This window comes from Psittacula echo (genome assembly GCF_963264785.1).
Source record: "Psittacula echo genome assembly, chromosome: 3".
Lineage (NCBI taxonomy): Eukaryota > Metazoa > Chordata > Aves > Psittaciformes > Psittacidae > Psittacula > Psittacula echo.
The window spans coordinates 97,472,669-97,533,616 of NC_137736.1; the positions used below are offsets into that span (position 1 = coordinate 97,472,669).

The following is a 60,948-nucleotide window of genomic DNA, read 5'->3' on the forward strand; positions in this document are numbered from 1 at the left end:
TGTCTTTCTTGTAGTCAAGTGCCCCATGCTGGATTTGGTTTGATGTTTTGACAGGCTGCAGTTGTCAACCCCGCAATAAGGTTATTCCACTTGGATATTTCTGACCTTGTGCTAAAACTTCAAGAAGAAAGTGCACTTACATTTTTAATGTGCATCCTGCTGACACACCACCTTTCCCTGTGGGAGAAGCAGTGCTTGAGGAGGGAAGAGTAAGAAAGAAGATAAGTAATTCCTCTCATGAGGAATTCCTCTCATGAGGAATTACTCCTCCAATGAGTTGGATAAACTCATGGATTTCATGTGCACAAGATGTAGAAGAAAAGGAAGTCATCAGCGTATGGTGTTTATTATTTCAGTGTGTGGCAAAATGTCGTTCTAAAAATAATATCAGCCTACCATGGGAAGCCACATGATTTCTATCAGGATAATTGATAATTCAAACCTCTATCTAATGTTTCTTTTCATAGAAAATTACAGCCTTGGAGAAGAACGTATTACTGCAGAGGAAGTCAGAGTGAGCACTGAAGAGCTGATAGCCCTGGCTGGAGGCAGAGGCTGCTTTTCACTGATAATGCAATGTTTTACCAGTGCTAAGCTGATCTGTATCATATGACAACCAAAGTAACAACATCTAGGGGGCTTAATCTGCTGTACGGCCCAAGGAGTTGCAAGAAGACTGCCCTTTTACTGCACTTACCATCAAAACGTGTAATACATTTAAAAACACAAACTTGGAGGAAGTCTCCAAAGACCATGGGTTTTCCATCATTTCTCCCCTGGAGAAGAAGGATCAGCCGCCCTGACACTAGATGAAGCCGTTCCTGGGACCTGTCTTCTAGCATCGCCTGGGCAGAAAGCCTACTGCGACAGCAAGCACTTCCGATGGCCTCGGCCATGGCTCCCATCTTCCATTTCCTCTTCTCCAAAAGGGAAGCCAGACAGCTGTTGAGGAGCTTTGGAAAAAGTCTTGTCAAAAACTTAAAAGGAGACAGTGTGCGAGTGTCCGTGTGTGCCTCCAGCTGGCTGATGGTACGGCCCTGGCTTTCTTCTTTGTTTCCAAGCTGCAAAATAACCATAAAACTGAAAACCTAAGTAATGTGTTAATGGCTTGTTTAATTCCACTTTTCCTGTGTATTCCAGCACTGTATTCATGTAGCCACAGATCTTTCACTCTAACTGCAAACAAAGGAGTCTCTTAACTGTGGAAGAGGGCAGAAGAGCTGGTGTGAGTTCACCAACAGTAACTAACACTCTGCTGTTTCACACATACAGATTGAAAGCAGTACAAAAGGAGACGTTTCAGTTCAGGGAGAATTAAGGGCTCTCTGACATTTTCCCTGAGCACCTCAGAGCATGGTAAAATGCAGACCTGGGAAGATGGATAAATGATGCCTTGGATTCCCAGGGAAACTCCTGTTCCTTCATGGCACTGAATGCGGCACAGTAGTAGAAGATCTGGATTTCTGCTGCTCCTGCTGGCCTTAGGATGGTCATCCTGAAGGCCAGGCCTGCTTTTTAGAAACTCTTTTCTTAAGGAAACAAGTCCAAGAACAGGCAATAGGGAACAGTTCTTCTTTCGCTTCATTGCTTAGCTGAATTCAGGTTAATATTTTAAAAAATCACTTAAAACCAATGTTGTTATTCATAGAATCATAGAATAGTCAGGGTTGGAAAGGACCTTGAGATCAGCAAGTTCCAACCCCCCTGCCATGGGCAGGGACACCTCACACTAAACCATGTCACCCAAGGCCTCATCCAACCTGGCCTTGAACACCGCCAAGGATGGAGCATTCACAACCTCCCTGGGCAACCCATTCCAGTGCCTCACCACCCTCTCAGTAAAGAATTTCTTCCTTATATCCAATCTAAACTTCCCCTGTTTAAGTTTGAACCCGTTACCCCTTGTCCTGTCGCTACAGTCCCTGATGAAGAGTCCATCCCCAGCATCCTTGTAGGCCCCCTTCAGATACTGGAAGGCTGCTATGAGGTCTCCACGCAGCCTTCTCTTCTCCAGGCTGAACAGCCCCAACTTTCTCAGCCTGTCCTCATACAGGAGGTGCTCCAGTCCCCTGATCATCCTCGTGGCCCTCCTCTGGACTTGTTCCAACAGTTCCATGTCCTTTTTATGTTGAGGACACATATTCATAAGCCAGCACGAATGTTGTATTCTGCCTTTGACCTGCCACTCTGCAAATTCCACATAAATTTACAAAACTACATGAAATTTAGTTTAGTTGAGGTCTTAGTTCTGTATCCAGCAGAACACATACAAGCATGCACACACCTTTTTGGTATCTGTGTTGCAAAATGCCCACACCATTTTAAGTGACACAATAAACCACTAACATGATTATGATAGGCACTACAGACAGATATCTTTTAATGATGCTTTTATTTCTTCTGCTTGCAAATGATCACTTCTCCTGGTGTTTTTCCCAAATATTACTTGTTTTCTGTCACTGAGTGCAAGAAACCATCTGTCTTCTTTCAAAAGAAACCAGCAAAAACCAGACACCCTAAATCCTGACCCTGGGCCTTCTACAGAGAGGGGTTGGTCAGGTTAAGGAAGCAGGGTTTGACACAACCTACCATCCAGTTGCAGTTTATGCCCTGCTGGCTTTATTGGTCATGAAATCTACATGCAAAGCCAAAGAACCCTCCTAAACACTTTATTTGCTTTGCTGCAGGTTCTTTATGCTGCAGAAGACCAAATTAAGAGCACTGCTAGGTAAGTGATCCAGTCTTTCCCAAGACATACTGCTAGCATTTTTGGCTTCAGAGTCCACAAGAGCAGCATGACGCCCTTGGCTTTTAATTAGCTTAAGCCAGAGGGAGCAAAGATCTGAGCTCTTGAGCTATACTGGAGAGACTGAGGGCTGAAGAGCTGAGGCAGAGCTGCCATAACCTTCCCCCCTGCCATCAAGTCCCCATCAGTGTGAAAATTAATGTGTTTACTCCCCATCAGTGGTTGAAATCAGAGCCCTCATGCAATTTCTGTCAACAATTACTTGATCACCCCATTTCTGTGCAAGCCTGATGACTGCAGTGCAGTGCCTCTGTCAGAGGACGTGTGAGAGGCTGGGAGGGATCAACCTACTGCTTAAAACCAGAATACGACACCGAGGAGAAGCAGCGCATGTTTTGCAGGGCCTTTTTTTATTCATGTGCTAAAATTGTTTCATATTAAACAAGCTGGGCTAATAGACGTGGCAAATTAAGTGCTAAGTCAAGCCTGCCTTGTTCCGCTGCTGCAGCTGTTCATCTGACTTTTGAAGCCACCAGCTTGCTAGGCAGTATGAACACAGTTTGCTGGATGCTCTCATGGCTGGTGGTGCAATGTAAGCACAACACTTGGAATACAATCCACCAGTGTCCCCACGCCAGATCCCATAACCTACTTCCTAGGCCTGCTGCCAGTGTTGTGCTATGAGTCACGAAGAGAAACAAACACAGGGAATGTCAGATTAAATAGGACGCAATGCTTTCGCAGCATTTGAAAGCAGAGCAATTGTGCTGCAGCATACAAACCTCCCTGGACTCCTCTTGGATTGCTTCTCATCTTGGTAATAAGAAACATCCCTTTAATTAGTTCCACCTAATGAAATTCATAAACCAGGGAGTGGGAGTTTTGCTCCTGGGTAGAAACTGAAAACTTCTCTCCACTTGATCTGCCCATTTTGTGCAGTAGTCATTAGCAAATTTTATCAAATCTCTGCATTGAACAGTAACGACTATTGTTCGCCCAGCACACAAGTCCATTTATGAGCTGCAATACGACACGTCTTGGAAACCCCAGACTGAAAGGCACTTCTTTTTTTATTTAAAAAAAAAAAAAAAAAAAAAAAAAAAATGAAGTTAGGACTGGCAAGAAAAAGACGTTTCAAATTGTCAAGAATAAACAATAGAGAAACTTCTACCTGAGCTTTGTGGCTGCTGAGATCAGAGGGGTTCCTTCACCTTTCTGGGTTCGGGCAAAATAGCTTACAAAATTTATTCCACCTTCTCTTACAGTTAAGGGGCATCCATTACCTCTCCAGCTGAAGCTCTGCTGCTTCACGCTCCTTACACCAGGGACAAATAGAATAACTCTAGGAAGCCTCAAGATGTGCATTTGCTCCTATGGAAATATTGACCCACAAGGGTCTGTTTAAATCCAGTTTGGTTATGTGTTTCTCAAGACAAAGCAATATCCATGGCAACAAACAACTTCTCTGCAGAAGAGAGAGCACATCCAGAAACAGAGTGTAATCTCTCTATCAATGACTAAAAGCCTGAAAGCACAAAGTTTGAGCTCTCAGGCGCCAGCACCAGCGCTCTGCAGGATATCAGGGCCTTTTATAAGGACACTTTTGCAAAGGTCCATTGTAGAGGATGGCGAGGGAAATCAAAGCCTTGCCTGCTGTTTTAACTTCCAAACTCTTTTGCAAAGAGATGTGTGGTTGCAGCTGCCACTACACTTCAAGAAGGTAACAGAAGAGGGTGAGAATTGAGCTGATTGTCAGTTACATTTGGAAACAGCAAAAGCACAAATCACCACTAAGACAACCTGTTAGGATGGTCAGGATTTTGGTATGAGCTGTTTTCAGCACCTACTGGGGCCCCTTGGTGTATTTGTGTGTTTTCCACAGAGTGGCTGCTGACCAATATATTCATCCTGTTATTCCATATTGGGTCCCATAATTACAGAGCCTGACTTACAAAGTTGGTTATAGCTGCTATTATGGGAAGCTACAGTGCTGGACACAGTTGCAGTGCTGATGGGAGTAGGAGAGAGGAAGCCGCATGCAGCAGCTCTTGAATGAACGCTTGCCACACTGGGCAATGTTAACAGAGGGAAAGGAAAAATCCACAGCCCCTCTGTGGTCTTCTCAAGACTCCTTCCCACGTACAAAGACATCTTTGATTTGGGCTCTGAGGGCTAATTTTCTAGTTCAGCACTCAGGGGTGAGTTTTTCAGAGCTTTCAGCAATAGCTCGAATCAGCTCTGCTCTCAGCACCTGCTAGAGAAAGGTACTGGTGCAATCTTGCTGTGGTCCCACTGGAGCTAAAGGATTGCTTCGCAGGTTCAGTGCGTTTTACCTCAGGAGTGTCTTACCCTGCCCTGAAACCCCTTCCCCTCCTGGCTGCCTGCTGGCATCTGCTCTGCTCTCCGACCTCTGCGCTCCTGCCTCTGCACCAGTAGATATCTCAATGAGATAAAAAGCCCCCACCAGCATTGCTGAAGGCCTCCAAGCAATCTCCTGAGCTGCTGGAGTCCTACCTGCAAACCAGACCCAGCACTCACTTGAAGACCTGTGGAGAAGGGGTACAGGGTTGCCAGACAGGCAGACACTGCTGCAGAGGGAACACAAGAGAGACCCAAGGCTAAATTTTTCAGGCAGTGTTTTGGTGCCATGACCTAAATGCTACGCAGCCACTCGCAAATGATGTGATTGATTACAGATTATGTCAACACCACCCTATCAGACCTTCTTACCTACAGTGGCGCTGACAGAGCACCCGTCAGCTTCATTTCTTACAACCCATAAATGCAGGAACCATAAGGTCATCACCTTCACAGGGGAAAAAAGGGATCCTTGTTTTGAAAGCCAAAGTGGGTCTATTAGGAATTCCAGGTTAGGGTACTCAAAGGGGCACACATTGTCCCCTAGAGACGTATGAAGGGTGAGCACATGTCCCACGGAAAAGACAAAGTGGAGGTGTTTGCCTTGTCCAGGACAAAGACCAGGGTAATGGTTTCTTTCAGGGGTTTGGCTTCTTATACTTGGCCTTTCTGTCCCAAAGAGGAGAAGGTCCTACACTGCTGGAGATCAAAGCTTATCCATTGAGGAGACAAAATTGTTTGAAGATTAATACTGAATTTATAGCATCTCTAGTTGAGATCAGGAGTCGATTTTTGGGATTAGACTCACCTGAGTGAAAAAGATAGAGGCACTGCCTCCACATCCATGCACTTGCAAGTGCCTACAATTCCCCCTCTTGTATCTACCTCACCGCACCAAGATCCATCTGAGAAACCCCACCTCCGTTACTGCAGGGGTTTCCATTTCAGCTGCAGTAGAGGGTGGCCTCTCTGCAGCAGCAGTGATATATTACCTACCCAGGTACTGACCAGGCTCTGTGCATCATCTTGTCTGCCAAGGTCTACTCCCATGACCCTTTGTCCCTGTTAGCCTGCTGAATTTATGCTCCTCTGATCTACTGCTACATGAAGCTGAAGGCAATAATGAAGTTTTTCTGGTGGTGCAGTTAAAACCATGAAGGAAAAAAAAAGCCCATGAGCAGAACTGTCTCACTTTACCAGTATCAGGTGGGGTGCAACCTTGCTCCCTCATTTGGAACATGGCAAACATCAGCTGATCACAGTGGCTTCAGGTATAGCACTTTTAATACAAATTCGAAAGAGCTACGAGAAAACATCACTGCAGTCTCAAGGGGATGCTGGCCTGAATTTAGAGAGACCTTCAAGTGATTGGAGCCCAACTACACTGGTCAGAGTGAAAATCTCTACTTCAGTGATTCTCAATGAAAAGGCAGAATGACAAGCTAGGTTTTTATTATGGTTAACCCTTTTGGTGCTTACTGCTGGATATAGACACATATTTATATGCTGTCATTGGCTGCTGGCTTAAACAGCATCTTTCTGATGAGAAACTGATGGCTGGTTGCCCATCTGTCTCTTGGGTCTTTTCTCCCAAGAAATTGTGAGTATTTATAAGCTAGCACCCTCTCATTTACTTACCCTTAATAGAGCAATGCATTCCCAAAGCCATCTATCAGAGCTGGGCTGGCTGGCTATGGAGACTGAACCATCTCCTTCTCCTCTCTCCCACTTCCTGACCCATTATGCCTCCCTTAGCGGTGGCCACGATCCTGCTGAAGCAGACCAGATTTCAGGCTACTCAGCAATCCCAGCTCTCAGGGGAGCACAACACTCAGGCTGGAGAAGCCTTTTCTATCATTATTCCCTGGAGTCATTAACAGGCAAGAAGTGATCTGTGCCAGATCTCAGCTCTTCTCCGATTACATCCCCACCACCCATGACCCTAAGCAGAAATCCCAGGCTTATAAAATTAAACAGGCCATTCCCATGAGCCACCCTGGGACCACGAGCCATCCATTCTTTGATGGGATCAGGGGAAGGAGCGGAGACACATCTGCTGCTGGAGTAGCGCAGTGTTTTTTCACAGTTGCAAGTCAAACCGGACACGGATGTAGCACAGTAACCTATTGAACCAGATCTCATTAGCTAACTACTGAGCAGTCTAGCAGACCATTAAAAATCAAGCTAAATATAGGCACATATAATAAAACCTCTAAGGCTCTGAGCCTAATCCACCAGGGAGCGGAAAATTGTAACACGTGGGATGTTCTTCAGACAATGCAACTGCAGCTCTAGTGAGCCAGAAAGCTTTAACCGGATCTCCCCAGAACCACAGGGACAATTGCTGTGCCTCTGCTCCACTGCCAGAAAACCCAGCCTCCTGCACACCTGGTTATTTTCCATGCTCAGACACAAGTGAGCTCTCATGGCAACCCAGGGATGTGCTACCCTTTCCAGCATCCTGCAGCTCGCTCCTGTTTCCAAGGCTCACTTGGTAGTCTAGAGGACAGTGCAGGTTGTATTTGCCTTGAGACGAGGGGTGTTGGTGGCAATCAGCCACGAACAGGACCAGCAGCCAGGCACAAGCTCCTAGTCCAACCCTGCGAAGCCATTGCTGTTGTTCTGTGCTTTTGGCTCACACCTGGGCTGTAAGGACACCCAGCACTGTCAGTTGGGTGTCAAGTGCAAAGAAAATGTCTTTTAATTGAGAGACAGGTGTTGCACAGTGGTCTAAACACAAGGCTTAATGGAGAAAGCTACGACCTTCCCACCTACAGCCTTCAGGTTTTACCAGACAGATTGGATGTAGATGGAGATCTTACCAGCTATAAACCAGGATCTTCACACTGGTCCCATGAGGTTAAATTAGTTTGTGCAAAGACTTTGGGATCATAAGTAACCTTCTAGATCAAGCCTCCAACATTATGTGAAACAGAGTCCTTTTAAGGGCTGAATTACTCCACGAAACTTCAAAGCCAGCAAATGAACTTGTGCTCAATGACATTTGTGTGCAGTGCTTTGAGTGAGTTTTCTCTGCTTTTCCTAGTCACTGTGCAACACTCAAAAAGCGCTGCTGTCTTTGTAGCCTTCACTGCAGTACGAGGTTTATTGTCCTATTTATCATCATTGAATGGCCTCAGGCTGAATTATTTATAGAGCTGGTGAAGATGAATTAAGTGGTAAATTCAAAGTGGGTCACAGGGATGTCACCTTGGCCTTGCGACCCAGAAGTGTCAGTGGGCTGATGTCGTCGCCTCCTCCACAGGATGGAGCACCATTGTCCACACTTACACCGAAATCATGAGCTGCTTGATTATGCCAGGAATTCCCCAGATACTTCCCATGTCAGAAGTTAGGTAGCCTTTCCACAGGCAAACAGACAGCAAGTTCTTGGAAAGGGTCATCTGAAAATGAGGTGGAAAGTGTGCTCCTGGCCGTGAAATCAAAGGACAAAAGAATAACCTTTTTTCTGTGTTGTTGGCATTTTCTCTCCCTGGTGCAAGGGCAGACAGGTTTCATTATCTCTTGTGAGAAAATCCTCTGTCAACAATATCACCTAATAGCACCAAAACCAAGACAGGCACTGAAATTCAAAATGAATCAGCTTTAATAGAAAGGTTGTGAAGCAGCCTCCACTTTTGGGAAGCTGCAATAACATTTTGTCCCTATATGATGCAATCACCTTCCCTTCAGTACTGCCCGGTACAACACTGACATCTTGCCCTCGCAAGTCAAAAAATCTCTCTGCTGAGAAACCAAATGAAAATGAAGAGGGGTTAGATTTAAGTACAGCAGGATGGAGTTTTAGCAACAGTAAACTTGCCCAGAAATGTGGCTTAAGTAATCCCACTGCTATTTTCAAATTCAGGTTGAATTTACTTAACAGCTCCAGCAAATGAGAGAGCAGGGACCAGACTCCTCAGCCCAGGCAGAGGAGGAGGAGGAAGCAGACAGCTTTAATTAGCAGGCACATCAGCCAAAGCACTTGCTTAGGAAGGGATCATCCCAAGGACCTGGACCCCCACATCTCCCTGCCCAAGAATGCTCCAAGCATCACAATGCATCTCTCCAGCATCCTTTGGCTTGCTTTCTTTTTCAATTCAATTTTGCAGAGGTCCAGCCTCCCAGGTGAAAGATGCAGCCCCTCAGCAAAGCAGCCTGTATTCCTGCAATTACATTTGTTTCAATTTGCATTTGTTTTAATTTCTTGTCCATATCATCTTGATGATGATGATATTAGTTAATTAACCTGAAAGAAAAAATGTTCAGCTGAAATCCATGCTGTATTTCCCCTCATCCAAAACAACAACTGCTCCTGTGACCAGTTAGGGACTGTGTGAAGTGTGTGTGCAAGCTTTGTTTTACTGAGCTGGTATTGCTTTTATATATGAGCGCATATACATACAGAGTCTAAACAGCTTCCTTTACATATACAATGAAGATTGTATATGAACTGTACTATGCCAAGAAAGCTGTCTTACCAAACGAGAGCCGCTGCCTGAAGGCTATATTTAGAAATTAGAGGACATTTTAGGAAGGGAGTCACACAACATAAGCCAGAGAGTGATGAAAAGTAGGGGGAGAGTGAGAGTTTCTTTCAGGTATTGAGCACTCACAGACTGCATCAGTGAGTATGCAGAACACCACAACTCTTTTTCACCTCGCCAAGTAACAGCAAAACCCAACACTTGCACAGCATTTTTCATTCATCCATCTCAAATTGTATCTCAGTGACAGTTAAAGCAATGGATTTAGCATCCCCCTCTGTAAACTGATACAAGGAGCTAAGTCCAAGGTTGCACAAAGGCAAACACTGTGGACAAATGTAGGCCATGGAGTAGTGTCTGTTGTCATGGAAGCTGAGTCTGGACCTTCTCTTCAGCTCTGAAAGCAGCCTGTCAGCCTTGTGTGGGCAGGGCAACCTGTGGGGATGGCCTGCTCTGTCATTTCGGTAGGAGCAGAGCTTCCAAAGCAAGTGTCTTACACCAAGAAATGATTTCAAGCAGCACATTCCCTTCAGCTCACGGTGTCCCAGTGCTGCTGAGGCTGGCGGGCACCTCTGGAAATCACCCAGCCCAACTCTTGCTCATGAGCAGGCTACTCAGGGCTGTGTCCTGCTGGGTTCTGAATACCCCAAGGATGGAGATGCCACAGCCTCTCAGGGCAACCTGTGCCAGTGTTTGACACCTCACAGTTAAAATGTTTCTTCCTATATTTCTTCCTATATTTCAAATAAATTTCCTGTATTTTGATTTGTGTTCCTTGCCTCAAGTCCTGCCCCTGGGCACCACTGAGAAAAGCCTGGCTCCACCTTCCTTACTTCCCCTATCATGTATCTATTCACACAGGTAAGATCCCCCTAAGCCTTCTCTTCCTCTCGTTTCAAAGGTGCTCCAGTCCCTTCAGCATCTTTGTGACCTTGCACTGGATTCCCTCCAGTATGTCCATGTCTTTCCTGCACTGGGCAGCCCAGCACTGGACCCAGCACTACAGATGCACCTCACTAATGCTGATCAGAGGAAAGGACCACCTCCCTCAACCTATTGGTGACTGATCACCACCTCAGCTAATGATCAGCCTACCTCCTCATCCACCTACCTAGCCCATACTTCACCAACGAGGATTTTATGAGAGACAGTGTCAAAAGCCTTGTTAAAGCTACAATAAGCAACATCCCCTGCCCTCGTGTTAGCCACCAAAGAAGTAATCTCACTACAGAAGACCCATCCAGCTGATCAAGCATTTCTCCTTCCTAAATTCACATAGACTAAACCCCATCACCATCTTGTCCTTACTATGTCTGGAGATAGTTTCCATACTCACCCGCTCCACCATCTTCCCTGGAGCCAACGTGAAGCTGATGAGCCTGTAGGTCCCCCAGATCCTCCTGAACTGATACTTCCTTTCCTTCCAGTCCTCAGGGACTTTTTCCAATTGCCTGCTGCTTTTAAAGATATTCAAGATTACCCCTTCTTGATGACACAGGTCCACAGTATGCCAAAGTGCCACTTCCAGATAGCTTGGGGAATGCAGTATTGCAGCCCAGACTTTTGCCTTTGACAGAACAACTGGCCCGAAGAGTTTTTATTTGTTGCTCAATACCAGTTAAATATCTAAGATCTGCTAGGACTGTAGAATGTTATTCCTGAATAGTGACTGCACCACATGACTTGGGCTAGTGGTCACAGGAATAAGGGGAAGGAGAAGGACACCCAGCCGTAAGGAGCTGACACAGAGGATGAGAGCACTGACAGCAGGGACAGCATCTCTATCAAACCACCATCTCCTGTGCTCTCAACACAAGGATCAAAACATCAACATGTAAAATCAGCTGCAAAAGTCCTCACTGACCAAGATACCATACAGATCAGAAATGCACACCTGTTTCCCTCACCCTCATGTGAGGAGCAGGTGTGATTTTGCTCACAGCAAAATCTAGATTTCCTGAGCTGCACCACCACAATTGAGTAAAATCTGATTTCCCCCAACCGTTCTAGCTCAGTAGGTGAAATGGATTTAAAACAAGAACACCACCAAAGCCCAAGGGTACTGAATTGAAACTAGACACCCACAATTACATTTTCAGTAGTCAAGTTAGAAAAGAAGAAAGATAAAAATAAGATTTAAGGAGTGTGAAGGTTGTTACTGGAATATTTTTATCTGAAGTGAGTCACAAAGCCTGAAGTAGGATTTTTTTCCCTAATAACATTGGAAAAAAAAAACAACCTAAAAAACAAAATCAACACAAAATTACCACCCCACACCAAAACAATGAGAAAGTTAAAAGCTACACAAGGCTTAATCGAGACCCTGGCTCCTGCAGCACGTCAGAAGCAACAGGCTTCCCTTACACAGAGAGGCATCTTATTAGAAAGGAGTCAACAAAACCCACTCCTCTCCACCCAGAACAGGAAAGCCACAGGGACCAGAGAAGCCTATATAGATTTGACCATACCAGAGAGAGTCATTCTGGCAGCTTTCCTTTCCAAAGGATGAATCCAAAGTACTAAGAAAGCACATTCTTGAAGAGCAGGAGGGGGTAAGGTGAGGTCTGACCATGGTCTGGAAGAACAGGAAAAGAAAAGGAAAAGAAGAAGGGAAAGACCTTCCACTTGTTGACCTGATCGCAATTCAGGGTTTAACATTACTGCAGCACATGTCTGTACATATCTGCGATGAGTTGGCAGAACTCACTACAAGAACAGCAATAGCAATTCTGCATGTATACAACAAGTCCTAGGTTAAAACTCCCAATTTATGCCAAGGTACAGCTCTCCCTCAAAGGAAACCTACTTCTTCCTATCTACATGAAACAGAACAGATTTTCTTCTGATAAAGCTTTTTTTTTTTTTGTGAAAGTTTAATATTCTTACATCCATAATGACAACAGAATAAAGAATTCAGATTAAAGGGGGTTTGGGCTAATTTCTTTTTTTAAACAGAAGGTCAGAGTGTACAGTCAAAGAAAGCTCTGCCATCAACTTGATAAGGACAGAAGCATGTTAAGGGGTGTTTAAAGTGCAATTTAGTAGCAATCCTAAGACATCCATTTCTTTTCCTGCAGCTGTTACCCATGCTTTCAACAGCACCAGTACCACTCCACTCTGAAATCAGGTTCTGCCCAAGTGCCAGATCTCTGTGGCTTAAAGTCCCTTGCTGGTATTTTCATCAGGGTAAAACTGTAAGAGCCATAAGCAAGCCAGTGAGATTGAGATGGCTCGTGGGATCATTATGGGAAGAATGAATCATTTGCCTTGAAAATATAAATGTTTATGATTACTGCTTCTATTCTGCACATGTATTCTTGAGACACACAACTTCTACAAGGGTGTTGATATTTATATAATACCATAAATTTAGATAGTGAATTACAAACACAATATGCAGTCTTAGCTATAAATAGCAAAGCAGTGGGACAGAATTTTCAACTATTTCTTGTTTTCTGTGCACCACAAATGAGATGCATGGCACAAGTTAAGAAGTAGAGGAAAGAAATTAGTTATTAGGCAAAAAAAAAGACAAACCATGTGAGTCTCCCCATTTTAGATGGTGAAATGGAAAGCTGGACTTCCATCAAAGAACAAAAATAAGATAAAATAAAAGCAGTCCCTGAGATTTAACCATGTCCCAAATTTAACCATGACTAAAAGACAAAGAACAGACTCTGAAGTGGAGGTTTTGGTAACAGATTATTTTCGTGGGATGTTTTCAGTGTCAATGTGACAAACTAACACCTGCCCTTGACAAGAAGCATTCTGACAAACAAATGCACAATGTAATCAAAAGGCTAAACTTCTTTCTAAACCTTGGCTGATGCTTTTAGTGTTCACAACACTATGGATGTACACACAGATCTATGAAAAACAGAACAGATCACTGAATGTTGTAGGAGCACCATAATAATGCACCAAGGAAGACATTCTTCCAGGAGGCCAACTAATAATCTCTCAATGCACATTAAAAAAGGTCAAACCAGTAACTCCTGGTAAACTTTCTGAACTTTAATAATATTCTTAATACTAAGATTTTGCTTCAAGAGTTAGATTCATCAGGCAATGACTGTAACAGCAGTTAAGGCTTAATATTGGGTACCTGAGGTCAACCAGCAACCTTAGCACTGATGCAAGCAGTTATCAGTCACATCTTTATTTATTTATTAAAAAATGCTTCTTGCATCAGTCTGCACCCTCATTTCCATTTCTCTGCTTGGTTAAGTTGGTTCAGACAGGAAGAGACTCCTACTGCAAGCACTGCTTTTAGAGCCAGGTCAGCTCTATCTTCCACTTAATTTCTTCACTGTATACTGGATATATTGCATTTATATTGGATATATTGCATCAATAGCAGCTGGGAAAAACAAAATGTGCAATGACTTAAAATTTCAGAAGGACACTGAAATAATTCTGGACACTCAAGTTCCTCGCAGACACACCACACCAGACCACAATTTCACACGAGGAAGATCCACCCTACCACAGTATTACTTGGCTCTGGTGATGGACTGACACATGCTTCCTAAACAGGTGAAACATTCAGAGCTCTGAAGCTCAAAAGTGGGGATCTGCACCTACTCTAGGCAAGGTCCTGCTCTGTGCCACTGCTACCTTTCTGCCACAAGGAAATGCAACTACTCAAAGCAAATGATGTTTTCACAAGGAAATGGCTACCTCAGGCAGAACAGATCAGAAAAGTGGTTTTAACAGTTCTCAGTGTGTAATTTAATGATCATTTTGTTATACTGATGTTTTTCAAGAAGCATCAGTCAGGTAGAAAACATGAGCCTCTGCTTTACCATCCACAATAGACATCATCTACAGTACTTGCTCACACTGAATTGATGGGGTTTCCCACGTGTCCTCATCTGCCAAGTGAGCCATCTGCGAAGTCTGATCCTCGGGTGCTTTCTCACCCTGGGCTATTAATAATGCATCTTCTCTTCCTCCTGCTAACTGAAGGTCAGAGCTACAAGAACAACTAGATTCATTGAGTTTGTCTGCCAAAGACTCTGCCGTAGCTGTTGTAGAGTGCTGTTCAGTCTCTGTTTCAGCTTGTGGTTCTGTTTTAAAATGAAGTCCAAACACATTATTCTGGATGAGGTATCGAACACACTGCAAAATCACATTCCTTTCATGCCGGATGTCCTGGGCCAGTAACTGGAAAGAAAGAAAAGATGATGATGTACATTTCCCTCTGTTGCTCTGATACAAGCCTAGGAAGATGTACAGCTCTAGTCGGTAATTTTGAACATCTCTGAACTAGAATAGTTGGCTTTCTCACAGGAATCCTGTCCTGGATACACAGGGCAGGAGACTACCTTACCAGACATAGCACAGAAAAGCCACATAATCCCACATTTGGTGTTTTCCCACTGACTGAGGCTTTGGCAGAGCCAGTGAGTGTGTTTGACAGCACTACCACACAGCTTGCTCGGCTGGGCAGCCTAAGGGCTTGCTGTCCCCTTGGCTAAGGGGAGATCAGACCTCTTATTGCATCAGTTCAACTCACCAGCCAGGAGTAAAATGAGCCTGACAATTAGCAGCAAGTAGTGGGTGTTCTGGGGTTCTTTTGTTCTTTGTTTAGGGTTTTTTTTAGGGTCATGTGTGTCAAAAACTGAACAGGGTCAGCAAAAGGCCCAGCATAGCAGAGAAAAAGAGGTGGGACCAGGCATTCAGAGAAAAGGCAGCAGAGAGGGAGTTGCTCTTCTGGGCACCAGCACAGGTTAGTGGTCAAACACCATTTCTAGTGATAGAGGCTCATAATAGCCATGACTCACTATGGTACTGGCACACGGCTGTACCACTGAAAAGGACAAAAGCCACTTACGTGCCCACATCTGTGGAGTGATGCTTTGCAAGCCTTCTATCTTATCAGCATACAGAATGGCTAAACACACATTACTGTTTGCACAGCTACAAAAAGCACGCTTTAGTAGTGCCCAAGCCCACTGCTGAATGACTGCAATAGACATCTGCAGCTGTTCTCCTACCCACTCTTTTATAGCAAAAAGGGGAGGTAGGAGAATAAAAGTGTAATTTCACTGACACAACATCCTTTTCGTAGCAATTCTACTTCCTCACTTTTTGGATGAATTCTCAGCAAGGACTCACTGTAAAATTTCAACCTTGCTTCCTCAATGTTTTTACACAACGACCATTTCTGACAGTGGCAGCCTACCTGTGAATCTCAGGCACTCCTCTGTGATTCATAGCCACAGTACACATCCTTTCACTACACTTTTGAGCAACATTAAAAGATAAAAAAACCCACATACCAAAATACAGTTTTTAAAATGAACTATACTGGCAAGCTACAGTTCAGGCTTCCAAAGTTCCGCCAGCTTCTCTCAGCTTGTGGGACTTCATCTGATTTTATTTCAGAGTCCTCTTTTGCTTTGATCACCAACAACTTTGAAGAGCAAGAGATAAAGACAACTGCATGCTTAGGGAGCTACACAAAGGGCAAACATTTCCTTTTCAGTCACTAGAAGCTTTAATTCTTGGCAGCAAACAGTACTATGTGCTAAAAGGATGATCAAGGGACTTCCCCCGCATCTGCAGCTTGGGATTTGCCTTATCAGGTATCTCTTGCCTAAACATCCTGTGCTGTTTCAGAGCCCTGATGTCAGTGGCACCCTGCTTTCCACTGTGTTCTGCCCAGAGCAAGTTTTCCCTTGATAGGGGAGCTTTATGCAGGCTGTTCACAAAATCACAAGGGTAGCCTACTATCTGATACTGCTTCCAAGTCCTAAAAGCAATAAAAGCTTCAAAGAAACCCACCAAGCTTCCAAATAGGATGCTCTGAACCATTACCAAAAACAGAATCATAACACCTCAGACTGCAAACCTCTTCTTAACCTTCTGAGACACCAACAAGCTCTTCAAGGTAGCAGTGCTGTCACTTCTTCAGATTGATGTAAACATGCCTACCTCATGCACATGCAGGTTGCAGCTCAACACCACTCTACAGTTTAAGACACCAACACCCTAATCAGGAAGATCTTATTGACTGCATTTGAAAAAGTTATGTGCTCCTTGATCAGAGGAAGGCAGCTGAACAGCAAAGTCGGGAGCAAAGGGAGAAAGATCAGAATAAAGCTGATGGGATCACTTGCAAACAAAACCTATTGGATAGGGGAGAAGGAGGAACAAAGGTTTTGTCCTTTGTGCAGCTCATTTTAGGCACATGTTTAAGTTGTTATCTTCTGCTCACCAGGGTACTTCTACCCGTGTATTTAAGCGTCTACACCTTCTCCAAGTGAAATGCTCACTCTGCTGTTCTTATGATAGGACCTTTGCTAACAAACTGCTCTAACTTCCAAGAGGGAAGAGGAGAACTGCTCACATATAGCGCTGTTCTGGTACAAGGAGGCATTATTTCAGTACTAAGACTGTTACCATTTCCAGCAGAGTTGGACGGCGCTTCGGAAGGAGAGGTAATGTTTTCTTGCCCCAGTTATCAGGCCCTCTGGGGGGACGTGCATTTGAATTTGAGCTTTTCAACATCGTGCCTGCATATTCTGGACGTTTTTGCTTCGGGTTTCGGCTCCAAGGAACAGAAGCAGTTTGAGGTGTATTTTTGAGCGCAGGCTGGTTTTTTTCAGTTTTTGTTGCAGTCTTGACAGGGATTTCTTAAAGAAAAAGAACACACTTTCATCTCAAACTTAAAAGCCTTTTTAACATCATTTTATCCCCATGCACTGGCAGTTAGTTCGCACTATTCTTGCTCACATAACCTGATGTGAAGATGTTCAAGGTTTACTTGAGGGAAGGGAGGGTTTTGTTTGGTTTGGAGTTCCTTTTAAAATACAAAGAATAATCTCTAACCATTCACAGGAAAGAAAATAAGATATTTATATTCTGCAATACAAAAAGAAAAACAGAAGTAGTAAGAGCTGAATGAGATTTTCCAACCTCTGCCTGCTTATCACTTAAAAAGTACATTGCTCCTGCTTGACAAAATAGCTTGCCATAAATTTGGCTGCTGAGAAAACCATGATACAGTTAGGGCAGAGAATGCCCAAGTTAAATTCTCTGCCTGCTAGATACTCTGTGTAACTTCAGGTAAGCCATCTAGGGCACATAAAGCATAGTAACTACCAGCAAAATCAAGGAGCAGCAGCAGTTCCATACCGTACACTGATGCATACATTCAGGAGAAGCACAAAATTCGAGTACTAGAGAGTTCACGTCTTACTGCAACACTCAGCAGCTTTCTATGGAAAAAGCCCTTAAGGACATGGAAATTTGTTCACAGGGTGAGCATAACAGCTTTTTCCTGGCACTATTCAAACAGCATTTGAAGTGAGACTGAGGACAGGTTTCTTTTTTCTTTTCCCAACTAAGGGGAAAAAAGGCTCAGGAAATTCAATTACTCATCAATTACTAACCAAAGGCATTTTATACTCCCTCTTTAACCCAACACATGCTGCTGAGAAAAGGCAAGCAAAGAGGAGGGAAAAAACCCATCCAGTCTTTCAGTAAACTCTGAGGCTTTCTGAAGTATGCTGTAGGGCTGGGGAATGGGGGCATGAGATGTGATACAGGCCAAGTAGAAAAGGCCTTCCCATGCCATGTCTGCACAAATGCTGTGTTATGTCCAGGTGCTTCTCTGAGACTGGGAGTTATCACCGTACTAGGAACAAGTAACCCTCATTAGTGCTCAAAACTGGGAGGAGGGAGCAAGGGGGAAACAAGAGGAGCAGAATAATGGCATAACCTTTTACTCCTCCCAACCCGTCTTTATGCATGGCTTATACCAGTACTAGTATGAGCTGTCACTGAAAGTAACCTGGAAAGGGTCTGTACCCAGACTGCAACAATATCCCCATGCATAACCTTTAACGAGCTTCACTTTTTAGTCATACAAGCCTAAAAATCAGCAGATACAAAACAGCTCATTCAGAGCTGGTAGACAGGCCAGAAATCTAAAGGCATTTCCATAGCCAAATATTTTGGAGGTATAGCTGCTGAACTGCCATTACTTTAACATCTTTGCTAAATGGAAGCCACAGCTTATACGTTGTATTTTCTTCTGCAACACCCTTGATTTCTCTTAAAAGCTTTTCCTCAAGAAATTGTAAGTACTATATAGGTTCTGCTTTCAGCAGTTGGAGACATAGCCATAAAGAGCTACCACTGGGCTACTGCATTCATAAGTGATGTATTTGTGAATACACATGGGCTGGACAATGAGATGAGAGTTGACAAAGGACGAAATAAATACAGGAGAGGTGAAGCCTCACCAAAGAAGAGTAATTTGTGATCAGGTTTTATCACTGCTTGCAGTCTGCATCAGCACAGTGACATAAGGCAGAAAGGGAAAAAGAGATGTGCTTCTACATACCTTCAGACTCACTGTCAGATGCGCTGCCATAGTTGGCTGACAAGGAACTCAGAGCAGAGGTGACCTGCTTGGGAACAACAGTCAAACCCAGCCTCCCATCTTCAGCTGCTGCTTCATCCTTGTCGGATTCTGCAAGGAAAGAAAAGGCAAGAAGGGTTTTTTCAGTACCCTTGCATGCCAACAGCCACCCCTGCAGGTGAATCCCTATCTCACTGCTACAGAAGCGTGACATTGGGCACCACTGTTCAACACCATGGACTGACAGGAAAAACCCACATTTGCCTACCCTCTACAGATACTCGGTAGCAAAGTCATCTCCCTGCTGGTTTACAGTCCTGCCAGCAAAACTACAGTAGCAAAAAGTTTCCTGAACAAGAGCTTGGGCTTTCTAGTTCTTTCTTCACATACCAAACATAATTACAGGGTTTTAGTATCAAGTGTAGGTAAAGAGAGAGAGAGAAGATATCATAATATGTTTTGAAGTCTTATTGGATTTAGTCCTGTGGAGGCGAGGGGTGGGGGAGAATGATTCACAAGCCAGTCGAGGGAGAATTAGGCTCATTCAGAGTGAGAATTGAATAGCAAAGCAATTTTTTGATAGTATAAGAGTTCATAAGGGACATTGAGAACCAAGGTTACAAATCAAATGATCAAATTTCAGCTGTACTTCAGAACATTTGATACTTCAATCCCTGCAGAGCATTACAGACATGTAGAAGAGAGGTATTACAGTCTCAAACTACCCAGAAAAAGAATGTCAGAAAGATAGGAGGCAAGTAACCAAAAATGCTAAAATTGAGGATACTAGGAAAACAGAGCCCAAATAGAAAAAGATTCCTAAAAATAAACATGCAAAACTGTGATAGCTTTAATTTGAAGCAAAAGATCTATATGCACTAAAATCTTGGAAAGACTCTAGGATGAGCAGTGCTAGAATTAGCAGGAAAACTAGGAAATGCTTTTCACTAATACACTTGTATATAAATTTCATACACACACACACACAAAACTACTAGAAATAGTTTGACAAACCAGCTTGTTGAAACTTCTAGGGAAAGACTGATTGCAATCTTATTTTCACAGAGTTGTGCCTTCTCCCATCCCCTCTCTGTCTAAGCCTGCCCCATAGGAAAGCTGCCTCACACTTCTTAAAAAGGTTTTACTGAAATACAGACTTCTGAGATCTTAATTTTGAAATCACAAATATTTCTCTATGTTCTTCTAATGTACCGTTAACAATTTACAATTTGCTTCATTGGAGCTCATGCTTTTGGGTAAAACAACTTTTACATAAATAGGTGTGTGTTTATCTCAACTACTTAACCTCTCTCTTTCAACTTTGAGCTCTTTTTGAGGAAGGTTGATTCTCACCAATTTAATAATCATGCCAATTTGCATTGGAAGCTCATGCTGAACACAGTGGCTTTTTCTAAGGGAGAATACATAGCACCTGCATATACTTAAGCGATTATAAAAATAGCATTTACTGCAAATTATTCTGATTTTTTTCTGTCTTTTTTCCTAGCTCATCCAAAATGCTGAGTGCATAGTGTGGTTGGGTGCCTTCTTATTAAAGTTTAATGAATTACTTTTAATTTGGTTTTTAGCAAATTAGGAAAACATATTTACCGCAATATATTTTCTCTTTGAGAGTAACACATTTGGAGGAACTGTTATGTACTACTGAATATAACTAACTGTTTCTGGTCAGTACACACCTCAATTTTATACCTGACAGGTCCATCATCTTACCTTGCTCCTGTATAAATCAAGAGGAAAAAATAATTGTTTTGTCACCTCCCATTCAATTTCTTATCTTTGAAGGAACAGACCACTAAGCAGAACTTCAGTGAATGCATTATACAAAAAAAACACATTCCCTCTAGAGGAAGGGCTGCTGCTGTTAGGAAGGTCTGAACACCCATACTGGAAAATCATAGATTTCAGTTGTATGATTTTTCTTAAGTTCTACTTAACACAGTGTTTGTTATTATCTGGGTAGAATAAAGACAGCACCTGGCTTTAATAATGCATAAGCAAGTACCCCGTTCCTTTTCTACCTATTACAACAGCAGTTACTAGCTGTACTTTGGTATAATTAGACTTTTTAAGATAAAGTGAAACACAGATGCTGTGGGGAAATATAATTATATTTAAGCATACTTAATTTTCCCAACATGCAGAGATCAGTGGAATAAACAAACTGCATAGAGATGCTGAGTTCTTGTTCCATTAATTGAAGATTATGTTTTCAAGAAGAAAAACTCTGCATCAGACATCTTTCCAGGGAATGCATTCTAGCCTTGTTGCTAAAAATAGCTGGAGTATAAGTCAGCTTACATGCCATATTCTACGAGTACTGCATCACTGCTGACTATATTATAAATAGTTATATCTGGAGTTTATATTGCTGCCAGCATGTGGAAACAAGACATGCTCACCAAAAAAAACTAAGCAGCAATATTTCAAAGAACACACACATACGGAGAGTATCAAGAGTAATAATACAGCAAAAAAACAGAATTAAAAGAAAAATGCTGACATTTTAAGTAATTCACTTGACTCGTACAAGGAATCCATTTGTTTTCACATTCTTAAAACCACAACAGGATATTTAATAGTCTTTAAAAATAATTTGATTGTTGAAATACTTTATTCTTCCTCCAGCTTTATAAAGATTTTATTTCACATTGGTTTAGCAACCTAAGCTGGTGCATGTCCTTTAGACTGTTGCACAGTATTTATGTCAGAACATGTAATACCGTACACAAACTTTATGGACACACTTTCAAACCCCTGACTAGCAAGGAGAAGCTTCAGCATCTAAACATAGAAGAACTCAGATGCTGTTTCTTTTCTTTTTCCTGAAGTTACTACAGCATCACTTCCCTATGGCCCAAACCATTTCCCATTTGCTGCCTCTCCCATCTAAGTCTTTTGGACAACAAAGCATTTCTAATCAGAGGATTATAGGTACAATAAGATTATTATGATAAAGTACTTGTTAAAACAAAGACAGAATTGAGGTGCTCCTTCAAACAGCCCAGAAAACTTCTTCAGTTTGTTAGCCAAATATTGATTTAAAGCCAGTAATGTATTTTAAAACACACAAAGCTAAGATAAATGAGTATCCAGTGTGGTTAATTTTCAAATCCAAGACACACCCACATCCTGTCTACCAACATCTTTTCCCCTTTAGGTTAAGCATTTTTAGATGATACAGAATTGTACAGAATTCTTTAGATAAAGCACTGACCCACTCTTGCATAATAAGTACACTGGGAATTTTCTTAGAAGACCATGTCCTGAATCAGGATCAAACTCTACAGACATTTCCATTTAAAAGTTCTAACTGCAAGTTTTAGGTGCAGGGATGTTCAACTACCTCAGAAGTTGCTAGTTTACAAAAAAGATCAGAAATCACTTCAGTTGTACTACTTAAAATAAAAGTACTCCAAGTTTCTTCATCTTACCAACATCACTGTTTGCTAGAAGACCAAGAGGGTCTACATCCTTCACGTATGGCTGAGATGCCAAAGCATGCTGGTTTTCATGTTCCTTTTCACACATGCCATTTTCTGCCCCATTTGCTTCATTTTGAGTTTTATGTACATTATAATCGTCACCATTTTTCCTAAATTTCTTCCAAAATGGGCGCCTTTGTCTTCTCTTCTGTCTTCCTTGCTGCCCAAGCCTCTCTTCATTTCCTGAAGGTTTCCACATCCCCTTCATTTTGCTGGAGAACAGAAACACAAAGCTCATACAAATGACAAGCTATGAGAATAAACTTAACTGACATAATCAAACGGCTTAGATTTAAGACTCAGCAACACAGCATGATGTCAGGACTTATTCCAGCTCAGCTAACATGTGGTGACAGACCAGACAGGCAGTTACAGCTCATCTCATTGGCAGGACAATGTGACAAAGCTGGAACCTAAATGAAAAGTTTGAATTTCATGACTTATTTTTTAACAAGGCAAAGGGTTCATAGGCTATGCAAGTTCCTTGATCTTCTAAGGTGTCAGGACACTGAGTTTTCATGTCACATTACCTAGACAGAAAAGACAATGAAGAAGGGATAACCTAAGCTTCCTGAAAAAGCAACAGAAACTTAATTCAGCAAAGCCAGATTGCAACTTACCAGCAGCACATTCCAACCACAAAAGACACACAAGATCTACCATTCTGGATGAGCCCCATAGTGCATTCTGCCCCGTACTCTCTCCCTCAGCCTCATCTACACCATGGCAGAGGTCCAGTTATTCCTAGTCAACTGTACCATACTTGTACAACAGCTTCTTACTGAAATTTCTGTCTAGGTCTGGAGTCATGGACTTGCACGCAGAGCCTCACAGGTGTACTTCTAACCTGGTGCATTGTCACTGAGAAGCAGTCAGTGGAACAACTGAGGAAATTAAAAAAAAAAGCATAAAAACAGGGTGGCAGGATGAATGGCCACTTTTCTCCTCACCTACTTTTCTGTGTTGTACCACTTAGAAACTCTCTCTCACTAGAGGTGCTCCCAAGACAACTGATGGCTTTGCATCTCACTCTGTGGGATGCTGTGTGAACATCTGGCATCCCTGAAATCTTGTAGCAAGGTGTTAACATTTTGTGAAAAATCACTTCCTTTAGTTTATCTTCATTCTGATGTTTAAAATGGTCATTTGGTACCTCCCATCCTTTTCGAGTTGCAAAAAAACAATGCACATCTGCATTATATTCACCTCTTCCCACCTATGAAGATTTTCTAGATCTCCATCATACAGCCCTTCCAAGCTACCCACTTCTTTTCTTGTACAGAAACATTCTTATTACCAACACTCCTCTCTTCCATGCCTTTCCAGCCTAATTAAGTCCTTGTTGAAATAACTGGGCCTGCCATAGAATTAAAAATGGCTTTATATCGCAACAAAACACATTTCATTCTCCAGTCATTTCATGACAGTGTCTAACACTGACTGCTCAGCCCCAAGAGCATCATCCACTGTAGTGCTCCTGTGGCACAAGAGGCAAGCCATCACCTTCCTGTTCATCAGTCTCTCATCCACTAAACGAGATCAATATTTGCTCCCATAATTCAACTCCATTTAGACAGAGAACTGCATTTCTGAATTTGTACAACCAGACTCTAAATTCGGGATACTGTTATATAACCTATAAGATATTGAGAAAATATAGACTCAACTAGAGATGTTGTCCTTAACCAAGGGTTAAAAACAACAATTTGATTTCCCTGGGGTCTCAAACACCCAGAAAGGAACTCCAAGGTCATAAACACATCCCAACAAACGTCAGCCTGGCATGTGCCCTCTGCTTTCCCCTCATGAAAGATATACTAGTCTTCACTTCCCATTCAGAAGGGATAAACAGCCATGCGCTCTTACTCAGCTGTTGCAAGACACCAGACAGACAACCAAAGTGGTCCTTCTGCATCTCTAATCTCACACGTGGGGATGCTGAGAATTAGCAGTGTAAAGCACTTCAGATAACCACAAATGGAAAGCACTGTGGAAGTGTTAAGTATCTAATCCTTGCTAAATCTTACTTAGCTATTTGCTTTAATAGTACAGCTTGCAGAGAATAAGCTGTATTCTATTTTTGCCTCATGCATCAGTAAATTTGCCAGATAAGCACCAATTCCAGGATCTTCACTGTTGACACAGAAAGCAGAAATGACAGCTCTTTGGACAAGTCATCAAGCCCATACTGTTAGCAGCTTGGAGAAAAAAAAAAAAAAAAAGCTATTTCTAGAATCAACCTGTGTTAAAGGTCACTGAGTGAAAGCAAACAACCTGTAATTTTAAGGACTCTTTTTCCAAACAATTTTCCAGATATAAAGTCACTAACAAACATAAGAGTATGGAATTGCTGATTGACATTTAAGACTACATAATGCATCTGACTCACAGCCACAAGAGTTACCAAATAAACCCGCAGACACCAGTTTGTTACTGTGACAAGCAAAATTCATCTTTGCTTGTAAGAATCTCCACACATATTATGTGTTTGCAGCTTTAGTCTCAATGCCCAGGTGTGGTTCCTTGGGCCCAAGGACTTGTGCAACTTTATATCCTATAAAGGAAGCTTTACTTTCTTCAGACTTTTATAAATCTTTCCTTCCAAAATCATGAAAGACAACCGGCTAGAAGGGATGGTTAAATGGATCTTCTGAAACCCACATTGCACCAATGTAATTTGCACTATCACCATTTAACAAATTATACTAGCCTGACATGAAACCTATTCTGCACTGTTTCAACCACTTTACCACAGTGCAAGTTTTTATTGCTTTGGTATCATCCCGTATTAAAAAAACAACCAAAGAAAGCCCCTAGGCAAGCTCCAGCTTCACTTCCATGCAGCAGTAAATGGTATTTAGCAAGAGCCCTTAGGACTGAGTCTGCTCCTGCCTTCCATCTGAGTTGTTCTAGTTTAATAGGTGACATTCTGTGAGCATGGATCATTATAACATTTTTTTAAACAGTCTTCTCACAGGCCCTAAAGTAGAGCTAATGAAGTTAGCTGCTCCAAAGAACATTGACACTGATGGGAAAAGAACAAAGAACATGCTGGAAAGTAATGTCCCAATAAAAGGGAGAGAACAGATACAAGTTCAAGAGGAGTAAATATTAGGCTCAGAACAAAGGTAACAGGTAGATAAAGATTATGGAGGGTATAAGAAAGAAGTGGTACTACTTAAGTGATGAAAATTAAGTTAAATCTTCCTCCCCTCTTCACCTGATTATTGATCTATCACCTGAAAGGAGAGAGTAAGAAGCCAAATCCACTCATAAAATCTCCCTTGGCCATTTTCAGGCATTAAAGGATTAGACCATCTGTATTCATTATGCTGCATGACTTCCATCCCCATTATTTCTTTTTCAGAGACCAAGGTTACGCTGATCTGATGAATGGCCACTAGAATGTGGTTTTCTCAAACAAGCTAGAGTGCAGAATTCAGCAAGAACACCAGATTTCTAACACAATGATTGTTTAATTTAACTGGAGTGGACTATGAAGCACCGTAAACAAAAAAACATTATATCTGCAGTTTGAAAAATGACTTGACCCCATCAAAGGGCAGCTAGATAGTGCATAGAGTGGAAGCAGTAAGTGCTGGGAGATCACACTTAGAGAGTGTACTTCTGCACTCATGAGGAGGAAAGTAACTAGCTTGTTTTAAAACACTTACCCAAACTGCTGGGTAGTCAGCACTTCTCCCCTTTCTTCCTTCTGAATCTGCATCGCCTTCTTCCTTTCAATGTTTGCCGATGTAGGAAAATTTCTAGAAGGAAAAACAAATTCACTGGATCTTACATGATTCATTGTACCATGCCAATTCCCCCTTTACCAAACCAGCATCCTCTATAAACGTAACAAATTTTTAAAACATTTCATGGAAGTTTTGCAGACTGTTTCCTACTTAAAAAGGCGCTGGTTCGGAAAAGAAACCTGAGCGCACTTGAGCTTACATACTCAGATTATTAGAAAATAAATTACACCAAATTGGCAAGATTAGATCTACCAAACCATCAAACAAGCTACAGACAAACAGTGCAGTTACACTTACAGACCCTCTGCCTATCCCTACACATAACAGCATGATTTAATCCTGCAATTTGATTTCTATGGTGCTTCAATTGGAGTATTTGAATGATCTTAAAAGGTACAACATGCCTCTAGCAAAGCAACTGCTGAGTTCTTGTAATATCAAAAGAAAGCTTGTAAGAACAGCTTCTGGGTGCACAAGATTCCTCTAATGCGTCAGTCAGTGAAAAGCACACAAGTTTCCTCTCAAGCAATATTCAGTATTGTGCTTGCACACTGACCTCTAGTTCACCAAAATTACTGCCCCTTTTTAATTCAGCTTCAAGAAAAATTGCTAAGTCATGCAGATCAAAACAAATTTACTGTTATAACCATCTCCCAAACCATCCCTCTTCTATTCCCCACCTCCCTACGCATCCCTCTCTCCAGACAAACACCATGCTGGTTCTAACATGCAAAGGCTGCTGCAAATTACCGTCAAAGCCCAAAAATGGCTCTGCTAGTTGCTCTGTAAACATCAGTTAGCTAAATCCCAGTGCTTTGAGATAAAGGTGGCAAATGAGAAATATATGTGCACCACCACCACCCTCAGCTTCTGGATAGAAACACAAAGTGTGTATTTGATAAATCTATTAAAATGGAGTAACAGGAAACTTGGAACAGCTACTCACTATATGCAGCTATCAAGACGGACACGTATCTGTCTCTAAATATTTAATCTTACCACATGCATCTTCTCCATTTTACAACATGAATGTTAAGTGTCACATCGATGCAAGACAGCTTCAACCATGTACCAAGAGAAAAAGATGAAAGCATTTCCTACGGGACATACCTAAACATGCTACAGAACTTGTTTCCTTTAAGAGGATGTGAACATGGGCTGTCAACGTCTATTTTCATTGGATTACTCACATAAATCTGCCATACAGCAAAAGTGAGCATAGGGATGTGAAGTTTTATCTCCACTCTGCCCTGTTAGCTACATTTGTTCATCCATGATATTATACTCCCAGCACACAGCAAGCATGCAATGAATTTTTTAATCTCAAGAGCTTCGCATTGGCAAAGACCCTTGTGCTCGGCATCTCTCCACAGTTTTAGGACAAGATGCTTTCCTTCACACAAATAAAGCTCACAAGAGAGTGAACTACAAAATAAGTAGTTATGCTCAGAAAACCCTCAGGTTTGTCTTAGGATTTCTTTTTTCTTTTAAAGACATAAGGGAAGACCCTTAATCCTGGAGCAAAGGAGTCTTCAAAGTGCTCCTGTAGTTATGCTGATTAAGGACATATTCAGACACGCTCTCACAACATGATTTGAGATGTAACTGCCTCCCACTTTCATTCCTATGAGTTACCACTCCCTCCACCAAGCCACCATAATGGACGCCATGAATGCTTTCAGTTCGATTCATTGCCAAGACAGACAAGATTTCTCCTAAACCATCCTTCTAGTTGATACAGGCAGTAACTAACAGCTGATGAGAGCTCAAGTTGTAAGTCCAAGTATGCCTGCAAAAGCACATTGAAGCAACCTGTAGTGGTTGTGTTCATTCTCCCCAGCTCTTCTCAAATGTTAAGTAAAACGTTAATTTTACTAACTACCTTTACCTTGTGCAGAATCTGAACCTATTTTGACAGCACAGGTGCAGTGTTTAATTTCATTCTCAGTGAGCAAACAAGCACCTGCTAGTTTATTCTTCTAAGGACATGCTGGGCAGTAAGCTCTAGATGTGCGAGTCCGCAGGTCACCAGCCTCAGTTCAGCGTAGGCTGGGTTCACTCCTCCACAGGTGCTCTGCTGTGTGAGGATGAGACTAAGCTAAGCACACCAGTGGGTCCTGGCCAAGTCAACCCCAGCTGTCCTGCAAGGAGCGAGTGGACCAGAGAGGCATGGACCACTTACCCACCCACCACAATGTACCAGCCCCAGTGTAAGTCCACAACCCATCAGGTACCACAGCCCCAGCACAAAGGGTCTGTGCACCTTCTAGCATCAGCTAGATTCACCCATGGAGGCAGGAAAATGCAGCTGGACCCTAAGTGGAGGCAGATGCCTACAATGGAAACATTACGGTCTTGAGGTACAACTTTACGTCACACTTTGCAATTTTTACTATCTAAAGACAGCAACAAACTACTCAAGAGAGATAAAAAAATCAAAGACAGGAATTTATTTATTTATTTATATATACAGAGGATTCTTATTCAGGAAGGCTGCTATTGAACAGGGGCGTGACAATGCAGAAGGAAGAGCCTATACTGAATTTCTCCACATAAAAGGCCATGTGTTAAAATCTGATGAACTGACTTGGGTTTGAATCCTTCTCAGAAGACATGCCCTACTCCTCTCCTAACGAAATGAGGTTCTTAAAATGCTACCTACAAACACCGCTGAAGTAGAAGTAGCCTAGCACTTAGATCCTGCAAACAACTTGTCAGAGCTTGACTACAGACAGCTTCATCAGTCACCACAAAGGCTTTATGAACCTAAGCAACTTATTGTAAAAGGGGGAGTTAAATCAGGATGCAATGGTCTGACACAGTAGATTTCATGAAGGAACCAGTACTGGCCAAGAAGGCAGTCACATTTCATAGCAGCTGCAGTTTCCAACCATAGACACTTCCATAATCTAAACTGGAAAGTTTTCAGTGTAAATTGTCAGGATAACACCAGAAAAATGGTTTTGTGGCTAAGATGAATACATTACATATACACCAACAAAGTGACATACAGGAAAAGGATACGCTAAGCTTCCACAGACAGGAATGGTGACACTTAGCATAACCACCAACATGTGCTCCTTAGTGAACAGGGCTTCCCCCAGCCCTGGTAATGAGTGCACTAGCAAAAGTTATACATTTTTTATAAGCCAGCGTACTCTATCTTGCTCACATCAACATCACAGTAGACTAGCTCTTAGCAAACAGTGGAAAACCAGAGCTTTGCCAATGGGTAACAGAAGAGAGACTTGTTTCTATGGCAGTTTACACATTTTCTGAGTAGAAACCTACGCAAGTTTATCACCTTTACAGGAACAGCCCTAGGATCAAATTGCCTCCGTAATTTCTTGAGCTGGTTTTGATTGCATAGCACAACCAACAGCAAAGGGGATATGACAGCCCAAAGGGAACAAAGATGGCCCAACACATAGCTGATAAAAATCTTGGGTTAAGACTTCCAGGCATTTTACCAGGCATTGCATCTCTAGAGTGATCTTACCATATGGTAGCTGAAGCAGTTTCACTGCTAATCCATTCCTGCACTAACTTTCAGAGTAACTTTATGGTATCTAAGTTTACCTTGATCTACCAACACATTCCTCCTATTTGCTTCATATTCTCTACTTTCACTAGGCGCCAAGAAATTATTCTCCTTATTACATATATACCTGCTATAAACGCAACACCAGGGAGGATTCCAAGCTACTTTAGGATTATCATTATTCAACTAGAAAACCACAAATTAATTAAAAGCGGTGTGGTTGACAGTACTGGCCTTCATTCATTAAGCACATGCTCAGCCTATGAGACGTATTGCAAGGAAATACAGCAGTCAATCCCTCACTGAACAAAGAAAACCCAATAGGTGAGAGTAGGGGAAGAGAGGGAGAATTTACAAGCAGCACACAAGATCGAAAAGATCTTCCAATGTTATATTAGGACCTGAGCAAAAGTAAGTTTAAAGATTCACTTTAACACCAGAGCAGCCTTGTCACATTTTAATAACCTTTGCTCAAGAAGAAATGGATCAGAAACAAATGGGCTAGAAAGACACAGATCTCACTTGGGAAAAGGCGAAGACAACAACACCTCATTCTGACACATCAAGGAAATGCACTGCAGATAATTTCCTTCAAGCTTGTGTTTAAGAAAAAATATGCTGAAAACAGCACATTTCTCAACACTTGGAAGGGATAGGACGAATCAAAACACGAAAAGTGATTGTAATCACCAAAGTTGATGTCAGACTTCACAACCATCTGTCTGCAAAACATAGGGGAACCCTGAGATTCTGCAGAATTTCATCTCTATTGCTGTTGGCTTAATTAGATTGCCTGGCTCAGCAGGTTCAACAGGCCACAAACCATTAAAGAATCTTTTAGGTAAGCAGAGCCATGAAAGCTGCAGCAATGAACAGGACACTGTACAGAATCAGACAGGGAAACAGCATTCTAGCCCAGCATACTTCATCTACAGATACTCGCTCCTTACCAGCTCTCTCCTTTCTCTTCCCTTTACATAAGTAAGGCTGCTCTTTAAACACAGGCTCTTTCTAATAGATTTTAAGCAGGATACACAACTGAGCAACACAGCAGCTAATTAAGAAGAAAAAAAAAAATCTCAACTCTTAAGTAATTATTTATAACAGCAGAAAGAACAAGACAGGATTGTTAGGGATGCAGCATGGAAACACACATGTTAATTCACAGCAACCTAATTAGAAACAAACCACTAATGACCTAGAAAGATTCATTCTCAGCTCTGACTGGGGCTTCTTGAAAGGAAAAGGCTTTTTCCTGTCACCATAAACCAAAACCGCCCAATAACTCAGACTCCCTCTGGTGTCCTTTTTTCCTGTACAATGCAGTGTTTACAAGTTAACAACAGACCTTCAGTACTAAATTGATGCTTTGCTGGCGGCCCAATTAATGCTTCACAAAGGTTTCAGCTGGGTTTCTCTCTCCCTTTTTCTTTTTAATTAAAAAACAAAAAAAAAAAAGAAAGAAAAAGGCAGGATGCAAGTAGAGTTTTTCTTGCTGTACAAAGAGTAAAAAAAGACACCCAGGTAGTCATTCTACACCCATCCATTATAGCTAAATAAGATGCCCAAAGGACTGAAGTACCAATATAAGCCACAACTACTCCACCTAGTGGCACTGGCTTAGAAGGTACCAATCCCATTCTGTCTTTTTCGGTTGTTGGTTATGACTATTGGACTTTATTTCCATTGATTTTACTGCACTGCAGTGAATGAAAGCTTTCAGCACTGTTGTGCCGCAGCCAAATTATACTCACCTGTAAAAAAACCCAACAGTATCCACCATGAGATTCTCCAGAAACTCAGCAAAAACAATCTCAGACAGAGCATCATCCTTACAATTAACTAGGTAACTGCTGCTTTGTAGATAAATGTTGATTTGTAGATAAAATGCTGCTCTGACTTGCAGAACACACTCCCCAACAGTATCTAAAACATGACTGTACATTCAGATCCTGCTTCCCTAACGTTCTACTATATAGTAGTGCATGTACTGACATGCACACCTTACAAATCATTTCAACACTTAAAACTTAGCATCAGCCACTAGAGAGGAACTTTCCCAAACACCTCCCAAAACAGAAAATTGTATAAAAAGTTGAAAATGAGTAGCAAAGACTCTGCACACAAGCAATGATGTTTTTCCTTAGAGCTATTGTTAGAAAATTAAATGTAGGCCATCAGATAGACAAATCTAAGGATATTTTGGGTTTTTGCTAAACCTGTTAGCACTTCATATTTTAAGTAACAGAAGTGGCAAGTATCGCTGTTGGGGGGAAAAAAAAAGGATAACAATATGTAGACCATAAGCATATAAAACCCAAGCCCTCAAGTATGTTATGAATAAAAGGAAACCTTGGAGCCAAAAATAATCTTATTCCAAAGTTACACTTGCACATATCAAAAGCAATTTTCGTCTGGTTAACTATAGCAGGTTAACCATGTTTAAATATGAGAAGTCGGAAAAAGCTGAAGCCATGTCCAAAGAAAAGTTAAAACAGGGATCAACTTACATGGGGAAAAACTTTGCTTCTCAATACAGCAAAAAGTGACAAAAGGCCATAAAAGAAATCTCCTACCATATAATCCACTAATTTTTCTCTCAAAGCCACCATCTAAAAACTCATTGAAGGAAGCCACAATGAGAATTTTCACAATGAGAACAATCAGCTATTGGAATATAATATTCCCTTCTCCCCAGGGAAGTGGTGGATTTTCCAACACTGGGCACTTTTTAAGATTCAGCTGGGCAGGGTGCTGGGACATCTTGTCGAGGTCATGCTTTGCCTAGAAAGGTTGGACCAGGTGACCCCTGAGGTCCCTACCAACCTGGTATTCTATGATTCTAGAAGTCAGGTTCAAAGCAAGAATGCATTAACACTGCTTTCTGACATAAACACAAGCTGGATTCATCAGTATGACTGCATCAGGCAACTAGGTTTATTTTCATTTAAAAGAAACCCTTGAAATTGAGTTTGTATCACTTCCCGCTCTGTATATAGGACTTCTATACACAAAACCAAAACCTCTGTATGGATCACTTACAAGACTATATTCTAAGTCAGGAAAAGTAGTGAGGAAAGCCTACAGCATCTTTCACCTGCTGGAAAAGGGTAGATTTTAATCTGTTCAACTCATTAAAAAAAAAAAAATCAGTGGTATAAGGCTTATGGAAGTATAGTGTGATTTTGTAACAATTCAACACTAGTCAACAGAAAAAAGCTATACCACCATGACATCACAGAATGAGAAATAATGAGAAATACTGGTTACATGGTAACTTTACCTTACACCCTAGGTACAATGCAAATTAAGAGTACCCAAAACAGCATCGTTCACAGATGCTGTTCTCTTTCAAGTAGAAAAGAAATAAGCAATATGGAAAAATCTTGAAAATTAGGAAAACTCCCTGTTAGGGTATACTTGCACAACAAATAACCTGCAACAAGCTGCAGAAATTTGCACACAGCTGGAGGTACTGCAGTTATACCCAGTGTAGTAGTTCCAGATTTCTTAGCTATTAAAAATCCACCAAGAAAACACACACATTTCTGACCTAAAATGTCTCAGAGATCAGGCTACAAGGAATAAGTTGTTCACCTTACCTGGGGTACCAAATTAAACATCTAGGAAACCTACTTCCTAGATGTTGGTATCTTGCCTTCTATTATAACCATCCAAATGATTATAGTCTCTACAACTTACATCCCCTGGCTCAGGCATTCTGACATAGAACACTACCGCAGGAGTTTCGCAGAGTCCAAGGAACAGCAGCAGCCAGCATGTGCTGTTACTGCCCTTCAGCTGTCATCTAACAATCACACAGGGAAAACACAGTAAAACAAATTTCGTAGGTCATAAGCCTTACTCACTTTTTTCTTTCTTCTCTCCATTTAGCGATCTCTTCAGGACTATCTAATTTTATTCTTTTAGCACCAGGTGCATGTGCCTAGGAAGAAAGTATTTAATAGGTGTTTAAAAGAGGAAGTTAAAAAACATACATGGAAAAAAGCATCATTCTGTCAAACTATAGCAGTACTGCACTGTTTACATCTCCAAAATTGGTGAGACACAGTGATAATAAATCCATTTAAGAAACTCACAGCTTTCAACATATTCTCATCCACAGTATTGTCTTACAACAGATTCTAGTCAGAGGTCATACGTTTTGCCTTCCAGCAGAATGAAAGCAAGCCTCTGAAGAGCAAAAGGGTCTACAGTAAACATCACACAGATCCATATTCCGGGCCCAGGGGGATACCTACATTCTTCCAGTGTATCTGAACTATCTTCTCATGTGCGCTGAAATTGCAACCTTCTTCTGTGCACTGCAAGATAAGGTGATGAACTTGAGACACACCAAGTTATGCAATCAAATTATAAACAAGCATTTGAGCACACTTCAAACTCAGTGCCAGATGCCTGCATGTTTAGTTACACGGAACTTTAAAGCTACACAGTTTCAAAACAAAGGTGTTTGTAAAAACAGTCAGAAAGGATAACGCACTTTAAATTTTATCTGATTTTAGAATAACCAGCGAAGCCAATTGTCCTGGGTTCAACAGCAGCAGTCAGTTTTTCTCCTTCTTAGTAGCTGTTGCAGCACTGTGTTTTTGACTTTCGGCCTGGGAACAGAGCTGATAACACCGATGTTTAGACTGACCAAGGACTTTGTGAGTCTCATGCTCTGCCAGGGAGGAGGAGAAGCCGGGAGGAAGCAGGGACAGGACACCTGACCCAAACTAGCCAAAGAGGTATTCCATACCACAGCACGTCATGCCAGGGGATGTAACTGGGAGCTATCCGGAAGGGCACGTCCTCTTTTCTGTCGGGCTCTCTTTTCCGGAGGGCGGTATCGTATTCTCTTCCCTTGTTATTTCTCTTATCATTATTATTATTGGTGGCAGCAGTAGTGATTTGTGTTATACCTTAGTTACTGGACTGTTCTTATCTCAACCCGTGGGAGTTATATTCTTTCGATTCTCCTCCCCATCCCTCTGGGGGGTGGAGGGGGAAGTAGACTGCGTGGTTCTAATTTACAGCCGGGGCTTAAACCACGACACCAATGTATATGAAAACTGGAGAGAATGTTAACCTAAGAGAAGGATTTGCAAGACTCCAATTTCAGATGTTGATACTTCTTTGCAGTAAAGGAGTGGATTTTAAAATATGTTTTCCACAGTCTCTTCACACAAAAATTTTTTATGCTACACTGATGTCAATGAGTTAATTCCTACCATTCAGCAATGATCTACAAGACAGATATTAAAATGACTTCAGCAATAAAACCAAAAATACAACTAAGACCTCCCCTACACACAACATTCAGAAAAAAATCCCCTACTAACATTTTTGGTAGCCCTGGAATCTCTTTGCAAAGACTCATTCACAGAGTGACTACAGCTAACCACTTATCAGGGACAGAGTTGAAACTCAAAGCGTAAATAAAACAAGCCAAACTCATCAACCTGTTTATGTTGTGAAACATGTTCATCATACTTCTCCTGGTTTTTATAGCCACGGTCACAGGTATCACAGTAATGAGTGAAGACAGGTTCTTTTTTCTTTTTGTTCTGCAAAACAAAACAAAAACAAAAATTATGAGATCACCTCAAGAACACAGTTACAGGACAACAAGGTATTCATGGCTTTAATTAGGTGCGAAACACTTCCATGAGTATTTCTGTTAATAAAGCCGTCAATAAAACATGTTTCAACAAAGACAAAAACAAAGTTCAAATCACTTCTCTTCCAAACAAAGCACCCTGCACTCAGCTCTTTACACTACCATCTTTCCATCAATTATAATTTCTTCAAACATACCATAGAATCATAGAATAGTCAGGGTTGGAAAGGACCTTAAAATCATCTAGTTCCAACCCCCCTGCCATGGGCAGGGACACCTCACACTAAACCATGCCACCCAAGGCCTCATCCAACCTGGCCTTGAACACCGCCAAGGATGGAGCATTCACAACCTCCCTGGGCAACCCATTCCAGTGCCTCACCACCCTCTCAGTAAAGAACTTCCTCCTTATATCCAATCTAAACTTCCCCTGTTGAAGCTTTAAGCCGTTACCCCTTGTCCTATCACTACAGTTCCTAATAAAGAGCCACTCCCCAGCATCCTTGTAGGCCCCCTTCAGATACTGGAAGGCTGCTATGAGGTCTCCACGCAGCCTTCTCTTCTCCAGGCTGAACAGCCCCAACTTTCTCAGCCTGTCTCCATACGGGAGGTGCTCCAGTCCCCTGATCATCCTCGTGGCCCTCCTCTGGACTTGTTCCAACAGTTCCATGTCCTTTTTATCCTTCTCTTCCAGGAGAAACTGCACACAATACTCCAAGTGAGGTCTCACGAGAGCAGAGTAGAGGGGCAGGATCACCTCCTTCGACCTGCTGATCACACTCCTTTTGATGCAGCCCAGGATACGGTTGGCTTTCTGGGCTGCGAGCGCACACTGAAGCCGGCTCATGTTCAGTTTCTCATCAACCAACACCCCAAGTCCTTCTCTGCAGGGCTGCTCTGAATCTCTTCTCTGCCAACCTGTAGCCGTGCCTGGGATTGCTCCCACCAAGGTGTAGGACCTTGCACTTGGCATGGTTAAACTTCATAAGGTTGGCATCAGCCCACCTCACAAGCGTGTCAAGGTCCCTCTGGATGGCATCCCTTCCCTCCGGCGTATCAACCGAACCACACAGCTTGGTGTCATCGGCAAACTTGCTGAGGGCGCACTCAATCCCACTGTCCATGTCACTGACAAAGATGTTGAACAAGACCGGTCCCAACACCGATCCCTGAGGGACACCACTCGTTACCGGTCTCCAGCCGGACATTGAGCCATTGACCACAACTCTTTGCGTGCAGCCATCCAGCCAGTTCTTTATCCACCGAGTGGTCCACCCATCAAATTGATGTCTCTCCAATTTAGAGACAAGGATGTCATGTGGGACAGTGTCGAACACTTTGCACAAGTCCAGGTAGATGACGTCAACTGCTCTGCCCCTGTCCATCAGTTCCGTAGCCTCATCCTAGAAGGCCACCAAATTGGCCAGGCAGGATTTCCCCTTAGTGAAGCCATGCTGGCTGTCACCAACCACCTCCTTGTTTTTCATGTGCCTTAGCATGTCTTCCAGGAGAATCTGCTCCAAGATTTTGCCAGGCACAGAGGTGAGACTGACTGTACCAAACTGGCACAGATTTATTGAGAGCTAGGCTACAGTCCGGAGGTTCTCCCCTATCAAGCCAGGCCACGCCTATTCTCACATGATATGTAAGCACCCAGAGGACAGCAGAGATCCTTCTATCTCCCACTACACACATCAAGGTGACCTGGCTGTCTAATCTGTGTTCTATTATAACATAGTAGAGCACTAATGTAATTGAGGCACCAGGCATCATCACGGAAAGGGCTTTTCCAAAGCAAGCCGGTGTTAGAATTTGATTGAAAGGTATCTTTCTTTCAATGAGCTCAAGATTTGCAGACAGACTTTCATACGCTTGCTGTCCTGTAATGGTAGGCACATTAAACAAGACTAAGGGGTCTCTGTAGTACCACAGGGCAAGTCCCACCTCATTGACACCATCACAGAATGGCAGAATGGTTTGGGCTGGAAAGACCCTCAAGATCATCCAGTTCCAACCCCCTGTCATGGGCAGGGACACCTTCTACTAGACCAGGTTGCTCCAAGCCCCATCCAACCTGGCCTTGAACACTGCCAGGGATGGGGCAGCCACAGCTTCTCTGGGCAACCTGTGCCAGTGCCTCAACACCCTCATACGGAAGAATTTTTTCCTAATGTCTAATCTAAATATACACTCAGTTTAAAGCCATTCCCCCTTGTCCTGTCACTCCATACCCTTGTAAACAGCCCCTTTCTACCTTTCTTGTATTCCCCCTTTAGATACTGCAAGCCTTCTCCAGGCTCTCTCTCCAGGCTGAATAACTCCAGCTCTCTCAGCCTGTCTCCATAGGAGAGGTGCTCCAGCCTTTTGACCATTTCTGTGGTTCTCCTTGGACCCACTCCAACAGGTCCTTATCTTTCTTGTGCAGGGAAACCGGTCCCTACCTTTGGCTTGTTCTTTTCTTCTGGATAACGTTTGCCAGACCCAGGACCTTGCTCGCCTTGCCATTTATGGGAGGAATTGCCATTTCCACCTGCCAAAAAAATGATAAATAAAAAAGCCGGTTATATATGCAGTTGGTAAAACAGCCCTGCTGTACCCCACTGTGGCAGGGAAGGGCCTGAGAGATAAACCAGTGCTGCACAACCAGCAAGAACAGCAGGTCACGCACTTCGAGGGGAAGTCCTTCACCCTCCAAGGGTCAGGGAGATCCCTGCCCGTGAGGGTCTGTGAGGAGCTCATGGGCCCAGGAGACTACTTTCCCCACGCCTCTCACCAGCGTACAGGCCTTGCCGTTGCTCTCTGTAGGCCGGGGGGTACCAGGCAGCGGGTGGCACGTAGCTCTCTGACTGCGAGTAGCTGTCGTCTGGCGGGCAGTTCTCGGCAGGCGGGCAGTTGCCGGCCGGCTGCGAGTAGCCGTCGGGAGAAGGGTAGTGCCCGTGCGGCGGGAAGGCACCGGGAGGAGCCCAGAGACTGGGGTCCCAGGGGGGCGGCGGGCAGAACGGCGGCGGGGGGAACCCCGGCGGCGGGAACCAGGAGAAGGGGTTCATGTCGGGCCCGGCGCGGACCCTGCTCCGCGGTGTGCTCCCGCCACCACGTGGGGCCACCCCAGCGGCCGCTACAAAACGCGTCACTTCCAGGCCTCGGCCGCGCTCCCTAAGTCTTCCTGAGCAGAGCAGCGCCGGAAGTGTGGAGGCGGAGGGGCGGGGATGGAGGGGGGAGAGGAGGAGAAGGCCGTGTGGCGCATGCGTGCTGCGCAGGCCTCGCTATGGCTCGCGAGCTCATCGGCCCAGCGCTGCCGCCTGGCTTTCCGCGCTGCGCAGAGGCGGACCCGGATGAGGACTTCAGCCAGGGTGAGGCGCGGCGCGGGGGGGCTCGGTGCGTGCCGGCGGGGCTGCTGCGGTCAGGGAGCGCGGGTCGGCAGCGGGTGCTGCGGGCTCGGCCCGCGGTGGTGCGGCGCCTCGGGGGCGTTGAGCTTCACGAGGAGGTGTTAGAGCGACTTCCTCAAGGGAAAACAAGTGTTCTGTTCAGCCTGGGGAAGAGCAGGCTCCGGAGACCTTAGAGCAGCCTCTAGTGCCTGAAGGCGCTGCAAGAAATCTGGAGAGCGGCTGTTTACAAGGGCGTGTGGTGAACTGCACCAGGGGGAATAGCTTTAAATTGGAAGAGGGTAGATTTAGGTTAGATGTTAGTAAGAAGCTCTTCGCTAAGAGAGTGTTGAGGCACTGCACAGGTTGCCCGCAGAAGTTGTGGCTGCTTCATCCCTGGCAGTGTTCAAGGCCAGGTTGGACGGGGCTTGGAGCAACCTGGTCTAGTGGAAGGTGTCCATGGCTTTAAGGTCTCTTCCAACCCACACCGTCCTGTGATTCTATAAAAAAAAAATACTCACGTGATGTGGTACTGCAGACATGAAATGGTCTAAACTTTTTTTTTAAGATTTTTTTTAATACTGCATGGATTTATTATTTTCCTGCGTTTTTATGCCCGTGTTCATTCGTAGCTCCGAGTAAGAAGTTAAGGGATAGAAAAATAAAACAAGGCAGTGATTAGGTCTTGCCTCGTGTTTTCCTGTGTCAGACCAAAACGTGTCGTGAAACTGCTGTGTTCTAGTCAGCTTCCCCCAGGATGCGGAGCTGGCCTGTGAGCAGTGAGGCTGTGATGCTGCACCTCCTGGGCTCTCTGGTGTTGACAGCAATGGGATCTCTCCGGGGCCAGCTGACTGACAGGCTAGCTCTTCTGCAGTGGTGCTTGGATCCCCCCACTCTAAACTCTTACTTGCTCTAATATCTCTGGAAGTGTCAGTTTGAGCATTAGTGCTCCCTGTCTGTGCTCCATCCTCAAGTCATTAGTGTATATACGTTCAATTACTGGCAGTGTTTTGGTGATCATTCAGTTATTCCCAACAGTGCAGCTCCAATGGGAAAGGTTGCTGTGCTCATTTGCTCTTTTCATTTTTTAATCCAGAAGAGGGAGCAGTGGGAAGGAAAAGCAAGGCACTGCCTTAGCAATACCATAGCAACATCAAGCTCCGGGTCCGCAGCTTGGCTTTCTACTCAAGTTCTGACTAACACACTTGTCTGAAATAATGCAGCTTTTCCTAGTGATATACATGGTGATGACTTAGTTTCTTTACACTGACATCCTCATACATCATACATGCAATACAGATATCTACATTGTGTATGAATCCACTGAACAACGTAAGTTAAACTTACCATTAAGACTGTGGTTTCGTGATATCAAGTGATTTGGCAATATCTAGTCTAGGTTATTCAGCTTGGTGTGTCCATGTTTTGTCCAGGTGTGCATCAGCTCCGCAGCTACAGTAGCAGGTCTGCTTGGGGATTTCTATGTGAAGTGGATGAAGGAGTTTATTTGCCTTAAAGTATACCCCAAAAAGCTACAAACAACAAAACCCACCCAACCCCAAACATTGGGGGGTGGGGGTCTTTATTTGGTTTTGTAACTTCTGTAAGCTTATTCTGACTTACAGCAGCTTGGCTCAACAACTCAGTGTACCTGCTCAACACAGGAGGCATACTGCTGTAGTGCAGAGGAGGAAGAGAGAGCAGATACTTCGGTGTAACACAGTCTGTACACAGGTACAGCTGCAGATGGAGCCTGGCACCTGAAGGTTCCAAGTGGCAAAATCATGTAGAAGGGCTGCCACAAACCTCTTCTGTGCCGTAATATGTCCTGGGTCTTGAGACAGGCTCGGCCTAGAAGTTGTTCTGTAACCATCTCCTTTATATTCTAGTTATTTTAAGAGATACTTCACCTTTTAAAGCTGAACAGCTTTTCCAATATGTGTTCTTTCCTTGTGGTCTCACTTATTCTTGAGATAACCTTTGATTTTTTTTTTTTTTTTTTTTTTAAGAACACTGGGATTTGGGTTTGGGTTTTTGTGTTTTGTTTTGTTTTTTCTACTTTCATAATTTCAGCCTTCCAACAGCAACAAAATAGGACTTTGCATAACCATTATTAGATTTCTGTCTAAAAGGTTCCATTCAGAACTATAAGATAATAGAACAGACTATTCAGTTGGAAGGAACCTATAACAATCACCAAGCCAAATCACTTCATGGCTGGCCAAAAGTTAAAGCATGTTATTAAGGGCATTGTCCAAATGCCTCTTAAACACTGACAGGCTTGGGGCATCCACCACCTTGTTAGGAGGCCAAACACTAGGTTAGTGTTTGACCACCCTCTCGGACAAGAAATGCTTCTAAAGTTCAGTCTAACATTTCCCTGATGCAACTTTAAACCTAGATGCCAGGGAGAATTGATCAGCACCTCCCTCTCCACTTTCCCACCTCATGAAGCTGTAGGGAACAATGGGAATCACCCCTCAGCCTTCTTTTCTCCAAATTAGACAAGGCCAAAGTCCACAGCTACTCCTATTGACATTTCTTCCAACCCGTTCACCAGGTTTGTTGCCCTCCTCTGGACACATTCAGGGACCTTCATGTCCTTCTTAAATTGTTCGGCCCAGAGCTGCAGACAGTGCTCCAGGTGAGGCTGCACTAACTAATCTCAGAGGTTGTGCTGTGTTTGATGCACCCCAGGATGCAGTTTGCCTTCTTGGGTGCCAAATGTGACAAGGTGACCCACCTGGTTGATGAAGGAAAGGCTGTGGACATTGTTTATTTGGACTTCAGTAAAGCATTTGACAGTGTCTCCACAGTGTTCTGGACAAATTGGCTGCTTATGGCCTGGATAGGTGGATTCTTCGCTGGGCTAAAAACTGGCTGGATGGCTGAGCCCAAAGAGTGGTGGTAAACGGCATCACATCTAGGGATGTTCCTCAGGGCTCAGTGTTAGGGCCAGTGTTTTTTAATATCTTCATTGATGATCTGAGTGAGGGGATTGAGTTCCACCCTCCGTAAATTTGCAGATGACACCAATTTGGTGGGGAGTGTTGATCTGCTGGAGAGTAGGAAGGCCCTGGATCTGGGATCTGGACAGGCTGGGTTGATGGGTGGCCAGTGGTATGAGGTTCAAGGAGGCAAAATGCTGGTTGAGGTTGTTGGGCCACAACATCCCCAGGCAATGCTGCAGGCTTGGGGAAGAGTGGCTGGAAAGCTGTTCAACGGAAAAGGACCTGGGGTGCTGATTGACAGCTGAACTTGAGCCAGCTTGTGCCCAGGCAGCCGGGAAGGGCAATGGCATCCTGCCCTGTATCAGCAATAGTGTGGCCAGCAGGGCCAGGGCAGGGATCATTCCCCTGTACTGGTGAGGCTGCACCTCTAATCCTGTGTTCAGTTCTGGGCCCCTCACTACAAGAGAGGCACTGAGGTGCTGGAGTGGGTCCAGAGAAGGGCAACAAAGCTGGTGAAGGGTCTGGATTACAAGTGTGCTGAGGAACGGCTGAGGGACCTGGGGGTGTTTGGTCTGAAGAAGAGAAGGCTCAAGGGGACCTCGTTGCTCTTTACAACTGCCTGAAAGGAGGTTGTAGTGAGCTGTGAGGCTGAGCTCTTTTCTGTACCTCCTTTGATCTGTATCTTTTCAGATGTCTTTGCCATGTCTTCCAGGGAATTTCATTCACAGACTTCTCATTAGATCTTGGCCTCCCTCTTTACCCTTTCCTTTCTTTGCCTCTAGAACCTAGAGCAATTCCCATTCCTTCCTTTCTACTCTTTCCTTGGCTCCCTACCCTGATCCATTGCTGTATCCTTACCTGTACTGATTACGAGTCTCAATCAGTATGAGTCTCAGTCAGTACCAGGACCATAGTAATTTTTAATCCCCATTCTCCCAAGTCTCTTTCTCCACCACTTCTTACACCATATCCAAGGACTTTTCCTTCCACAGGCTTTAAATGCCATTTTCCCTTTGTGAACCATTCTCTGTTCTCTTATTTTGATTCTGGTTAGTCCTGCTTAGACTGCAGTTCCACGAACAAACAGTTCTTTCAGGGGAGTGCTGGGTTTTGCAGTGTTATTTTTATGCCTCTTAAGTTCCCTGAGCCAGTTTATTGCATAGCCCACACAAAGGGTTGTGCTGTCAAAATGGAGAGGAATTGGGATAAGAAACGTGTGTGTTAACCTGATGTTAGCCAACATGTCAGTGGGACCAATCTTCTTCCTTAAATAGTTTTGGTTTTATGAGTTCTTTCCAGTTCACAAAGCTGCTCCCTATCTTTCTTTTCCTCCTCAAACTGCATCTCTCAGTTTGCTCCTTTTAGTCCAAGGCCTTCTCTTACTTGTCTCTGTTCAGAGCAAATAAAGCTCTGCTTTCATGATATCAGGGCACCAGGTGGCTGGAGAAAGCCATTATTCAGGCTTTGTCTGGTTTTTAAGTGCTCTTTATCCAGTCAGTGGTGTTTCTCATACCAAGATGGGAGACTTCTTAATAGCAGCCTTTATTCTTATTTATCCTTGATTTGTTGGTTCCCTCTCATCTTGAACTTACTTTACCTTTATAGGCTGGGGTGTTGCGGGGTTTTTTTCTTTCTTAGTGCTGAAATGGATTTGTATGTCCTGGTTAAAGTTTTTTCCCATTAAAACAGAAAACAAAATAAGTGGTAGATCTGTCTGGATGCTTTGTAACTAATAGACTGACCTTGTTCTGTGTCTTGTGCTAAAGATCAGTAAAAGCTTTATGAAGCACACTCAAAGGACTCAATTTCTGCCTGGCCTTTGTCAGCTAACAATGGAACCATAGTCTGTATCAGGTTTTATTTTGAACCATCAAAAAGTCACAGTTCTTTATCTGGAGATGTAATTTCCTGGTACCCTTCATTTGTGTAGTTTTATTGCACCTCACCTTTTCATCTAACCCTTGACAATTCATAAAGCTAACAATGTCTTTTCTCACCAAAGCATCTTTCTGTCCTGTCAGTCTTGGACTTGGTGCTTGAAATATTAAAAGGAGGAACAGTGTCTGTGTTTCTGGATGCTAAATCTTCAGTAGGATTAAATCTCCGTTATATCAGATGTTTGTTTATGTTGTTTGTGTAAATTGGTGCTGGCCCTGGGTGTGGGAAGGCCTCTTATTTGAGGCCATTGCTGATCTTTGCTTACTCCAGCTGGCTCTGTTTTGATTGAGCCTATGCGGGTGCCTGTGTTAACACAGTGTCTCATTTGGGGGGCATTTGGTGTTAGGATCAGTCGCTAAGCTGCTTCTGGACCCAGCGTACATGGCACTATATCCAAATAAGTCTGTAAAGAGCGTGCCTGCTTGTGGAGACAGTGCCAGAAATGGGTCAGGCCTGTCAGCCATGTTGGCATCTAATTCTTTCCTTTGCTGGGATATTCTCCCTCATACTCCAGGGTGTAAAGGTTTGACTGGATGATAAGAGCTCCATCCACTGCCCCAGCCTTCTGACAGTAGTGATTCTTTGAAGTCTGAATGCCTAAATCATCCCTTTTTTCAGCAGAGTCTGTGCTTGCTGTTCATGCTTAGCTGAACTGGGAATAACCGTAATTGCTAAACCATTCCTAAAGCAGACTGGCAATTAAAATCCACTGATCTATGGTCTCCCATGCTGTGTATGCACAAATGGAGTGATTCTTCACCAGTAATATTTAAATCCTTTATTAAGGTGATAGTTTCTTTTAAATATATCAGTTCGTGCCATATGTATTGTAAATCAGTTGCTAGATAAAATGTCTTTCTAGTCCTGTTCCAGAAGACACTCATGTAGAAATGGATTAGTAATTTACTAATTTAATTCGGGGGGGTTGTTCATAGAAATATGATGCTGAAAAAAGTAACTTCTAGAAGTTTGTTTGTCTTCTCTGAATGCTAGACAGAACAATGATTGAATAAATTTAATTCCAGGTAGATGTTTTGGGAATACCAAAATAGATCATACTTATTTGAAATGTTTACTAAGTATCCCAAATACTGGGATATTCAGTTGCAGGACCAGCATTGCCTCCAGGCTATAAGAGCAGCTGTAGCTCAGAAACTCATGACAGCGATGGTGACTCGGAGTCAGTTCCTCTACCCAGAGATACAAACAGAGATTCTGAAGAAGAGACAGGAGATCCCGCACCCAAGTGAGTATATTCTTAGGATATTTGTATATTGACACTGTTTTGCAAATGAAATGTTTCTGTATAAACTGTGAGACAGGGACAGTGTTATATAAATAAAAATTGAAATCCTGTACCTGTGTGCAACTTCATGACATGTTCTGCATGTTCTTTGCGGTCAAGAATGTCCCGGTGACATGTCTGACACACTACAGTGGAATTAAGTTATTTAGGGCAATCAGATCTCTGTCTTTACATTAATTCTGTCAATAAAGTAATAAAATCCTTAATATTTTGCTTGGTTTATACTAAGGTCAGACACCACTTATCATGTATGTACTCGGTACTTGAGTTTTACCCTGTTTCTGGTATACTACCTCTCACTGAAAGGTCATAAGAGCTATTAATGGGCATAAATTTATGCCCGTAAGTCAACTCTAATGAAAAAACACAGGCTGTTTAGCAAATAACAGGAATGTGCATATACTCTCATTTGGTGGGGTTGATTACTTACAACTGCTGTGTTCAGAACTTGTATGTGTTTGTGCTAGGCCTTGTTTAAAGAAAGCACTTGAAGGGTGTTATGCCATCTTAAGAGTAAATATTACTCACTTTTTTTCTTGTCTTACTCAATGGTTTTTCAGTTAATTAGAACTGAACTGAGGAAATTACTAGTCAAAATGCAGACAGTGTATAAAAATGCAGAAAAAAGTGTTGAATTTAAAATTATTTTGTGACTAGAAAATGGTATTTCAACATTACACTGCTCTTCCATCTACTGCAAAAGCATTCTTAATGTTTTTTCAAATGTCAGAGCATTTTTGGAGTGAAGCTTATGCTCCCAGTTCTTTAATTGCTTCAAATTATTTTGGATCCTTTTGCACTGTTTCCTTGGTAACGGCAGGATATTTAGTACATAGGACTGTTTGGAATAATTTTATGGGGTTTTTTTCCTTTTTAAAATGTTGATAATTGCTGTGCATGTCAAGGTAATTATTAAGTGAAATCTTTTTATTTGCAGAAAGCCAAAAAGAAATCAGGAAGATGATGATGATGGCTTTTTCGGGCCTGCTCTTCCTCCTGGATTTAAAAAACAGGATGATTCTCCAGAGAGGTAATTGAAGTTGAATTATTTTCAGACTCTTTTCCTTGAAACATCGTTATTTAAGGTAAAATATTTTGTCGTGCTATTACAGAACACTTCCAATTGTGCATTTCAGGTTCAGATGATTAGAATTGCTTCCTCCACGTTCTGAGAACAGGAACGGCATTCCTTTGAAATAGAACACACTGCCCTCCTAGTCCTGAGTGGAGAGAAAAATTAAGAATATGAATTGTTGGAGTTAGAGGAAATTTGACATTCAAAATCTATTTCTTATGGTAGGTCTCAGATCAGTGCAGAAAAAACAAATTACAGGTGCAAGGACTCTGTTCCATATTTAATTCTGGGCTGAATGAGTAGGGTAGTTAGCTTTTGTGTGGTGCAGTGCAATGCAGGTTATTGGAATTGTCATTTGCTAATGCATCAGGGGTTACTTTTGAGTCTCAAGGTGCAAAAGTAATCTGAACAGTGTAGGTTTCTAGAAAACAAGAGCTCAGGTCTAAGCAAATAAATGTTATTTATAGCCTCTATCAGGAAGTTTTCTGTTAGTTTGCATGCAGTTATAAAATACTTCCCCCCCCCAAAAAAAAAAAACAACCCAAACAACTGTTTATGGATTTTCTGTGCGGAGCTTAACCATGTCTCACAGCATTCTAGTCTTTACATTAATCTGTGCACTTCCTTCTATAACTTGAAATGATAATCCGTAGTGAAATTGGCACTTCCAAGGGCACGCTTATTGATGGAAGGTACAACAAAGTCCTTTGATCACTATTACCTTCCTCAGAGCAATAAAGAGCTGGTAGATAAAATGAATCAATACTTATCTAATAGGTAGGAGTTTTCAGTTCTAGGAAAGGGACTCAATTTTTTGTTGAGCTGTGTAAGTATCCTTTCTGTATCTGTCTAGTTACACTTTGCTATAACTGACCAACTCTTCTAATTGTGGCTGTCACGCTCAGTGGGCTCATTTGGTGGTCCTCAAGGGTAGTATTTTTTTCTTTCATCTGTTTCATATGCATAATTGTTGATCATAAAATCTAGGAAATCACTAAAATAATGTGGTCTTTAATAAAGCAAATAAATACTTGTAGCTTTTAATATCAGCAGTGGTAGCTGTCTTGCTTTCTTGATTTTTGACAGGACCACTCCTGTAGTAAAATTTTATGTCAAAGCGTGCAAAGGAAAAGAGGAAGAAAAGAGGCAATTTGTAGTTTGGAGGTTAGAGAGATGAGCACTAATGCAAGTGGTGACCCATCATATAATCTTATTTTTTTGTATATTCACCCAACTTTTACTTCCACTTAGCAGTTTATGTCCAAAATGTTGGGTAACTTGCATTTACATTCAGGGGGCGTTTACATTCAGGGGGCAGGAGTCTGCTCTGTGTCTAGAGTGTGAATGATTAAAGCAGTAAAAGGCGCTTGCTAGTTTTTTTTGTCCTAGCTCACCATACAATTGCTCCTAGCACACACAGAAGGCAGATTGAGCAAAGCCATTCTGCACCCTGAATAGCTGGGAAAGGTGTGATATGTGGGTAGAGCTCTGTCTGTCTTCCACTCCCATACACCTGGGAGTCTGACACACTGAGGTATGTAAGCTGTGCTGGGTGTAGACACAGTGCTGTTAACTATCTCCCTGCTGCATTGCCTCGAGCATTGAGCAACTTGGTAGCTCACCGTTTAACCATGAATAATTGAAGCAAATGCCAGCTGTTTGTTTTAATGTGTAGACATAATGTTTATTACCTGTGTGTGACATACTCCTTCTTTTAGAAAAGCTTTTGTTCTGTTACATCTTCTCCAGACTTGCGAAAGCAACATATTCATGTTTAGGAGCAGCTCATGTGGGAATTCACAGCTTGTTAAAAATTGTTTGAATCATTCCAACATAAAATATATACGTGAACGGTTTTACTTCAACTTTGGAAAGGATTTTGCTGTTTAGCAATGCTAGACAGAAGTGCAGCACTCATAAATATCCCCAAAGTATTCAAACGTCAAGATAAAGAGCAAAAGCTATCTCAAAGAATGTTGTTACACGTCAGAGGAATGCTGAAATGCATATCTCGAAACACCCTTTAGCAAGGACTCCAAGTCCAACAACAGGGAAGAGTTTTTTGCCATATATGAAATCCAGTATTCCTTAAATTAGAGCTTAATTCATGCTAAGGTTTTTTGGGGTGTTTTTTTTTTTTTAAACATGTATATATAGGTAGAGAAGTTGCTAACAGCAGCAGGATGTGTTTAACAGAGTTTGATTTAGATTCACTTCACCTGTTCAGAGAATCTTTGGACATCCAGGAAACTGTCAAGAATCATGTTGGCCATGTGTTGCTGAGGGAAGACCCAAGCAACAGGGTTATTGATGTGGAAAACAAAAGCATAGAAATGGAAAGTGTGGGAGGGGTGAAAATAGGAACTGTTTTTCCATTCTTTGGAAGAGCCTTTGGGCTGCAACAGAAGCAAGGCAGAGTATTTGACATCTGCTCTTTTTCACAGGTTGCACAGATACAGCCCACAATGCTGATGTTCTCATATATCTTAGTAGAAAGCTTTTTTTATAGTTTGGTTTAACTGTCTCTCCTTCTGCATTCATACTTGTATGCTAAAATAAGATTATTTTGGCCATATCTGCATAGGTTTAAATTCAGTCTCTTTAAATTATAATGGGACTTTAAAATATGGCCCTAACAAGAAAGCAGTCAGAAAGGAATGGACGAAAGTAAAAGCTGCTTCTTTTTTACGGCAGCTAGGTGGGAGTGGAACTTCAAATTTAATCCAGACCTCTTGTCTAGGTTTGAAACCCCACCAGTGCCCTTGTCCTGGCCTGAGCTCACGCTTATTGCTTGTGTCTGTGATTTGCTTTCTGACAGGACTTCCTGCTTTTTATTTCCCTTCTTCAAATCCTGACAATAGTATCACTACAGCAGGGCTGTACTGATTAGATTATGCAGGATTTAGTAGAAGACCATAATTAGCATAATTCAGTTCATGTTGTGTTGTTTGATCGCCCTAAAGCTCAGAAACTGAAGATCATAATAAAGTCTCTGCTGATACATTGTGAGGATGCTGCCACTTGGATATCTCTTCAGGTGTTAATTGTTTGGGGGTTTAATTAGCTTTAAAGAATATCTTGGTGGATTATTAAGAGGAACTTGTATAAAAAAAGTTTTTCAGTGCTGCAAACACAGTCTTTTAGTATACTTTGAACTGTTTTCATGACTGAAAAGAGATTCTCACCTTTCTGTGTTCCTGGAGACAATTGAATTATCCTGCTTGCTGAGCTGTGGCAAAAAACCAAGCCAGTGAAGTTACTTGGGATCACAAAACTTCTTCTCTCATCCCCACTCCAGGAGAAAAACAATTCAAAATCAGAGCAGTTCACTGAATCTGCTTATTGAAGGGCAGTAAAACTGGTGCAAGACAAGAATGAACAAAATTTGCTTTGTTGCTAGGGAAAGAGTAGTGTGTCCCACCTTTCATGGCTCTTGAATCTGCTGAAGGAAGCTAAGGAAGAAAAATGTGGATTTCCTTGAGTACGTGCTGTAACTTTCCTGGTTTTCTTGCATCCCAGCTATCTGCAGAGGTCCTCCTGGAGAACAGAGAAACTCTTCTTACTCAGTTATTTTTATGGTGTGCATATAGGGGGCACTCTTGGCATGGGGAAGAAGGAGAATCGCGTTTCTCATCTACATTTGATTTTTATATTAATCTATTACATGTTTTCCTGCAGCAAACAGTGGAAGGCTGTCATTTGGTTATGGTACTTCTTGGGTTTTTCCCGTCTCCCAGTTGAAGATAAATTAATTTTTTTTTTTTGCTCCTTCAAGGCCCGTTATAGGTCCTGCATTACCTCCTGGCTTTAGGAGACCTTCACAGGACACTGGGAATAGCAGGTGTTCCATAGGACCGTCTGTTTCATCGGAATTCCATAACCAGGTTTGGAAACAGAAGCCTTTTGTTTTAATACAAGCTATCAGTAGGAGCCTGAAAAAGTCTACTAGACATACTTCTCAATGACAGTTTAACTTTAGGCCAGAAAGTGTCTGGCATATTTTTTGCCTGAGTCAAATAGTGGAGCATAAATAAGCCTTGAAAAAGAAAAAGGCTGATCTGGTTTGTTGTGATTTTTCTGTTTGACATGGTGCACTCAGTGAACACAAGAGATGTAGGCATCCTAAACTGCAGTCACAGTAACACTTCCTAGTGCTTTTTTATTTCTTTTGGTGTGATGTCCTTCACAAGTGAACATCTTCACAAAGTTCAAATTTTTAAAGGCATGAAAGAAGTAATGCAACCTGTTAAAATAAAAATATTTGCCTATAATTCAAGCTTTTGCTCTATTGGTGATAGGGAGCAAAATGAGTATTTCACATATCTTCACCTCCTTAAAAATGTTTATTAGTAGATGTGTTAACTAAGTGTATCTGAAAGAATGCAATCAAGAATGATGCCACAGTGTCGCTAACTGTTCTTATCAATAGTAAGATGATACCTGTAACTGGGAGTAAAGTAGAGCAGGACAGTGATGCTGACACAATTTTTTGGGTATTGTTTTTTGACTGTTCTCATCAGGTTGGGTAAAAACTAGTTAGAAGTCCTATAGCTGATAAGCCCTAGCCACAAAATAATGCATCTACTCCTAAAGAACATTCAGGACTAAGATCTGTGATAAAATACAGCCTGAAGTATGGGGAAGATCCAGCTCCCTAAACAGGGGCCTTTAGTACCATTCCAAAGGGTCTGAGTTGTCTGCAGCAGGCTGGCAGATAGGGAATAGCACCTTAGAGAGAAGCCTGCATCCTTCCTGAGCAGCACATCTGAAGCCAGGCAGGATGTTCTAAGACATCAAAAATCGTGTTGGATACCAGCAATTGAGTCTCTCACATGCTATAATTAAATATTAATTCCTTGTGAGAATTAACAGTTACTGTGTTTATTTCTAAAATACTTACATTTTAAAGTTTAACTCCCAGCCACTATGGGACATGCTAGGGAGGAATGAGGCAAAGGCTGCTCTGGAACTTTACTTTTTTGGTTAGTAGTCGTGCAGTGCATCATTCTCTAGCCTCCTACAAGAATGCATTGTCATAATCCTTCATGAAGAATGATTGTCTGACATTTTGAAGATACTCATCGTCTTGCAACTCCAAATAACAAGCAATTTGTCATAATGACGGATTTCTTGAGGCAGGGATGTCAAAACTGGTCGGCTTGTATATTTTGCAAGCGTAAAGGTCTCTTTTAATCCTAAATAGATCTAGCATCAGCTTCGTTACAGCTATTACAGAACTTGGCTTACTTTATTTTTTTTTTTCTTTTCCTAATAATACTTTATCTTTTACCTTTGAATATGAGTGAGGTTGTTTATTTTTATTTATTTTGTATTCTAGCACATCTTTAGAAGCAGCTTATTCTATGCTGACTTTTCACCTATTGATTTCCCCTTCAAACTTAAAGACAGTATTTTTTAATCTTTGTTTAATTTCATCTTGTTTGAAGCAGGTGGTAATGGAGTGAATTGAACTTCAGACTAATGAGAAACGAGACACACTTCAATTAAAACTCAGCATGAAATTTGTCTTTCATTCTCAACTACTTCACACTACGATTTATTGTGAAAGTCTTATATCTTTGCATTTTTTGTTTGTACACAGAAGAAGGAAGTGGTTTACTACGTTGGTTTCTCAAGATGGTTATTCTTTTTTCCCACCTGCTCCTTCTTTAAAAAGAGAGAGAAAATGAAGTTATCCCATTCTCTAAAAGTTGAAGCAATATTGCAATGGTAGATAATCAGTGAAAGCTTGGCTATGTAAATGTGTTTGAGAAAAATCATGAGAGAACTTGGTGTTATCACGCTGCGTTGATGGTGTTTATAAATGAGCAGCTATTTACTACCCTTCTCAGTCTTTCAGATCCATTTCATGCAATTGGTCATACAGCCACTAAATTTGCTAAGCCTCTTCTTGCACCTTGTGGTTACAGCCACATGAAGCTGTGTCTCTTGCTCCCTAAAGCTTGCCTTCCTGACTGTTCGTACCTTTGTTGACTCCAAAAGCCAGACATGCCAACTGGCTTCACCAGCTTGGAGCAGTGTTTCTGTTGCAAATGGCTCACAGAAGTGAAGTGGCTAATTTCACACCTCCTGTCTTCCTTAGCGCAAATCCCTCTACAGCAGAGAGATGCCAGCTATGAGCAGCCTGAAGTATTAGGCTTGAACCCAGTATGGTGGTAACTTTCTTTTTCTCCTCCTCTGTTCACTCGTCCTCCATTCCCTATGCTCCTATTAGGCAACTCTTCCAGTGAGGTTCTGTATTCCATTATTGTATCCTCCACTGGGTCACCTCTGCCTCATGAGCCTTATTTTATGCAGAGGGATACTGATACTGGTTTTCCACTGCTCATCACTCTTGAGCTGTTACATTTTCTGATGATGTCCTATCTTGATTTTAAGATGCCCACCAGGTAGCCAAAGTTTGGCATGACAAAAGCAAGCCATTCCCCCAGCCGTCTTTCATTTGAAACTTGTTTACCACCACCTTATATTCTGAAACAATGCTCTCTGCTTCCTGACTGTACAGCCTTGTCCTCATCCTACTCCTGTTGCTTTATCACAGGCATTCAGGCTGTAGCCGAATCTTTTCAGTTCTGTAGATACTGGGCACCTCAGCTTTGCCTTCAGGGCACTGTGGTGTCATCATTTCATGTCTAGTTCTGCCTCTGTCCACATCTGTGCTGTTTTAACTTGGAGGGACCTGTGAGCTTTCAGTACAACCACTGGCATCCATAAAGGGTCTTATTAACACCTAGTCCCTTTCAAAGTTTGGGGTTTTTTTAGTCATTCTCCAAATAATTGCTTAGAATGTGATGTTGAAAGGGTTTGAAGAAGAGAGTAACAGAACCAAGAAGTGAGACTGGCAGATTACTGTACACCCAGGGGTGTAGTACCATGCATGTCACTGTGCCCTAGCTTGCATGTAACTCTTCCTAGCACCCTTACAGAGTCTAAGCTTGAGACAGTTCTCCCTGCAGTGAGAGATTGTGACCCTTATTCCACAGATGCATCCAAATGTTGCTAATGATGGTGAAGCACAAAGTATCAAACATGTAAGTTTGTGTGTTGCACCTTTACCTGGAGCCACAGGGGCTACATGGCTGCATGATGAGCAACATAAAGTAGCGGGACTTTGCCACTGTGTTAACTATCTGTTTTGCTTCAGACAAGAGATGATGCTTTTGGAAACATGGACACTAAGTATCCACGTTAAAGTGCTAGAACAGGTCTAATCTAGAGTTTTAATCCAGGTTTTTGTTGTCTGGCAGGTGCATTGCATTAGGTTTATAAAATCATTCTAATCCTGTGAAGCTGAAGTGTTTCTTGATGGTCTTAGAGCTCTGGTTGAGAGAAATGTTTTGTTTTTGCAAGGTAACAGATAGTAGCGAGGAAGAAGATGATATTATAGGCCCAATGCCTGCAAAAGGACCAGTGGAGTCTGATGTCACTAAAGAATTTGAACGCAGAGCTCAGAGAATGAAGGAAAAACTTACTTCAGCAGACAGCGTAAGTTGCATTTCTTAATTTCTAGTGTTTGGTGCTGGAGGGTGTTTGTGTTTTTTCTTTCCCTCTTTCTGTGTGAACACAGTTGCAGTTCTGCTCAGGACACTAAATGTTTGAAGAGAAATTCATTATTTCTGCTGGAAGTCAAGAGATTCAGACAGCAATTTTTGATTATGCCCTTTTTACTCTTCCTCTGCACCTATTTCTTTCATAAAGGATGAACCCAAGCAAATTACCAGGGAATCATGGATGACAGAGCTTCCACCTGAATTGAAAAGCTTTGGATTTGGCCCAAGAACATTCAAGAGAAGAGCTGATGACAAATCAGGTGATAGGTCTATTTGGACAGATACTCCAGCTGACAGAGAGAGAAAAGCCAAGGTGAGCATTTACTCATCCATGTACACCTGGGGACAATATGGATGTTGTTGATATTCTGTGAAAGCCAAGTAAAGATTCCCTGAGCTGGTCAATTAATTTTTTTTTTTTGAGTTTATCCTTTGTTTCCAAAACTTACTAATTGGGGCTTAAAGGTAAAGGCAAGGAAATAATGATTTTAAGTAACATTGACACTCATGTATTCCCTCTTCCTTCTGTAGTAGTCAGGTACTCTGTATCAGCTCATTCAATTTCCAGTTACAGTGTGGTGTTCTTCTTTTGTCAAGCTGAGTGAAAAATATCTGGTGGCCTCTATTGTGGCCTCTAACCTTCAGATTTAATTAAAGTAAATATAGATTTGCTTACTTTTTAATTCAGACATTCTGATGACTGTAGCATGTGATTGCTTCTACTCATCAGGAAAGAGAAGAGGCAAAAAAGTCAACCAGTAAGGATGATGAAGAAGTCGTGTTATGTGGGAGAGATAAGAGACTCGTTGAGCAGGTGACTTCATACAATGTAAGTGTGATAGCAAAATACTTCCTCTTCCTGCATTTCTTTTAATTCTTCATACTTTTCTTCTGGTTCTCATTCCTAGCACTGCTGGTTTCCATGATGATGCTACTACAGTCTTCCCTTTTAGTGCCCAAACCAACTGCTGCTTAAGTCATTAGAACATTTGCCATTGAATTCAAGAAGAGCAGGATGGGTCTGCAGACTGTTGCTGAAAACAGTGTTACAGAATTGGGGTTTGTGTGTATTGGCTCAGTTTTTAGGCGGGTTTTCCTTATCATCCTCACATCCAGGACATGGTTGCTGGGAGTAGACAGCCTTCATTCAGATATTAGCTTGCTCCACCAAGTTACCAGCTTTCCAGGAATAAAACGGTAGTAAAAGTTTAACTTATAGGACAAAATACGCATTATCCCAAAAGAAGCTTGATAGGCTAAGCAGGTCAATGCATTAATTATACTTCTTAATTAATTACATTACCTGCTCATTACAACAACGTTGTTATTTGAACTTTTCCTCAGTCTCTGAAGAAGCAGACCATTTTCACAGGCTGATGTTGGTTACTAGAAATCTGAACTCCATGTCAACTTCCCTCCCACTTCTCTGTCTGCCAGCCCTGTTCACCAGAGAATATGGACTGGTACCTTACAGCTGTTCGTTCCCTTTCGTCCTTGATTTAAGGCCTGGTGTCTTCTGCAAGTCAGTCTGGTCTCTTGGGAGTGTAATTCTTGAGAATCGCAGGCTTGGCTTATATTACATGATCTAAGTTTATCTGGCACTTTTAATTGTCATACATTAAATCCCATGTGCCTCTTGATTTAGAGGCTGGCAAATCCAGAGTTATTAGCATACAGCCTTAAAATTCCTTCTGTATTGTCTGTTTCCACTATCATTTTGAATATAGTTCTTTTCACGAGCTTTAGTTTTTAAACTGGTTTCTTACAGTTAGCTCTTTCAGTGCTGCTGCCATATACATTCTCTAGTGCAATGCTGTCAGCACTGATGCAGTTACACCATGAATAAATGTTACCCATTTTCTGTTTTCATTTCTTATGTATGAATTATTATTTGTATGTGGGATGAAGTGTTTGCACAGGGAATGAAGGAAAGTAAACCTCTGGAATAAAGATGTCTTGTTCCTAGATGTGAGAAAACAGGGTTGCTCACCTTTTGCTCTTTCTGATGAGTGAATTGGTTCAGACTGATCTTTTTGATGGTCTGTAATGATTTGAGAGTCTGAGGAATTGACTGCTGTGAGATACACAAATACACTTAGGTAAAGGAGGGGATGCACAGCCTTGTGAGAACTATCCTGCTCATCTGTGAAATCAGCAAAAGTTTTATGTAATATTTGAGCTGGATTGTGTGTTTAATAAATGGAACGAAAGTATTTGATGTGGCAAAATGTGCTCCAGCTCAAACCCGTGACTGTCCTTAGGCTTGCAACAGGTAATCCAAATACTGAAGACAGCACACCTTAAAACATCATAGCACATGAGAATAAGATTGAAGGGGTATCTAGCTTGTTCCTGCCCCTAGCACTGAGCAAATGCAGATGCTTGGGGAAGTGTATTAGAAACTGAGCCTGTGCTCTTGACATGTTGTCTGCATTTGACTCTAAGAATGGCAGAGCAACTTTTGTATTTCTTTTGCATTATTTTTATAATCTATCTCCACAGTTTGCAGAGATTCAACATCATTATGGGTATCATATCTTTAGCATCAGTGGATTATTAGTATTTTATTCGGTGTAGAGAAGATTACACATGCTTCCTGCTCTGTTGAGTATGCCAAATGTATCATTCTCTTTTACACCTCCTAAGCTGTCATCTTTTTTCTGGAATTTTCAGCCTTCCTAATTCCAATCTTTCCACTTGGATTTTCTCTCCCTTGTTGATACTTTGTAATATTAACTTCCTCTTCCTTCTTCCCATTTTTCCAGGAGTCAAAGAGGTCGGAATCTCTGATGGACATACATCAGAAAAAGCTAAAGAGCAAGGCATCTGAAGAAAAGAACAAACCTCAGGAAAGAAGACCTTTTGACCGGGACCAGGATCTCAAAGTCCATCGATTTGATGAAGCACAAAAGAAAGCTCTTATAAGAAAATCCAGAGATCTAAATAGTAAATTTGAGCACAGTAAAGGCAATATGTTTTTATAACATACAAGCATGAAGCTTTTTTGAAGTCAGTGAAACTTTAAATACTTAATTTTTTAAGTATTTTCCTGTAAATATTTGTATGCAAAATAAATATCCTGATGTTTAATTATTTTTCCTTGTCTGTAAATACTGTTAGGGACGATGATCTCTACTAAAGCTAAACTGGTAAAGGAAAATCCTGGCATAAAAAAGGTAATGTAAATTTGCTACTTTAAAACATTGAGATATATATTTTTTGCTAGTGTAAAACTACTTAGAATAGGTATTATTTTAAGGAGCTCTACATTTGATTCTTAGAGTCCTTTAGCTCCTGTGTGTATGTGACAAAGCTGAAGGGAGAGTTGCTTTACTTACTTAAAATTAGACTTGCACTTACATCCTTTTTCTCTTGAGTAATGTTTGGGATCCATTCTGAGGAGTTACTGAGAGTATCTGTGTATGAAAATAATCTTATCTGAGAGATGCTGGCAACTTGTTCGGAAATGTGACATATTTTTGTGTGTTAAATACCATGAGATTCACTGTAAAAAGGCTACCATGGCAGATGGTGTCTGGGTTGGTTTGTGTTAATGGAGCAGTGACCCCACAAGCCCCAGAAATAAGTAGCTAAAAAGTTGGTCTTATTTTATTGCCCACATGTGTGAGCCCAAGGCACAGCCTCCATGTGCTGCAAAGTCTTTGAGAATGTTCAATATCGCAAATCAATGATTACACAAAATATATCTAGGTTCTGTGCTTTTTTGAATAGACAATTCATTTTGCCATCTGAAAAATCTGCTACCTTCAGGAAGAAGAGGGACTGGCTTTGTACTAGGTTTGGTTTTAATCTACTTCGAGTTCCTGAGTCTTTTCTCTTTGAGGCAAGAGGAAGGTTTAAACAAGCACCTTTTAGTTTTCCTCCCATAAAACAGGCTCCTCTTAGTGCCCCGTGCTTTTTTAGGCCAGCAAGCAAGGCCTTGCTAAGTTTTTTTTTTCCTTGTGGGTTGTTGCCTTCCCCCTTTTGGGAGCTCCTCTGCAGCTGGGGGTTAAATAACATGTCTATCAATTCAGCAAATGTCGATTCCTAAATTGGAAAAGCAGTATTAGGAATATTTGGGAGTTTTTGAGGCAGCTAAAGCAATGACAGGGTGAGCATCACATGACTGGCTAAATCTCCATGGTTGACAAAAATGATCCTCATACACTTTTGCATACTCTACTGCCTTGAGAAATCAACTATCAAGCATTGCCTTATGCTGAAAGAGCTGCTCTCGTGAGCACATCGTGCAGTTCAGACATTGTGCATCACTCATTCAGACAAGTCTGTAGCAGGAATGAGGGCTGTTTATATTAAGATTTTGTTGCTGTTACATGCTGTGTTTCCATTTTTGTTCTTTAGTCTCTCCCCCTCCAGACAGAGAACTGGTCATCACATGTGGCAGATGGCCAGGCCTTGCCCTCCAGCTGTATCCCTGCTGTCTGCTTGCTACCCTCCCTGACCCCATCGTGGTCTCCTGCCCTCTCCAAGGATGTGATGGAGGCTCTGTGGTGTTGCTCGAGAGGGGAGCTGTAGTAACAGGAGTGCAGGCAGATCCTTCACAGCTGTGTGGCAGTACGTTACACCTCCATGTGGGACATGTGGTTCTAATTAGTGAAGCCTTGATGTGAGCTGGGAATGTGTTTTCTCTCATCTGCTTCATCTTTTTTCTCTGCTCTGAAGCAGCCTCTTAAAGACTCAATGAAATCCCTGTTATGAACTTGAGATAGGGGGAAGATGGAATTGTTGAGAGTTCAGATTAAGCTTTTCATTATGTTGTGTAAATTGAGTGAACTTTTGAATTGCATTAATACATAAACTAACCTTTTTACCAACGCCAAACCATTCCCTCCAACAGTCATTAGAACAAGCAATAACTCAGTAAACTACAAGCTCTGTAAGCTTTTGTGGGAAAAGATGGGTTGTCCTCTACAATTTGGACAAGCTGTAAGGCGTTTCTGCAGAAATGTTAGTGGGTGATTCTTCAGAATCTCATTTGAAAAACCAGAATTTACCTCAGAAAAATTCTACCCTATAATTACTATGTAGCGTTGTTGGTAACCGGCTCCCAGCACAGATTTAATGGATTCTGTTGCTATGCTGCGCTGCCTGTGTCTCAGTGTATTGACTCTGTGCATATCCGGGAACTCTGTTTTGCCAGGGAGGTTTTCCTGCATGTAAGAAGCCCATCAGCCTAGATTTTAAAGCACTTCCTTTGTTTTGTGCTGGTACAGATGTCTGGTGTTAGTACTGCTGGTAAAAATTTCTGCTCAAGAATTATGGTCCCCTCCTTCTGAAATGTTAAATATGTGTGGAATTCATAGTGAATTCAATAGAAAGAAGGCTTTTGTGGTAGGCATATGATAAACTGGGTGTTTATTTTTAAGAAATATTCTATGTTAATAACAAAAATTTAACCCTGTTGAGTCTGCTTTTACAATGGAACAATTAAAAGCAATAAAGATATATGAAGAGAACTTGCTGATTTCTTTGTATGTATTTTCAGGACAAAATACTGAGCTAGCTCCCATGATGTTTGATCTGGAAAATTTTGTTGGAATATGGTATTGCAATAGTGTCACCTGAGGAAGATCTCTGCTGTTCTCATTTAAACACATATTTATGGAGAGTTATTCTTTGCTTCCACTGTTGCAGTCAGTGGATGTGCTCTGTGTGTTGGCTTTCCTGTATGAAGTGTTTATCAAATAATAAACAGCAATAGAAATGCGTTTTATTTAGGGCTTTGTTAGTGTCATGCTGATAGCACAAAAGGGGCATTGTCAAAATAGCCTTCTCGAAAGAAGCATTGAGGTAAAACATTGAGATGCTTCTCTCCACTAGGGAAGGAGGTTTTCTGCATAAAAGAAGCTTCAAAATGCTCCAGGAGTCCAGGGCTGCTTGTGCTTTTGAGGACTTGTTTAGTTTCTGAAATGTAAACTTTGTTATTTCTTTCCAATTATAAACTTTATGTTGATTTAAGAGTCATTTACCATTAAAAATCAGAATGTGAGAGAACTTTATGTGTATCTTTCAGCTGCCTCACCTGTTTACAGTGCATATAGTTTCTCATTGTGCGGTTACCTAATTCTCAAATTCATGCACGTGATTTTTCTGACCTTATGAACCGTGTGCAGCAGTTTATATACGGGGGAAAAAAATCCTAATGTTATGTGGTGTCTTCCAGCCACCAGCTCTAGATTTTTCTCTCGTGCTCACTGGTGATGTCTTGTCAGCTGAAGTCAGTGAGGAGCGCTAGTGGGGAGCGCTGTTGTGCACCTGTGAAGCGCATCTTCCTGATGCTTCCAGCCCTGGCAGCTGAATGAGAAGCAGTGACCCTCAACTATAACTCCCCTACATATGGCATTTCTGTTGTTTTCAGTCAAGACATGAACACAGGTGTTTTCACAGCAGCCATGTCACAGTGGCCACTATGGCAATAAGTAAAAGCCCATTCTCTAACATCCCACTTTTGTTCCTTGTTGTTCCAATCATCTGTTTTCTTACACTGGTCTTTAAACCAGTAACAAATCGCATTGCTCATTGAAATTATACACGTTTTGACTCTGCGTGGCAAATCAAGCCTTATTTTAAAAGCCACTCTCATGGAGTGGGAACTGCAGGTCTCTAGGAGACAGCAGCACAGGCTGTCACTTCAGCAGGAACAGCTGCAGCTGTGACTTCTTCCAAATAAGCAATTTAAACATAAATATTCAAAAGCAAGTCTCACAGGCAGACTTCAGAACGAGAAAAAAAGAAAAAGGTATCTAGCCCAGGCTCTCAGCTAGTTAACACTGCCATCACTTGCTTCACTTCATAGGGTTGCAGCCACTTGTGCTAACACCTGACCCAGCCTCAGGGCAAATTGCATCTTCTCTCCGTCCTTTCCTGTCTATTTCTTTCAAGGAGCCTTGCTCCCCATGATTGCCAGTGCCTGAGCTGCTACACAACACTTGATGTATGTCAACAAATACTTTTTGCTATGTCTGAACTTGTGTGAGCCCTGGAAGAGCCACTGCAGCTCTCCCCATCATGGCTCAGATGAGCCAGATTTAGTGTGACCACACACCCTGAGCTATGGGAGAAGAAGCCGGTCCCTTCTCACAGCCTGCAGCAGCAGAGGGCAGACTGTCCCCATCTCACCTGCATTCAGGGACAGGCCCTGCACTGGGTTGGGTCCACTCCACCATGCTAAAATGCAGAAGGCCTGGAGAGCATTTATACACTGAGGGCACGGAAGACTAATGATCCTGTCTGCTGCCTGGGGCACCACCTGGGGCACCTGGAGATAGAAAGTCTAAGCTAATGGTTTCAGAGGCACAATGCAACTTCAGGAATAGGAGACAGGCCAGCAGCTGG

General features: G+C 42.2%; 2 protein-coding genes across 6 annotated transcripts; one reads left to right on the plus strand and one right to left on the minus strand.

Annotated features, from left to right (window-relative positions):
• Window positions 1–3,373: 3,373 nt before the first annotated feature.
• On the minus strand, window positions 3,374–38,589 carry NUFIP1 (nuclear FMR1 interacting protein 1). Of its 5 annotated transcripts, XR_013956497.1 has the most exons (13): window positions 38,163–38,565; window positions 37,831–37,919; window positions 35,232–35,336; window positions 34,029–34,091; window positions 33,636–33,712; window positions 26,145–26,237; window positions 23,253–23,354; window positions 22,420–22,682; window positions 18,947–19,075; window positions 16,999–17,231; window positions 10,928–14,757; window positions 6,743–8,851; window positions 3,435–3,810 (listed from the first exon to the last, which is right to left on the minus strand). XR_013956497.1 is itself a non-coding variant. In XM_080614414.1 (12 exons), exons 1-12 carry the CDS (start codon window positions 38,434–38,436, stop codon window positions 3,402–3,404), a joined length of 1,776 nt encoding a protein of 591 aa, XP_080470540.1. In that variant the 5' UTR covers window positions 38,437–38,589; the 3' UTR covers window positions 3,374–3,401. The 5 variants fall into 5 exon arrangements, 2 of the variants coding, with proteins under 2 accessions (XP_080470540.1, XP_080470539.1); XM_080614414.1 differs by lacking the exons at window positions 3,435–3,810; window positions 6,743–8,851 and adding an exon at window positions 3,374–3,424 and having other exon boundaries at window positions 14,433–14,757; window positions 38,163–38,589; XR_013956498.1 differs by having other exon boundaries at window positions 6,743–14,757.
• GPALPP1 (GPALPP motifs containing 1) lies at window positions 38,551–59,570 on the plus strand. Its single transcript, XM_080614417.1, has 8 exons — window positions 38,551–38,739; window positions 44,745–44,886; window positions 45,884–45,976; window positions 49,797–49,905; window positions 53,393–53,527; window positions 53,741–53,905; window positions 54,323–54,421; window positions 56,358–59,570. Exons 1-8 carry the CDS (start codon window positions 38,655–38,657, stop codon window positions 56,574–56,576), a joined length of 1,047 nt encoding a protein of 348 aa, XP_080470543.1. The 5' UTR covers window positions 38,551–38,654; the 3' UTR covers window positions 56,577–59,570.
• The last annotated feature ends 1,378 nt before the right edge of the window (window positions 59,571–60,948 follow it).

Bases quoted from the DNA above. Each gene is read 5' to 3' on its own strand.
- NUFIP1 (XM_080614414.1), bottom strand. From the start codon at position 38,436: ATGAACCCCTTCTCCTGGTTCCCGCCGCCGGGGTTCCCCCCGCCGCCG. The intron at 37,920-38,162 runs GTGAGAGGCGTG...TTTTTTTGGCAG, and splicing joins ACGGCAAGGCCTGTACGCTG to GTGGAAATGGCAATTCCTCC. The intron at 22,683-23,252 runs GTAAGAAGCTGT...TCTGTTCTCCAG, and splicing joins AGACCTAGACAGAAATTTCA to CAAAATGAAGGGGATGTGGA.
- GPALPP1 (XM_080614417.1), top strand. From the start codon at position 38,655: ATGGCTCGCGAGCTCATCGGCCCAGCGCTGCCGCCTGGCTTTCCGCGC. The intron at 53,528-53,740 runs GTAAGTTGCATT...TCTTTCATAAAG, and splicing joins AACTTACTTCAGCAGACAGC to GATGAACCCAAGCAAATTAC. The intron at 53,906-54,322 runs GTGAGCATTTAC...TCTACTCATCAG, and splicing joins ACAGAGAGAGAAAAGCCAAG to GAAAGAGAAGAGGCAAAAAA.